General features: G+C 35.8%; 3 protein-coding genes across 5 annotated transcripts in view; 2 read left to right on the top strand and 1 right to left on the bottom strand.

The window, feature by feature from the left end:
• The first annotated feature begins 17,618 nt into the window (after positions 1 to 17,618).
• Positions 17,619 to 30,114, top strand: LOC127875901 (uncharacterized). The gene is made up of 15 exons (XM_052420649.1): positions 17,619 to 17,745; positions 23,344 to 23,667; positions 23,863 to 23,994; positions 24,721 to 24,816; positions 25,222 to 25,320; positions 25,845 to 25,991; positions 26,510 to 26,528; positions 26,787 to 26,890; positions 27,208 to 27,229; positions 27,408 to 27,499; positions 27,764 to 27,794; positions 28,041 to 28,483; positions 28,675 to 28,696; positions 28,881 to 28,963; positions 29,541 to 30,114. Exons 1-15 carry the CDS (start codon positions 17,661 to 17,663, stop codon positions 29,570 to 29,572), a joined length of 1,731 nt encoding a protein of 576 aa, XP_052276609.1. The 5' UTR covers positions 17,619 to 17,660; the 3' UTR covers positions 29,573 to 30,114.
• Positions 30,115 to 33,286: 3,172 nt separating this feature from the next.
• LOC127875904 (leucine-rich repeat-containing protein 61-like) lies at positions 33,287 to 49,437 on the bottom strand. The gene is made up of 8 exons (XM_052420654.1): positions 49,287 to 49,437; positions 46,020 to 46,100; positions 45,062 to 45,208; positions 44,033 to 44,093; positions 37,981 to 38,132; positions 35,398 to 35,466; positions 34,194 to 34,316; positions 33,287 to 33,856 (listed from the first exon to the last, which is right to left on the bottom strand). Exons 1-8 carry the CDS (start codon positions 49,291 to 49,293, stop codon positions 33,789 to 33,791), a joined length of 708 nt encoding a protein of 235 aa, XP_052276614.1. The 5' UTR covers positions 49,294 to 49,437; the 3' UTR covers positions 33,287 to 33,788.
• An 11,829-nt stretch (positions 49,438 to 61,266) lies between these two features.
• LOC127875899 (thrombospondin type-1 domain-containing protein 4-like) overlaps positions 61,267 to 72,089 on the top strand; it is a 39,082-nt gene continuing 28,259 nt past the window's right edge. For 2 of the 3 annotated variants that reach the window (XM_052420645.1, XM_052420646.1), the window contains exon 1: positions 67,182 to 67,544. In XM_052420645.1, coding sequence (XP_052276605.1) covers positions 67,351 to 67,544 — 194 coding nt within the window. In that variant the 5' untranslated portion in view covers positions 67,182 to 67,350. Of the gene's footprint in view, positions 61,523 to 67,181; positions 67,545 to 72,089 lie in introns of those variants that run through there. The other variant, XM_052420648.1, reaches the window with a different exon arrangement.

Here is a 72,089-nt window from a genome sequence, read left to right on the forward strand (position 1 = left end):
AGGTATTTAAAAAAAAACTGTGTATTGTTTGTCCACCGATAAGATTTGCACTGTTACCTGTGGGACAAAGGACTTGGACAGAATCATGAGCATGGAATAAGTGTCTTATTGCCTGTACAAGACATTTAATGAGGAACGACTTGCCAGAGCCAGCAGTTCCACTGACCACTAGTCGAAGAGGTGTAAATGGTAACTCGTTTTTACAGTTTTGAAGTGTTGTTATAATAATACTAAATGCAAATTTCTGTTTTGAGTTCATATTAGATAAATCTACATTTTCATATTCAATGTGGTTGTTAGGCTGGTCTTCATTTTTTAAAAGACTCCAAAAAGTGTATGCCTAAACCATCTGGATAGTTGTATGAACATTGTCCCCAATCATGGTTTGGACTACCATCATCAAAAGTATATTCATCATCATTTGACATAAATTCATTAATTGGTCTTAAAGTATCCACCCATTCTGTCTGTTCTACTATGATTTCTTCTGGCTCACATTGTTGTTAATGAACAAAGTCATCAGATTGATTTCGTTTGGCTCTTTCAATAGCAGCTTTGATAAAGTTTGGACATGCTTCAGACTCTACAAAGGTATTCATGACTTCAGTCCAAGTGTTTGTTCCTCTTAAACCATCTAATTTCCTCCAGTCTGGCCAATGCAAAAGCAGTATGGTCCTTGAGTATTCTTCACTGAATGGCCATACTGCTTTTGTACTGTTACCAGCGATCACAGGAACTTTGCCTTTGTTGCATATACATTGATACCATGAGCATTTTTCTTTCACAGGCCGTGACAAATATTTATCCAGAGGTGTACTTTTTGTGCAAGTGTTGCCAGTTTTTTCAAGTACCCTGGACCCAGACATGCTTACTGAACCTGGTGACTGCTGTGAAACAAAGGTAAACCTGTCAGTTCATATGCTGCTTCCATACTTGAAATGTCTCTTTTTATTGTGTTCATTAGCAACTTGGTGCAGAGGGATTTGCCATCAGTGCTAGAAGTTTCATCAGTGGCATTTACCATTGCATTAAAAAGATCAACCACTTCTCCAGTTGGCTAATTTCTTTTGCATGCATAACCAGAAACATACTTCTCAGTTGCAATTATATCACTTATTGATGGATTATCTGGTGAACTTTTTGAAAGGATTAAGGATACATCACCATTTGCCCGCCATGCTTGAGTATGGTACTGGGAAGGCTGAACCAGAAATGGGTGGTCTCTCTTCATTTTAAGTCTAAGAGAGCCATTTTTATCCTTTACAATTGCGGGACTATCACGAATAGCTTTACCTTGCATGTTTTCTGACCCAAACTCCATTCTACAGACTTTGTGTTCCATCCCCTTTTTTGAAACAAGGCAGTACGATGAACAACGGTGCAAGTTAATTTTATTTGTAAGAAGTAAATGGTCTTCTAGTATAGAATATTCACTCTGACTTATGTCCATGAACAATTTTAAAATGGGATTTTTAGATTCAGGTGGTGCGGGTGCATTTCCCTCGGGAGGAGGCCACAGATCCTTGTTTGGATTACCAGAGGCATCAGAACCGGCAGGATGCATTGCGGTCATGGCAAAATTTTGCTGTGCCCACTCAGAGAGCTTACTGGCACAGACATCTTCATCCAGACCGTTTTTCAAAGCCTCATGAAGAAGATTGTGTGGTTCTCTGTCAGATCTCCAACATAGTCCATGAAAGTGAATCATGCCTCTGGATTTGGCAAACTCATACCTGTACCAGAAAGTATCAACCTTAAATGCAGTTTTCATTACAGTTTCAAAGTATTCTTGTGTCCGAATATTAAAGTAATGCGACACAATGTGACTGTTATTTTGAAGAATAGAAAATAGAATGTTTTTGTCGTTAAGATCAACAATTTCACCAGTTGTTTGTAGATTGTAATGAGTTAAAAGTCTCCTTAGTGGTGCAAAGTAAAATTCAGCACAGCTAGCAGTGCTGAAAAATGAAGGGAGGCCTTTTCCAGCATTAATTTGGTACTGAATAAGTGCTCTTAACTCTTGTGCTCTTCTGGTCCAGTATTGTGAAGTTCCTCGAAGAGATGCACCAAAGTACAAGATTTTTTGTGCAATAGAACTATCACCATTTTGAATTCTATGCTTAAGGTCAGTGATGGACATGTGCTCATCACCGATCTGTTGTTTCATGATGTATGTGCTCTGTTCTAAAGCTCTTTTACGTGAAATAATGTTATGAACTATGAACTACTAGTGTTGTGCAAAACGACCGTCTGTGTACCATATCAAATGTTCTGCCCATTCACTCATTGAAAAGCAAGTTCTTTGCCGATTTATGTGAAAGTCACCAACCGAATTGGGAAACAAACCTGGAAATGCAAGAGTAAAAAAATATTGAGTTGAAAACTCTGAAACTTGACTATTGTCTCTTGTTGGCCATGGAATAGTTACTGTTTTTTTTCTCGAACATTTTTCTTTACTTTTAGGATCTGTAATTTCTTGTAAAATGGATTCAATGTTATTTCTAATATTAACTGATTCGTCTGGTAGTTGAACAGCTGAAACAGTATCGCCATTTATTTCATCAGGTGACACTTGTTCTTTAGCTGGCCCTTGGTCTTTATCAGTTGTGCTTTCAAAATTACTTTTGATTGTTCCAAGATTTATTTCCCCATTTTCAGGAAGAACATTAAGTCTATCTTGACTAATAGTTATATCTGAGTAGGCCACATTGTTGGATTTAAGCCAATTCAGTGCTGATTGAACTGCAAAACGCCTTACTTTAAAGTCTTTGTTTATTGCATTATTTCTAGTTTTCCGGACACAAATTATTTGAATATCTGTTGGAAGTTTCGGTAAAATTTGACATGGTTCATTTATATTTTGTGGAAATGTAACACAATGGCCATTTGCAGCAATTCCACCATGCTTAAGCATATGACTATACATGAGTGGTGATATTCTGCTTATTAGTTGCTGTTCAACTAAAGATAAATGGAAAAGTTCTGCAGGGACATTTCCAGGGTCCATATTGTTTTGTTTAGAGAACATTTTGAAATGTGATTTGTCAATGGGACAACGACGACAAACTGTATTATTGTACATTTTCATTTCAATTCTACGTTCGTTACATATGTTACAGTACTTAAATATGTAAGACATTTGTTTTAACTCAAATGATCGTATGCTATCCATTGCAATGTTATGCTGGACACTTTGAGACATTGGTGGTGGAGGTGGTATTTGATTAAAATTTAATGCTAGGATTTTGACTGCTACAGACAAGGCATAGGCATTTTTAACAATCCGTCTTTTTCTTTCTAGTTTATCTTCATTTTGGTTAGGATGAACAAATGTTATACCCAATTTTCTACAACTCTGAAATGTGTCAAATTCCTAAGGAGTAAGAGCAGCTGTGCTAATGTGTTCATGAGTTTGTTTAAAAAGTTGTGTAGCTTTTGTTTTTTTGTTAAGGCTGTTTACGTAAATGATTTTCAGCTTTGCTTTTTTAACAGCTGTTGATGGTATAGCACTTTTCTTGGACTTTTTTATATTCTTGCTTTGTTGTTTTTTTTTGTGTGTGCGATATTGGAACTGTTGTCAGAGGATTTATTAGTGTATTTATGTGTGTGGGATTATTTTGTGATAAATGTGTATGTTTCATCAATGCTCTGTTGTTGCCTGTGTTTGAAGTGTTCTTCCTCTCTGAACGTAGTGTAAAGTGACTGTTCCATAGATGAAGAGTCACATTAAGATCAGAGTTATGTGGTGATAAGTGTGAATGTTTTGTGTAAACAATTGAGGTTAGTCCTGTTTCAGAATTGCATATGCTGCCTTTTAACCATGTGTATATGTTTATTGGTAAGATATCACATGCTGCTTTAATTTCACATATTAATGCCCAACCGCATCTTGTAATCATTTGTAAGTGATATTCTTCCACTGAATCATTTACTAATTCATGTCCGCAAATGGCAGACTGCTGCCATGAATTCCAGTTTGCAGTGACATGTGTACAGATCATGTTTCTATAATAAGTGCTCATTGATATAGTACCATGTAATGCTAAACTGAGGCAGCTTAAGAAACAATTTCCATCACCTGGCACATTAAAGTTGTTAAAAACGCTTCCTTCTATTACCACTGAATTTGCATGCATTTTTAAGGAGTCTAAATTGTACAGTTGAATAGTGGAATGTGTTGTCTGTATTTTTTTGCTTGAATTATTACGTGTGACACTTGTACCTGTGTTGTTTGGCCTACATTTTTTTGGAGAGTATTATTGGAAGATATTTGTCCCTTTGCATGTGTTGATTTATTAATTTCCATATGCTTGGTTGTGCATCTTTGCGTCAAATGTTTGTTTTCGTTAGTTACGTGTGTTACAATAGGTTGCTTACTTGTATTAGTTACACAGCAGTTAACAATCCCAGTTTTACTAGCATTTGACTGGTGAAGTGAAACGCAGTTGTCCATTTCGGTAGTTTTTACTTTGGAATGACATGTAATCCCTCGAATTACTTCAGCGTACGTACGTTTTTTGTGATTTTTTGTATTCAAACAGGTTGCTTTTGAACTCAAGCTATATTCAATGTGTGGTGTCATGCAGTAATTATGTTCAGCATTTGTGACATTTAAATGATCTGTATTACCACAAATAGTGGTGAAGTAAACAGGTTTTTGAACAGAGTGACTAAAATAAGAATGGTCATGTGAAACACAAATATTATTTTCTGTAGTTTTGACCTTTGGGTTATTTAAATTACTTTTTGTAACTTCCGCGTAAGTACGCTTTCTAGAATTTGCTTTTGTTGCTTTCGTTGAACTTGAGTTATTTTCAATATGCGTAGGGATGCAGTAAGTATGTTCAGTGCGACTTGTAGAAGACATTTTTATAATGGGAAATGTATTACTTTAGTGAGCCAAAATAACGCTTTAATAATAATAAAAGAAATATCAAATTAAATGCTACTTTTCCTATGGTATCATAAAATTGAATAAGTCAATGCTTATTTCTCAATGGTATAATAATTGGAATAAGTCTTTAATAAGTAGTAAAAAAATGCCAGTAAAAATAATATATACAACTGAATTACATGAATATGAAATTAAATGTTGAAATTTCTATACCATAAATACATGAATACGTGAAGTTTCTTGACTACCAGTACTTTGAATAACACAAATGTGGATTCGAATAAAGAAATTATGTGAAATGTGTTAATTATGTGGATAATTATACCAATTTATATTTAAGTTGGTTGTTGTTATTTAGTTCTCAATAATAATTCATAAATAAACCTTTTTTTTAAATAAAATATACCAAGACCAGGAGCTCTCAACAGGACAGTTCTTCCCTCAATATCTGCTGCAGACGAATACCAAAAATGCACCGCTCGCGACCGGAATTAGGGAATACACACCGGATGCTGGATTTCGTTATTGTTATTTTCGCAGTGGTGACCCCCTTTAAATTTAAGACCTCTAAACAACGCTGGGGTTAATGATTTTATCAAAAAAGGCTTTTTAAATATTTTTTTTTAATTTATGAGGATAATAATAAAAATAAGGTGCAGAATTGAACGAATAAAATAAATTCGAGACTAATCTTATTCGATTAAATGCGTCGGGATTTAGGCAATACATTTTAGACGGGTTATATTTCTGAACATTATGTTTGAAAAAAGTGAACGCGAAATTTAGTATAGCAGTTTGTGGAATATGACTTGTTGCCCGTTACGGCTTAAGGCCGGGAAACAGGCAAACCGGAAGAAAAACAAAAAATTGCATTTTGGCGGTCAAAAACATATAATACAATAACATAGAGTACGATTCGCTACTTAATAATTACTGCCATGTCGTATTATTTCATGAGGAATGCATCTACGTGTCATATAGCGTTTGTCGAAGTACCTATGTTGCTCCAGCGTCATTGATTTTCCATCGCGAAAATAGATGACGGCAGGAATTATTTGACTTGATAGCCTATAAGGTAATGTCTCTCTGTATTTCAGAAAATTGATACAAATAAACGGTCAACGCCCGCTTCGCGGGCTTTTGCCCGTATTATGGGCATTTTTCACTGTTGAATTGAGCTGAAAAGAATTAACAGGTCAAAAGAGTTAGTTAAAATGTGGTTACTGACCAATTATCTTCAACTCATCTTGCGACCAGTTGTTTATAAAAAATAAATTTTATATTCGATATTTTACGTCATTGATGAGTCCTGTAAGCCGAAATGATCCGTAAAACAAAATTGTGTTTTTGTGTCGTATGAACGAATTTGTACTAAAACTAAATTTAGTATCACATCGTACATGCATGATCAGTTGTCAAACGAAAGTACGGTTGATATTCAAATGCTTTATTTTTCTCTTTCCGGGATATTGTTTTAGTATGTTGATGCTGCATTAACAAATATACGTGTATATGAAGTGAAAAACACCAAAAATAAACAACGGTTGCGATAGGCGCCTATAAACTGTTAGATGCCCATAATAATAGGGGCCTTTTCACGTTTTGATAAATTGACAAAATTAAAAAAAATGGTTTCAGATTCGCAAATTTTCTTTGTAGTTATGATATTTGTGAGGAAACAGCTATACTGAACATTTACCATGCTCTGAAATATCAATTATATGCATCTTTTGACGATTTAAACACATGAACAATATAAAGCGTTGCAACGCGAAACCATTGAATAATTTGGAGAGTTCTTTTTTTGTCGTTATATTGAGTGATACTACGAGAATTGCTTATATTAAGTATATCAAAGCGCCGCTGAAGTCACTGAAGTTGTTCGCTATTGCATAATCGTAGACGCAACTCATTTTCAGGCATTCAGGCAGTGATCAGTTCGAGCCCAGTTGAGGATTAGTTGTTTTTTCTTTAATTGTATTCGTGTTATATTTTATTGGAGCTCTTTAGATCCAATGTTACATTTATCATTATGAAGCATTTAATGACAAACTTCAATACATGCCAAAATCTGTGAAAAGACCCCTTTGATATTTTAATGTACTTTCAGTTTAAGAATTCACGTAAATCAAGTTTCATACTATTATTATACAACTGTTTTATAAATGACCTGAAACATGATAAAAATGAGTAGATAATATAGGTAAATGTTCTATGGGTAAATGTGCTCGACAACGTTAGCCTACACATTCCTAGCATACATATGTATCGATTTTACAGTTATAACACTAAATATGTTCGCAACTAATAAATCAAGCCAAATATAAGATCGCACCAACTTCACTTATGTGGATAAGGATGGTTTGACTACAAAGATGTGTGTTCATATCGAATTGCCATTATTTGGAAATATCAGAGACGTAGATGTTATCTACGTCTCTTGAAATATTCATCTAAAGTTGTACATATGTACGCTGTATATATACATGTATTTATGTATGTAGTGATATAACTTATATGTATTATCAATTGCACGAGTGATAACAACACATTGTATAGTGTAAAGTTTGATCTTATTCACAGTTCTCAACTTATACAACGTATGACATGAGTTCAACAATAACTACCAGTATGCTACCGTAATTACTCTAAGTTTTCGAACACTATGTTTTCGAGAACCCCCTTTGTTTGCCAAAATAAATATTTTTCGTGACTCTAAACTTTCGGACATGCGCGTTTTCGTCTGTCATTGATGACTCTTAATTTTTTGACATTATATTTTACAGCGCTATTTAAACAGATTTCGGCACTGTAATTGCTTATCTTGTGACACTTTGATCATTGGATTTTACAAACGGATTAAGGTCATACAACGTTGGAGACGCATGCCTGAGGGCAATGGACCATAACATTTGCGTAATTGGGTAAATAACCATGTTTACCGGTGGAAAACAATCGCTTCACCCAACAGCATTTTTAATGATATCTTCCTATTAAGGAAGCGGTATTTTTATTGTTTTTACTTTTGTGATCTGTATCATTTCAGGCAAAAGTAAGCAAAGCTGTGAAGTTGTTTTTATTTTAAAGCAGAAGCACAATTGTGCATTTATTTATTGCTTTTATTTCAATATAATAATAATTTTCGGACATTTAATTTTGTCTCAAAATTTTAGGATACCTGCAATTTTTGAATATTTTCCGTAAGTAAATTTTCGGACTCGAATGTATTTTTTTAAGTGTCCGAAAACTTAGAATAATTACGGTATATACATGTACAACGAACGACAAAAAAGGTTTGTAATCCCTTTAAGGAATAAAAAACAACAACTTAATACAATAAGAAATATCTCTAAAAAGATATTTAAGGTAAATGCTGACTTTGAAATAAAGTTAGAAAATTTACGTTTCTAAATCATTTAGTTGAAAACAACGATTATTCTCATATCTACCGCATGAAATGTGTGTTATTAAGAGCACGTCTAGTCAAACCATACATTAGAGTTCGTAGATACAATTTATACTACGGGAGATCACATATGTGTCCTCACAAAGTTATTTTTATGCCCCCGGATCGAAAGATCGGGGGTATATTGTTTTTGGCCTCTCTGTCTGTCTGTCTGTCTGTCTGTCTGTCTGTCTGTCTGTCTGTCTGTCTGTCTGTCTGTCTGTCTGTCTGTCTGTCTGTCTGTCTGTCTGTCTGTCTGTCTGTCTGTCTGTCTGTCTGTCTGTCTGTCTGTCTGTCATTGTGTCAGTTAGTCATTGTATGTGTGTATCACAAACTTTAACCTTGGTTAAAGTTTTATAACTTTTGCAATATTGCAGATAGCAACTTCATATTTGGCATGCATGTGTATCTCATGGAGCTGCACATTTTGGTCATAACTTTTTGAATATTGAAGATAGCAACTTGATATTTGACATGCATGTGTATCTTATGGAGCTGCACATTTTGAGTGGCTAAAGGTCAAGGTCAAGGTCATCGTTCAAGCTCAAATGTCAAATTTATGGCTTCAAAGCGGCGCAATAGGAGGCATTGCGTTTCTGACAAACACATCTCTTGTTTTCTCCATGCAAAAATGTGTCTAATGGCGTTTCGGCCAGCGTAGCTCAAGACCATCTTGCGTAAATGCGCAGTCTGGTCGGAGGCGACGCTGTCTAATATACATGTACAATAACGCAAGATTTGTTGGCTTCGTTTTGTTTATTCTGAGCAGATTGCGAGATGCGCTGGTTGGGCTTAGCTTTGCTGGCCGCATATGGCATAAGACCCATTTTCGGATGACGCGGATCTTTAAAAAAATATTTTCGTATTGTAAACACATATAAGTACAATGCTTTTTGATATGAAATTGAATTTAAACTGTGTTATTTATAGCAAATTAGTAAAAAATAAGGGTACCCTGCAATTCTGCGAGATTGATTTTAAAGCGTAATTGTAACTGGGCCACAATTTATGTCTATGTGTCGCTTGAAAATGCAGAGAGTAGTCCAGAATTCCTTACACTGAACAGTGTTACATTCTTTTACGCTGTGCACAGACGCAGTGATGCGGCCAAAGTTTTGGGGATTTCTCTCGAATCAGCCTATGAAATATTCAAATGTATTCATTTGGGTCTGCTGGCGTTATGTTAATGTCCTTTAAAGTGAAAAGCTGGGTAAATCAGCTACGCCGAAAAAAGCGCATAAGTGTTCTATACCGATGTAAAGGTCAGAAACTTGTTGACTCCGTGTGAACTGCTAGGGTAACAATAACGCATCATCAACAAAGTACGGGTCAACAGCGCTGTCTTCATGTCTACATAATTCGAAAGAAAAAAGTATTGCTCGCAGATGCATGTATTATATCTTTTTAAATCTTTTCATTAATTATCTTATTGTATATTCAGATTTTTCATATGTCACTTGTCAAAAAACAAAAGTTTTGAAAAGTGAATATCCAACATAAAAATATATATTAGTGTGATTGGTTTGGATATTCCAACGATATTCATTTAATACGATGGTGATGGCCAATTTAATTTCATATTAACTGGTTCTCACTATATATTGTTCATCATATTTTCAATTCTTTCATAACGTCTAGAAAGGGACATGTTTTTGTTTTGTCTAACTTATCTCTCAATCAATAGGATAATAAACAGTGCACACATCTCTCCCTGTGCGTTTAGACACTCTTTATAATTTGAATGGGTTTTGTTTATTTCAAACTTGCAATTTAAAAAGCGATAACTTAATTTAAAAAAAAATGTGTTGCGTCTAAGGTTATGCAATAGCGAATAGCTTCAGTGCCTTCGGCGCTTTCAGTTAACATGTTTTATGTTAGTCGTATCACGATGCTTTCATTTGATGATATCAGCTTAAACAAGTATTGAAATGTGCACAGAATTCGTATTTATTGAAGATAACGAGTAATTGATTAAACGTGTTCTGCTATACATTTTTGTGTTCTGTTAAAACTGCAATTTTTTAAGGGGTATACTTTTAGATAATTGAGGGAAGTGACGACTTCGTGTTTTTCACCGTAAAGGAAAATATCGAAATTAGTGTATCTGGTTTCTTTAAAAAAAAAATAAAACTCTTGAAACAAACGACAGCACAACATTCATTTGCAAAAGTTATAATTAATTAAATGATAAGTTGTCGTTGGCGCGGAGGTGCAGTGCGACCTGTTCGCCTAGGGTGCGAAATACTCTGGCACCGGCCCTGTGTACCTTTAATTGAATTGCAATACTTTGAAAACATGTCTTTATAGCCTTTACCATTTCGTGATAGTAACTCTTAGAGTGTCTTATATCAATAAATATAAAATGATTATACGTTTATTCTAATGGCATTCCCGGTTGCGCAGTGTCCGCTTAGTGATCAGGAAACCTTGAGGTCTTCTTTAAGACACCAAGTACTGCTTCTTCACGTGGCATGGACTCAAGTTTATCCCTTAAGTCCCTAGAGCATGTGCCATGCATCCGAATTTCAAAAATAAAACGAAACAACATATTGTAGTGAACAAGTTCACATTATGCTTAATGTTCTGCACGAATAAATAAATTCTTCGATTATAATAGTCATCGTTTCTGACATTACTTTCCTAAGACTAATACTTTCATGGACGGCTTAATATCTGGCCGAGCTCGACGGCTTGACTATTACTTCTATAAATCTTCAGCAATATGAACATAGCTGAACATAATTGCTAATTCAATTTTGTAAATAGTCATTTGGTACGTATTGGGTTTGGATCAAGCAAAGTATGTTAACTGGCATGTCCGGATATTTGAATGTTCTTGTATGCGACATTTTGTCAAAAATGCCTGTCGCTTGCGGCTTCGTGAAGAGAATTCTAGTGCGGTAAAAGAAGGATATCTTTCGTTTAAGTTGAAGCTGGATATAAAATCACCAACGTACACACTCCACTGTAAATGAAATACCTCTAAAAAACTTTGAATACGTGCTTTTTTATCAACATGATATTGAAAAAGATGAACACGATACTTCCACATCTATGAAGATATATTCAATGGCGAGATGCATACAAAACGTAGTAATCAACGTATGTGATTCAACTATGCACAAACAATAGGAGGTACACTACTACAGATAACATCAATGTATGCACACTTGTATCGCCTCGGTATGCTCGGGAATTGCCAAGGCAACAAAAAACTCACAATGCAATGGCTAATACTTTAAAACTAAAATATTATCTCGCGGCCATCTATAAATATCTGACACAGACCAAAATTTATAGTGCCGTTATTAAAGATACATTTCATCAAGAAGCATGGATTAGGAAATAGTGAATGCGATTGTATAATCATGTACATTTGATTTGGCTATGTTTTTAGTTTCATACATACGACAGTCTATCCAAATATGTCGCGACGAATGGTGTTCACACGACCATGTTGTGGCGTGCGATGTATATGTAATGAAAACATAATTCAGTACTGTTTTACTGATTAATTTGCATCATTAATAGGTACTTTTCATCAATATCACCTCATTGCCGACTTTGATCGTAACACATATGCTCGAGTCGAAAGGGAAAGAAAATAGAATATTCGGGGAAAATGCTGACAACCAATTTTGACTCTTGTGAAGAGAGTATTAAATTCAACGCTTAAATGACAATTACATTTGAATGCGGTCAGCTTCCATTGGCTCAAACTGTGTAAAGATTGCGCAAGACATGATTCAAATTTGCCGCCATATTTGTTATGTTCTAGAATAATCAGTACTGAAAGCTCGACAAATCTTGTTATTATTTTGTGAATATTTATTTGAACAAAAAACATGAATTTGATATTTTTAATATCCTTATGGAGACTTTGCAAGGGACTTAAATGTATTCACACACAAATAATATACTAGGCGTAAATACTTAAATTATCAGGAAAGAATGCAGTAAATTATTTCTCTGGTTTTTGAACCGGGCAACTCTGAAGCTAAATGTAACCCCCTAGACCATTCATGTTGTAAAGGTTCATATCGTATTTTAAACGGTATGAAGCACGAGATAGTCCGTTTTTCCTAATATTCCACGGAGAACGTTAAATACGCGTACATATTTTGATAGAGTTTTATTAATAAATTAGCCTTTACTTTGAAAATCGTGTTTGATGTCCGATACCTTCTTTTGTGCATAATAGACACTTTTTATTTTATGCTTTCCGGTGGTTTAAATCATAGAGAATGGCTGACATGGTGACAGTATATTTGTCAACTTGAGGAAATACTGTCAACCGAGGCGAAGCCCAGGTTGACAGTATTATTCCGAAAGTTGACAAATTTGCTGTCACCCTGTCAGACATGTAGTATTTATTTTATTATACCAAAAAAACTATTCAAACATGAACACTTTATATGAACCATGAACAATTTTAATATTCAATAATTGTATTTAATTTCAACAATGAACAACCATTAATATTTTGATAACAATAATACTAGCACACTGGTTAACATGCTGATGTAGTCGATTTCTTATCACAGAAAATAAAAATTCAATAGTTAAACAGTATTAAGAATGTCTAGTAAAGTGCTTTCTTAGTATGACAACTAGTAACATAGTATTAACTTCAAACAATTGTCTTCTATGTTATTATTCCAATCGTCGATTATTTCGATTCTAACACGATTTCATTAATAAGTTTTCCGCGATTTAAAGGGTATAAATGAAAATTATATTAACCAAACGTCCTCCACATTTGCGCGAAAACTTGACGTCACCACAGCAATGAAAATCAAATGACGTCGTCTTCATTCATAAACAGTGCGCGGACAATCAAAGTGACGTATTTTATGGAACGCCTCGTCTGTCTCCTGTTGACCATTAATATTCCGGCTGTTTCATTTAAATGTTGTGGGTTAAATTGTATGCTATGTGCTTATAATAGTATGCTGTGTGTTTGTCATAGTATTCTGTGTGTGTGTGTCATGGTATGTTGTGTGTTTGTGATGATATGCTGCGTTTTTGTGATGATATGCTGTGTGTTTGCGATGATATGCTGTGTGTATGCCATAGTCTGCTGTGAGTTTGTCATGGTATGCTGTGTGTTGTCATGGTATGCTGTGTGTTGTCATGGTATGTTGTGTGTTTATCATGGTATTCTATGTGTTTGAGATGGTATGCTGTGTGTTTGTCATAGTTTGCTGTGTGTTGTCAGGGTCTGTTGTGTGTTTATAATGGTATTGCGTGTGTTTGTGATGGTACGCTGTGTGTTTGTTGTGGTATGCTTTGTGTTTGTCATGGTATGCTGTGTGTTGTTATGGTATGATGTGTGTTTTTCATAATATGTTGTGCGTTTGTGATGGTTTGATGTGTGATTGTCATAGTATGCTGTGTGTTGTTATGGTATGATGTGTGTTTATCATGGTATTCTGTGTGTTTGTGATGGTACGCTGTGTGGTTGTCATGGTATGCTGTGTGTTTGTCATGGTATGCTGTGTGTTTGTGATGATATGCTGTGTGTTTGCGATGATATGCTGTGTGTTTGCCATAGTTTGATGTGGGTTTGTCATGGTATGCTGTGGGTTGTCATGGTATGCTATGGGTATGTCATGGTATGCTGTGTGGTGTCATGGTATGATGCGTGTTTATCGTGGTATTCTATGTGTTTGAGATGGTCTGCTGTGTGTTTGTCATGGTATGCTGTGTGTTTGTGGTGGTATGCTGTTTGTTTGTGATGGTTTGCTATGTGTTTGTGATGATATGCTATGTGTTTGCTATGGTTGCTTATTGTGTTGTGGCTTAACCTATAACCCTATGGGTTTCTTTCGCTGTCGGTTATTTTGAATATATTGCTGTTCTCTTTACTCGATAGGCAGTTCATTGGTAGTATTTGCATTTGGTATACTCGTTTTTTTCTATCGCGACATTATTTCGTTATCTCATTTATTATATGTAAATTGTGTTAAATCGATGCGATTTTACAAAATGTTGGCCTGTCACGGCTAATTTTTGTATTTAATAAGGAAAAAATAACACCCGATATCGTTTGTGTATTGTCAATGTACGAAATGAATTGTTTGGGCGTGTACAATCGTGCCAATGTTATGAAGCTGCCGACAGTGTGTTGTCATTTTGGAAGCTCTCAACCGAGCACAGTACGTTCTGGACTCGAGTCTTCATACTTTGTGATTCCGAAAAGGATACTCGAAGATTTACTAGAAACAGGATTTACAGTGAAAGAAATATCCGAACTTCTTTCGGTCTCAGAAGGTACTCTTTTTCACCGAATGCGTGTGTACGGCTTGAAAAAAACGTGTGTTTACTTAAATCGATGACGATCATCTTACCGAGATAGTTAATGAAATAGTTAAGGAATTCCCACGATGTGGAGAAAAAAATACGAACGAGTTGCTTGGCCAAATAAATATTCACTTGAATATAGTTACCGAAAATCCTTTTTTAACAAATTCTGGTTTATTAATTATAAAAATATTTCGCTTAAAAAACTGCAGTGAACACGTTTAACAACATTGATTTTAGACCTGTGTCGCGTTAATTCTAAAATTATTTACAACGGCCGAAAGGGGACATTAGTACGGCTTAAACGGCTACGATTTGAAGAAATACATGTAAATTCAATTTTAATGTAATTTTCGGTGAATTTTAGCTCAATTTCATCATCAATTCATTATCGTACAAATTGTCCAATAAAGTGTCAAAATTCATCTCATGTAACGCTTTTTTCAACTTTACATTTTGCAGTTAAACCGCCATGTTACCGTCTAGCAGAAACTGATTACGTCATACGCAGCACGCGCCCTTTACGTGATCTTTGACAAAAACCGAGTGTTCCAAATGAAAATAACGCCAACTTACATCATAGCAAATGAAAGCACATCATGTTAGACAAACCCACAGGATAGTACAACAACCACATATCATACCGTAATAAGCACTTAGCACACTATTTAAAACTCATAGGATTATAGGATTATTCCGATCGCCGTGGCCTAGTGGATAAGGCGTCCGCCTCAGGATCGGCAGGTCGAAGGTTCGAGCCCCATGGGGAGCGTTTGTCGAAGGATGGATGTTTGTCATGGGACTTGTTCCGATATAGCCGGCTCGTGAGCCGCGAGCGTTAAACATGAATGGTTTCCGACTTCTATCCGCCTGGCGCCTGGCATAGTGATAGGAGTTGGGAAGTACATGGTATACACGCAAAGGTGTCTCATAAGCCAAATTGGTTGGCCCTTTCAATAGGGGTGACACTATAATAAAAAAGACCTTTACCTTTACCTTTTTATAGGTAAAGTCACAACACAATAGGCAACTATAGAGAGCACACAGCATAACATCACAAGCACCCAGAACGCTACCACAAGCAAACAGCATACCATCACAAACACATAGCATATCATCACAAACACACAGCATACCATCACAAACACACAGCATACCATCACAAACACATAGTATACCATCACAAACACACAGCATACTATCACAAACACATATCATACCATCACAAGCAAACAGCATACCATCACAAACACACAACATACCATCGCAAACACACAGCATACCATCCCAAACACACAGCGTACCATCACAAACGCATAGCATACCATCAGAAACAATCAGCATACTATCACAAACACACAGCGTACCATCACAAACACATAGCATACCATCAGAAACAATCAGCATTCTATCACAAATACACAGCATTCCATCACAAACACATAGCATACCATCACAAACCCACAGCGTACCATCACAAACACAAAGCATGCCATCGTAAACACACAGCACACTATTGTAGACACACAGCAGACTGTTGCAAACCACACCATATAATGACAAACACACAGCATACCATCACAAACATACGGTATACAAAAACAAACACCATGCAATGGCAATCACCCATCATACTATTATAAGCACAAATCATATAATTTTAACCCACATCATTTCTGTGAAACACACAGAATACCATCACAAAAACGTAGCATTACATCATAAACGCAAAGCGTACCATCACAAAGACATATAAAAACCATGACAACACACACCATACCATGACAAACCATTAGCATATCATGACCAACCCACAGCAGACTAAGGCAAACATACAGCATATCAATACAAACACACAGCATATCATCACAAACACACAGCATACCCTCGCAAACACACATTATACCACCACAAACACACATATTACTATGGCAAGCACACAGCATACTATTATAAACACATATCATATTATTTAAACCCACACCATTTCAATGAAACCTCCGATATATCAATAGTCAACAGGAGACAGACTAGGCGTTCCATAGTATTTCCGCACCTGATATTCTTAGGTAGCGGGCGACAGTATTTTTTGGACAGTAAATTTTTCCCGCTGGGTCTGACAGTATTTCTATGTCACGATGGCCCATGGGAGTTTATCATTGTGAATAAAAGTGAGGTATAATAATGAACATTATCGATAATTGTCACCTTTTTACTATGAAATGCGTCATTTTCTTAACATAAGTGACGTTATTATCCCAGTGAAATTCTTCAGTTAAACTCTTTTACAATAAATAAACGATGACAAAAAGCATACAATAATAAGAAAATGTGTTGGATTCCGTGGAATATCGATTTTAATTCACTCGTGATCACAGTAAATATATATTTTTTCACGAGTGGCGCACTCTATGATCTATGATCACTCGTAAATTAAAATCGATATTCCACCGAATTCAACAAATATCCTCTATATAATCATTTTACGAAAAGGGAGCATATGAAACTTACTTCCAAATGCGCGAATTCGGCATTAAAATCGTTTTGTAATGACCGTGTTTATTATTGAGGATAAATAATATTTCTATTTATTGCTATACACGCATATAGCATTCTGATCATGACTTACCATTAATAAATTATTTATTTAAGTTATGTTTGATTATAAGGTAATTTATATAACGATTACATGTGTTTAACTTTATTTTAAAGGCTATTATAATCAATTGTTTAAAGTACAATATCCACACTAAGATGTATGCAAGAGTTATTGGCATCCAAAATTTTAATAAAACAATTGTTGTAGGATTGTAGGTTGCATTTTTAAAACATGCCGATTTCGTTTCACACTACATATAATTATCGAAAGATATCTTGTCAGAATCCCATCTAAGACAGCTAAAGCCACACAAACAAGTTTAACTTTCGTATACGATAACGAAACCAATAGTCATATATATTTCCTTATTCCATTGTCTTTACGTGTTCTTATTTTATTGGCACAGAAAGAAAAGTTCCATGTTAATGTGCATGTCATATGCAAGCTTCCAAATGTTCAACCGGATTTTAGAAATATGCCTTATTGCTGTGGCAGCTGATGCCGGTAAGTATTACTGTTTATTTACCAATTGCAAAAAAAACTATGAAACGAAAATGTATGAATTAGAAAGTAAGATAAAAAAATGTTGACTTATATAACGTTTATCTATCACTTTATTGAACACGACATTATCGACGACTAGCCTGCACACTGCCTAAATTGCGCGATTCTACCCGATTCGCGGCAGCAGCGAGATGGACGAATCATTGGAGGCGGCTCAAAACATATTTATGACAAATTACAAATAACAGGCATTTTAAAATAACTAAAACGTACTAGTTGATTACAAAATCGCAATACGTAGATAAATGAAAGACCGGTTGAAGATTCGCATAGGACGATTCTGTCCAGTCAAAGCTGCTCGCTAAATCACAGTATTGTTTAACATATGTTAATTATGCTTGTTAGGTTTGTATGTTTCAAAACTCATAGCTGCTTATGCGTTGTTTCTCTAGTTTTGTGCCGAAAACGATATTTCAGATGTCGTCTTAATTGTTGACGATGCTGCTTCAGCAGCTCGTCTAAGTTATCATACCATGAAAACATTCTTCACAATGGCGAGCTATGTAAAAGACCGAGCCAGTCCGATTGAGATAACTCGATTTTTTAGCATAGTTGCGGTTACGCAACTATGCTTATGTTAGAGCTACATTTCGAAAACCGACATGGAACGGTTGACCATTATAAAGCCTTACCTGAACAAATATCAGACGAAATATCTATTTAATATAGTATATGGTAATTCTAACATTTTTTTTATTTAGAAACGTTTTTGTAACGTTTTCTTCCAAGAATATTGCTGACACCGTTTTTAGTGATTTTTTCTAAGACCGTTTTACGTGAAAAAACCTAAGAAACTAAAACAAATTTCGTTCGTAAAACCATTCTGTTCTGGTTGATAGTGATCTCACACCTACTTTCTATTTCCTTTGTTAACTGTTCTGGGAGAGTTCAAATTCATTAGGCCCTGATTTAAGGATATGTAGAATTTCATTGGTTAATTATAAATAGAAATTAACATATTCTCAACAGGAAGTGTGGAATAAAGCACTATCGTTCTTTGTAAATGTGTAAAAAAAATAGCGGAGTACGATGAATTTTTCTGATTTATGACATGGATTCTGACCTGCCTTTCTATGAATTAAATGAAGTAGAGTTTGAAAGTAACAGAGATGTGTTAATTGAAATTAAAATGTTTTACTTTGAGCCAGAAATTAACGTTACGAGTAGAGCTAACGGTTTAAATGTGGCATCGAATTTAATGGATTCGCACAAATTCTGGACGAGTGTTGTGTCTGTAAATATTAAATGGAATGCCGTAAATGTATCAAGTCGGAAAAGAAAACGGATGGTTGCATAATGGTATGCGTGAAATAATGTCTGCATAGTTATGTCATTTTGTAACCATTCACATTCGTCACGATTTGGAATTACCGTTTCTAAAAATAGAACATTTTGGTACCATGAACCAACAAGGGAGGCGACTCGTGATGTCAGAAATTGTTAAGGTTACAATAAACTAAATAATCGAGTCATGAATAATCGAGTCATGATCTGTACTCTCTAAACCAGGGACCTATACTGTATAGGTCCCTGTCTAAACAAATCATTATATTTTCCTCGAAGGCATGTTTTACACTTAAGACTGTTGTTCTGGTTTTATCGTTTGGAGATATTGATAGGGTAAGCATAGGTGTTCACTATTAAATACTTGAAATAGGATAAAGTTAGAGATTAAAGTAAAAAATGGTACTGCAAAAGGTTACAATCCAGTAGAAAACGGCCGAAAAAGAGGTGCAAAAACAGTCGAATTTGATTTGAGTCGAATTCTTTTTTGGTTTGAACATGACATATCTTTTTTATTGCTTAAATCGATTCAACTTAGAATGCCCGTCAAGAAAAGGTGTGGTTATGGGGGTTATGAAACATATAAGGAAACTATTAAGTATATTTTGACCTAAACATTTACTTCAGCAGCAACTTCCCTGTATCTTGCAACTATGCTTTCAACGCCATCGGCGCTCTCGTTCTAATCGGCATATCTCGCTGATTAGCATTGATAACATTCTCCAGCAGAGTTGTCGTTCGTGCCTCAACATACAACAATGGCCGCGCCCATGAGAGAATGTTTACACTCGTGTCAAAACTTTCTTACAGCATGCATCGGCTTGTTTGGCTATTTGGCAACTGTCATTTAGGATATATGAGTTAATTATTAACTAAATCTCTGCTTATGTCAACAATGAATTGAATTCGAAGGATATATTCGATGTGAATGCAGGACTTTCTGGATCTTGACAGCTTGACACGGCAAAACTGGTATTTTTAGTTATAAATTTAAGTCACATTTTGCTTTGAAAATTATATTCGAGCATTTTGCGACTTATTGAATGACTATGATACCCGATATCAACATATCACATGGGATTTGCAGATCACCAACCTGTCCTGAAAACATCGATTACAAAGTCTTACTCAAATTACTGGTTTGTATTATTTCTTCTTTCTATTTTAGTATTTAATATCATTTTTAAGTCAAATGAACTGTGTCACAGTAAAAGAGACATTAAAGCGATTGTGGCCAGTTTGGATCCAGATCAGCCTGCATTTGCTTGAAAGCTGTTTGCTTAAAAACGGTTTTCTGAAAATAACAAATAGTTAAATTGGATACTAATTAGAATGCCCTTTCCCTGTGACCTGGCTCAAATAATAGTAGTGTCATTAATCAAATGATTTTATTTCGAACATTAATCAAGTGTTTTTTCTGGTCCCTCCGCATCAATGACTCCAGCACTTTCGTGTTGAGAATTGAATACTGCTTAAGGCGATGCTAGGGGGCGTGAGAGATGTTGCATCTTCCATTATCTCTCATGAACTGACTCAATAATACCGAGTCGGCAATATTTGACTTAATTTTTGGTTTGGTTGCTCTGACGAGGGATCGAAAAATTTCAGAATCTTCCTAAAAGCCTAGTGGTAGAGTGTCGTCTTTGATTGCAGGAGGTTGTGCTGCGGGTTTGATCCCCAGAAGCGACATTGAAAACTAGCCAACTTTGTTATCTAAAAGGCTGCTAAACCTGATATTCTAAGATAATGTGAATTTTCTCTCACATGATGGTCATCAGTTATATTATATAAAAACTCACAGCAGTAGTAAACAATGGGACAATAGTTAATGAACCCATCTTTCATTTGTCTTTGACACTTTCAGTTTGACATGGCCTAGATAGTAGATTGAAATATGTGACTTGACCAGCACTCTTGTGACAGAGCTAAAGTGTAAATGTACCATTGAAGATCACCTAAATCCAGATTTGCTATTATAGAAGTGTGGAAAGTTTTAAAGTTGTGACAAGTAAGCAAAAATGTGTCATTACCGAGAGGCCACAACTGATATATGACTGTTTTAAAACAAGAAAAATCAGTGCCCGATTTAGATTTCATTACATAGTTCAATAAAAATTAATTTCAGAAGACTGGTAACAGTTTTACGTTAATGTTACCAATGTGTCAGACCAGGGCCTTGATTTTGAAATCTAGGACATGCATGGTCAGATGATGTTATTAAAGATTATACATTTTTTCAAACACATACAAATGTAAACATGTATCTCTAACTAATGTAGATGTTATAAATAGTAAAATGCAAGTCAGAAGGCATTTGACTTGTCTGCTGGTGCGTTGGCACACCAGGTGGCTCTGTTGCAATGGTTTGATGGACTGCTTGGATGTGTAGTTACATTATAAACAGTATATCAAACTGTATTATTTCAAATATGTTTGCATCTAGTATACTTATATTGATAATATTTACAAAACTAATGTATATGAATGATAAACTTGACTGAAATGATTTAAATGATACTGAAATCATGACAGTACTTTATACTGATAATTATTTAATTATGTTGCTTGATACAATCATGTACATCTATATCAAATGAGATCATACCGTAACTTCAGTGATGAATTTCAGTGATTAAATAAAATCCAAAATGTAAGTCACTCCCATCTCTCACCCGCAGCGCGCATACCTAAAGGTCCTGCTGTGTACCAATCCAGATCCAGATCCAACAATATTATACATAATTATGTATCATGTTGTTTAGAGGGGATAATAACAACAATATAATCGTTCCAAATATGCATTTTCTTGCATGCTAATGTTTTACTAAGACATAATTAGTAAAATTATATTTGATATTGTGCATGATTATCCTTAAAAACGATGATTTTGTCAACATTCTCTATATGCGCTTATATGAATTCTACCTCTTTTTGCGAACCAGTGGGCGGAGTCTAAACTTTGCAGGTGCGCGTGACGTCACTCGTCAACTGGTCTATAATAACCGGTGCTAAAAATAATTTTAGTGTATAAATGTACTATTATAGATTTAACCTTTGTTTTCTTCTCTTCAAATGAACGTTTTTTTCTGACCAAATTCCTATTATTAAAAAGAAATGAAAAAAAATGAGCCTCGCCTTACTGACGATTGGTTTATATTGCTAAATTCACATTTTTAGAGATAATAGCACCGAAATATTGAAAACCAAACGGTTTGTCGCGTTTTGTGTAGCTGTAATAATTTGTTCCAAATAGCAATATGTTAGACCTTAACGTGATATCAGTGCTATTGATACAATTGAAATTTGAAATAAACAAAACTTATAATTATGCCAAGGTGTAATCCCCGAATGAAAGATATACTTAGACACACTATGTTAATTTGATTTATTGAATGTGTCTTGTTTTGCGTCCTTTATGTATTAAGAAGGCAAACGGTAACGGATGATAAGAGCAGTTTCTCCACTGATGATGTCAAATTGAGTTCAATCATTTAAAATAATTTAAAGACGGCTCAGCTTACACGTGATTTGCTTAAGTCTTAATCAGTATTTGAAAACCGTCTTCAATAATTGTATTATCTTTCAATTGTTAAGCTGTTTCAACACGTTTTACCACCCTGTTTATGTACAACATTCGAATTATCAAGAGCTAATTGGGATAAACTCGCAAATGTTTCGTCCGACAAAGAATCGCTATGAAAAATTACGGCTTGTCGATGTCAATAAATGTTTCATGAAAATGATAAAGAGCATAAAATAGCTTATATTGAATTTAAATTGAATACAAATAAAGCATTTACATTAACGGTATTCTTTAACATAATATATGATCAGATTGAAAATATGTTAGAAGCATGAACTGTTCAGTTGAAGAACATGTATTTATATTGTTGGGTCACATATATTTTGTTTTCCCGCCGCATGCATTCTGTGTATTTGTATTATTCTAAATGATCTTTTTTTTCAATGCTGTTGAAATAGCGTCCGACAAAACAACTAGAAAGTGATTTTCTTATTAGGTTAAATTGTATGAATCAATATGAAAACCCATGCGAGACGGTTTCATAATAATCGAAAGAATTATTCCTGAGTACATTCAACTGCAACATCTGATAGTGACACAATGTCATTTAGACGGGATTAATCATGCACTGCCAGCGTTTGGCTGTATGGTTTGACAGTTGAAATACGCAAGAAAACAACAACAATGTCTATTCACGTTTAAACGTCGGGAAAAATTACATTTCATTTCAGTGAAGCTTGAACCACTAATTGACATACGGCAGATATGTAGAACAACCTTGGAAGTTTCGTGCAGTATGAGTAATGTGACTTCCACAGTTTGGACAGTATACAGATCCCGAAATGGTTCCGAAAATACGCAAAATATGGCAAAGATTGATGACAGGAAAAAAACATGCAATGTAACGGCCCTCAATAGTACAACTCAATGTAGGTGTGGCGAAATTAAGCGTGTCATATGCAACTTATCCGATGGCATTATTGCAAAACCTGGGGACAAATGGTGGTGTGGTGTATTCGTTGGAGCTACACATTTTAGCAACAAAACTGTGCATGGTAAGCCTATTTTTTCAAACGGTTTACAATACTTACAAAATAAAATATTTAAGCGTGTAAAAACTGAATAATGTGCATGTTTTTATAACTGAGGTACAACTTGTAGCCTGCAGCATAATATTGCAAAATATTTCCATACAAAGTTATTTTACAGTAGTTTTGGACATCATTATTTTACATATATAACCGTCATAGAAACCGAAAACAGCGAGGAATGTACAACGACGAATGTTCCTCAGCACGTAACCGAAGAAAGTATAACGTCATTTTCAACTACAGCTTATGGGATGAAGGAAGAAACAGCGGCAGTTTTGAATGAGGTGGAAGGTAATATGTGTATATATTTGCGTTTTGATCTGCGGAAGTGAATTGTGTGTAGCTCTTGTGGGCTATTAAGTAGTGAAGTGTCTGAAATCGTTGTATTAGAAAGGTGGTTTTCCTTTTAAAAGCGATGAACCGACCGATTTTTTTAAGTCAAGTTATTTTCAATTTGCATTTGCTGGCATGTTTTCGGTATATTTCGACTACTTCTCATTAGAAAAATATCAAGCGATATTAAAGGACTTAGTTGTGTCAGAACTGCTTTTGAAAGGGTTTAACTCCCTAAACCCTCTTCGAAAAAATAAAATATTTGTTGTAATATTGTTTATGATATCCGTTATCAAATGCTATTCATAATTTGTTCAAAATACGAACAATATTTCTTTGTACGGCTACAATTAAGCAGTTTTTTGAATGGGTCGGGGTTGTAAAAAATATAACTGTGAAACGTGATAATCCTCCTAAAAATGACTGTTTTCTTGAAATTTCTATTTAATTTCTCAAATATGTTATCTGTAGAACTCTGTAATCCCTTGCGAAGGTGAAAAATGTTACAAGCTCTTTTAACCTCGTGATACTGATTGATTTATGAATAAAATGTGCGTTTAATTGCTTGGTTTGCACATGTTCATATTTAAATGTAAACATAAGCGTTTAAGAAATATACTTATATACTAACTTACTAAAAATAATGTGTTAAAATAAGGTTTATAAATTATTGCAAACTTTCAGAAAATGGCACGATTGAAAGCTTAAAAAACACTACAATTCAGCATACAAACAATGTTGAGGAAAATGAACATGGCGGATCATACAAAAAACCAGACAGTAAGTAAACGGAAGCATAACATCGAAAGGGCGTTATTCGATTCAATTGTGTTACAAACGCAGCAAGTAACGGTCGTAAGATGTAACAATAACAATGAAGGAGTACCGAAACCACGATACATTTTCAGGAAATCAATTGTGCTTACCTTCCGCAAGTTTTGTTTATGGCAAATTGTCAATGGTCTTTATGATGACGATAGAACGCTTGACCTAAAGAAGATGAAAGCACGATACATGAACGGAAATTATTCAACATTAAACTCGGCATAAGTGAATTCTGTAAATTTCAAATAATCAAACATGATTACATGCACATAAAACAAATCATTAATTATGCAGATCTTCGTTGTTTGCTAAATGAAAAATCGTCTTGTATATTTCTGTTTACATTCTTTTTTATTTCAGTAACCCAGCTAGCTCTTATGATTGCCGGACCGTTCGTGGTGTTTGACTTAGGACTCTTTATGTTTATATATAGGAAGAAACTGATATCATACTTAGGAGGTACGGCAATTTATGGTACACGTATTAATGAATGGATATTTATAAGTTTCGGATTTGAAGAAATATTCCCATGCAATCGTTGTCCAACATAAGATACTGAACACATTTTCATATGCTATTCAACTGCGAGACGTAATTTGAATTAAGGCCATCTGGGTCATGTGTTTTTAACTTATTTCTCATAGAACAAACAATTTATGATATTATTTTTATCATCAAACGGCATAAATGAAAAATTTACTATAATTGAGGATTTTATTATGTACAGTGGGCCGACACTATTTAAGAAAAATTAGGATCTGCAAAATAACTTTACAAGATATATATATTTTAATCAAATTCTTGACCAGTCATATGTTTCAAAAAAGATTAGTATGTTTTTCCAACACAATTTACTCGAAATTAAATGAATTGTTATCATAATACATAGCTCGTAATATTTTAAACAAAATTTGTTGACATGTAGAAAGCTTATAATATGTTACCCTCATTTTAATAAAATAATCCCTTAAACAATTGATCAGGAAAACATGTTGCCGAACAAATGTCTTCGGACGAGAATGCTCCCGGTGATGGAAACATAAACATGGCGGCTGAATCTAACAATGATAGCTTCCCTCATTGTAATTCAGCCCAACGGGAACGAGGAACTATGCGTCAACCAACAACAGGTTTGTATAAATGCAACAAATCCAAGTCGGGCAAATTATTTTAGCAATAAACTTTGTGTGTTTTCTTAATCAAGAAAAAAGTAAAATATAAATAAACAAGAGATGTGTTCGTCAGAAACACAATGCCCCCTACTGCGCCGCTTTGATTTTTTTTACCTTTGACCTTGAAGGATGACCTTGACCTTAAACTTCCACCACTCAAAAAGTGTGGCTTCATGAGATGCACATGCATGCCAAATATCAAGTTGCTATCTTCAATATTGCAAAAGTTATGGCCAACGTTAAAGTTTTTTTTCGGACGGACGGACAGACTGACATACTGACGGACAGTTCAACTGCTACATGCCACCCTACCGGGGGCATAAAAATTACATTTCAGAATTAAAGTCATTAATAAATTGAACCAAATTGTATGTGTTAGGTTAACCATGTTAACAATCCCGAAGTTATGATATTGTTGTAAGCATCTTTTTCTGTCAGATTATTTATAGCATTTTGTTGTTGTTTTTGTTTTACAGCCCCACATAAGCAGATATGGTTATCTTTTCATTATTGTTGTCTTCTCTATCATTTCTTGTAACTTTTCTTATATCGGAAAAACATTTAAATTGCATTTAAATTCTGCTATTAATTGCTTAATCAGCTCATACTCAGTAGTATGTCACACAACTGATGTTCCAACGCATTATTTTGATTTGCTTGTCATTTTTACATTCTTAATTTTGGAAATTGTTATTTGTATGTTAAAATAGGCTTATTTCACTTTCAACATACAAAACACTTCATTTTAATTAGCGGCAAATTAAATGCTAATCAGCAAGAAGATGTAGACTTGGACGAATGTATTGATAATGACCCTTTGTACAACCGTGTAAAAGAGAAGGCAACAAAGTATGCAGGTACTTAAACGATTAATATTATTTTGTTATCATGGCATAGAGTGATATAAAGAAGTAACTTGTCTTATCACTTGCATAATACAATCAATACCGTCTAGAAGAAAGGGAGACATTTTGGGTTTTGAATTGTACAGGTGCCACAAAATAAAATGATTTTATATAGTATTCAAAAATAGGACTTTTCCGTTCAAAGACTAGTGCGCATAACATACTAATTTGATTTTTGATCATAAGCGTATGTCAAATATTTTGTTCAAATCATATCTGAAAATAATATATATGTATTTAACTGATCACAAAAACAATGTTTTTTTCAGGTATTAATTCAAAACCACAAAGGTAATTATTTACTTCTAGACGTTTTAAGTTGTTTTGTTTAATCTGTCCACAAGTTAGACAAGTATCACACACATTAAGTTTAAATATAACTAACTGAAATTATAGCTTTTGTTATCATCACTAATACACATGTATAATTGAATTCATTGAATATATTTTCAATTCGTGAATTATCAAGTGGCAAGACTAAAGGAAGCAATGACTTCATGTTCGTCCTTTCTCTCGATGAAGACTCATCATACAGTAGCGTCAAAAACAATAAAAACATCGGTAAAGTTTTCTTAACTCTTTTTGGCATTTGTATTTAACTGCTTTATATAGATCATAAATAAGTAAAAAGTATTTTTTTAAGTAATTTCTGCTTAAAACGATAATAAAGCAATTTGTAGACAATTATACAGTTGAAAACATCTTAAGCAAATTATGCATTTACACGTTCTCTAAATGAGAATATATCTCATTTTACATAAATAACATCTTTGTATGTCAGCTTTTGCTAATATATTATGCAGCTAGTACAAACATGTATTGTAGAAGAAGGTGCCTGTGGCTTTACCCTACATGGGTAAGTTTACTACAAGTTTTATTCAGATTTTAGGTGTTATATCATACTGTTTTTACTTGTATGAATTAAAACAACAATTTCGAATAATTTCAACTCGAGTACTAATCTGTGCGTAGAAAACGAGCGACTATTATCCGTGTCCTTAGCGCACCTAAGTTGTTGATGAGTGTGTGCCTTAGTAAGAAAATAACGAAATGATCATATGACTTTTTATCAAAGTGATACTTAATATTATTACGTTTAAAGGGATGAATGCACACTTGCCGATCCGTTGTACATAGATATAGACAGCATGGCCGAGCAATCTGCAACCGCTAAAAAGGACAGGCAACTAGGCAAAATACAGCACAACGAAAACCCACTGTTAAGACCAGGTAACACTGTTACAACGTGTGTAAATGATGATCTACTATACTCAAAAGCGATGGATGACATTCATCATATAGCATCAAACAATCCACTGTACTTGGTGGAAACCAATACTTTTTCACACAGCGGTTCCAAAAGAAGCAACAACGACGATCCCCTTTATTCAGTTATAAACAAAGACAACGGAATATATTCACTTGCGAAAAATGTCGACCCCATGTACTCAACGGTGAGGAAAAAACAAATATGTGTACCAGAGCAATCGGGTGTCTCCTTCGAAGAAGACCCTCTTTATTCAGTAGTGGAGAAGAAAAACAAAGGTAGTATCAATAAGATAAAATATGTAGATCGTTGAAAAATCAACTTTTTATACGCCGTTTTACCGTGATATTAAACAAACATATTGGCATATATATGTGAATTTCTTACCGCTTTACGAGTGTCTAATGGTTATTTTTCAATTTATTATTCTGTCAATCTATATTAATTTATCGCGTTTTGCTAATTTCAGGTCCACAGAACCATTGGAATACGTAAGTATGAAAACAAGTGTATACTTGATTTTACTAATTTTTATGAGCACGCTTATTTGGTGACAGAAATAAGTCACTTATAAGATGAATAAATTAATTGTATTATAGCAAATGCCAGTTGTTTTATGACGATGTTTAAACAAATAAGCCGCTTATTATTAACTGTTGATCTAATTCACTACAGAACAGATCCTCCGGCCTCAATATGTTCCATCTCCGCCATGCCTCTTTACAGCAAAGTCAAGAAGAAAAATAGGAACGTTGTAGGTAAGAAACGTTTAAAATGGCTGGTTTTCGTGTACATCAAGATTCACTATTTTATCACTTTCCTTATGACAAAAGAAAGTTTGATGGTGCCGTTTAGACCTTAATAAACACATTGCTTAATTTAAAAATGAATATTAAGAATGAACGTTGAGGAAATTCAATTTTTAAAAATGTATATTAAAAGATTTAACGAGCTTTTACTAATGCTGAACAACTTTAGGAAAAAAACACAAGCTGAATTGAAATGAATAAATGAATACAAATGATGTGATATGAATACATTTCGGTCGTCAAAAAGATTTTAAATGCATTTTTTAAATAATTTGTTCGCAAAAATAACAGCCAAATCTCTTTCTTATACCATTGTCAATAAAGTCAGCTTACATTTAACAATACACGTAATCTTTATTACGATGCATGGATTTGAAACTCGTAATTTACTTGTATACTATTAAGGTTACTTAAGTGCTCGTGTATAAACACCTTTCAGGCTATTTCATTAAAACTCTGACATGAATGTACTATTCATCGAAACGATATCTTTTTTAAATTGATAATCGTACCAATATATTTATAGATACTGATGACACAACAGACAGCAACTCTTGATCACGAAACCACCTGTGCGGTGAAATAAACAAATGAACATATGTGTAAATATATTCCCGTGGGTTGCATACCTTCTGGAATTGTGATATCCTAGTACAAGATGAAATATCAATTAAATATATGACATTCGATTATGTTATTATAACATTGTTAAAAGGAAACTCCTTCCTATGAAGATGTGCCAAATAGTAGCTTTTTATGTTATGAACATGGATGCAAATGGATATTTTAATACACCTAAGGAATGAAATTAGCCCCCAGTTAATAATGCAATTTAAATGACTTACAGCTCATGAGCGACAGACGTTGGCGTATACCATCTGTCAAAATGGTTTGACCAAATGTAAATCCGGGTAAACAGAGTGCAGCAGAACAGTTAATGTAAACAATACAAGTTTCTACGTTTTCGACCCTAAATTACAGTTTGGTTATTGATTAATAAATTTGAATGTTTATCAACCACGACATTTTGTTGCCTGTAATTTATAAACATATTTTCAGATTAAATCATGTACTTTTGTAAATAATTATGTTTCAAATGACATGCCTATTAAAATGTACTTTACATAATAAGCTTGTTTTTCTTAATGTCATATTAAAGAATTGTGTTTTGTAATGTAAGATTAAACTGAGCAAATGGTGTTAAATTAATATTTATTTGAATACCACTAAAAACAATAAAGACAAAATCCATAAAACGCATGTATTGTCAAAAGAACCCGCGTACCATCTTGAATTAAACTACACAAAAGGTTGCATTGTTTAGTTTGTGATACATTTACGTCGTATCTAGAGTCAAGAACTTGTTTGTGTTTATTAAGTGTATTTGTCTCGCTGTTTCCCATAGGTTTTAGTTATATTAACGGGTTCAGTTTTCATACTCGAACATTCCCAGTGTTAGCTAATAAACCAGTAGTGTTAGTAATTTGTGCACTAACTTGTGAACGCCACTAACTAACAACAGCCTTGCTTCAATCAGACTTAAATAAGATCAGCCGTTGAAATAATTTTTGCGGCCTTGGAATGAAAACCACGATTCTGGGATTTGTAATCCACCGCTCTTTCAACTGAGCTAACTGGAGAAAAACTACCATGCATCATTACTTTTTACTTATTAATGATCAATTAAACTACACCAAAAATGAATCTGCAACCTATTGTTTTTGCACCTTATGTAACAATTCAAGAGTTTTTAACGGATTTATCAAACAGTTCTATAACTCGACAATATGTGGTAACAGGCAACTTTGATAGACAAACATATTTTATAATCAAATAATATATCAAATAATATTAATAACCAATCGTTGTCAAGGGAGCATAGAATGACTTTAATGAATATATATTTTAAACAATCATACTCAATACGTGTGCATTTAAATTAACACGAAATGTTTGTTCAGAAGTTTCTATTATCGTTATTCGAGAGACATATGCATTAAAATAATACAGTAAGAATAATGATCCGACTCAAGGAAAATCCAATACCTCCCGAAAACAACTTTTGTATAACCTATAAATGTGAATCTACTTCAAGATGCATCCAAGCCTTAGTTGTGATTTTTATTTATTTGGTATATAGATTGTGACGACGTCTTTTAATTAGTTAATTAGTTCTGTTCCCACATACTAACACTGGCATAATTTCGCTTGACAAAGTTTATGGGTGGAAGCCTGTCCATATAAATGAAAATATTTCAAATACGTACATGCAGACCAAGATGCAGTTGACAAACAACAATGCAAAAACGTGTATTATCATACCCAGGAAGACAGAACACAAACAAATGTGCAATTTAAGACAAGGGCTGTTTTTAAAACATGCATGCCCCCATATGGGCTGTCAATTGTAGTGGCAGCCATTGTGTGAATATTTTTTTTGTCACTGTGACCTTGACCTTTGACCTAGTGACCTGAAAATAAATAGGGGTCATCTGCCAGTCATGATCAATGTACCTATGAAGTTTCATGATCCTAGGCCAAATAATTCTTGAGTTTTCATCAGGAAACCATTTTACTGTTTTGAGTTACTGTGACCTTTGACCTAGTGACCTGAAAATTAATAGGGGTCATCTGCCAGTCATGATCAATGTACCTATGAAGTTTCATGATCCTAGGTGTAAGCATTCTTGAGATATCATCTGGAAACCATTTTACCATTTCGAGTCACTGTGACCTTGACCTTTGACCTAGTGACCTGAAAATCAATAGGGTTCATCTGCCAGTCATGATCAATGTTCCTGTGAAGTTTCATGATCCTAGGCGTAAGCATTCTTGAGTTATCATCCGGAAACCATTTTACTGCTTCAAGTCACTGTGACCTTGACCTTTGACCTTGTGACCTGAAAGTCAATAGGGATCATCTGCCAGTCATGATCAATGTTCCTATGAAGTTTCATGATCCTAGGCGTAAGCATTCTCGAGTTATCATTCGGAAAGCATTTTACTTTTTTGAGTCACTGTGACCTTGACCTTTGACCTAGTGACCTGAAAATCAATAGGGGTCATCTGCCAGTCATGATCAATGTTCCTATGAAGTTTCATGATCCTAGGCCTAAGCATTCTTGAGTTATCATCCGGAAACCATTTTACTATTTCGAGTCACTGTGACCATGACCTTTGACCTAGTGACCTGAAAATCAATAGAGGTCATCTGACAGTCATGATCAATGTACCTATGAAGTTTCATGATCCTAGGCCTTAGCGTTCTTGAGTTATCATCTGGAAACCATCTGGTGGATGGACAGACGGACCGACGGACCGACATGAGCAAAACAATATACCCCCTCTTCTTCGCATGGGGGCATAATAAGAAAGCTATTATCACATGTTCTTTACATGAACTTTACATTAAGGAGACTAGCCAGAATTGATTATATCGGTATTGCTATTGCAAATCATTTGCGAATAAAATGCAGTTATTTACTTTGGAAAAAAATATAATTATGTAAAGGTTTTGTACATTCACACAATTATTAGTGTCAAACAACATTCGCTAAATTCTTAACCACGTACATAGCCCAAAAAATACACAAGGGCGATATATCGTGTTAAATATATCGTGCATCGCCGGGACTGTCAAGAAAAATATTGAGTGTCGCCGCGACTGTCAAGAAAAATATTGTGCGTCGCTGCGACTGTCAAGAAAGATATCAAGTATCGCTTCATGTGTCTAGTGACGCCCTTGATGAAAGAAGTGCGAGATTATAGATGGCACTATCCGGATTCCGTTATCATTTTCATTTACTTGATTATGCAATTTACATGAGGTAACTATTGTAACGTCATTTCTCAGACGAAACATACTATCTAGTTTCTTTCAGGATTTTAGGGACAACAATTTTGACATGGTGGTTTTAGCAGTATTTAAAAAAAAAAATTGACAGCATCGAAAGAATCATAAACTTATTTCGGATTGTGTGTTTGTCATTCATAATTGTTAATTTCGATAGGAATAAAATAATTTGCTACGGCAGGATTACGATTTCGTAAATCGGGTTTTGGGTCAGAGTGGTTAGCATTCCATACAAACGCTATAAAAAAAAATAGCGTGGTTTAAAATACATTTCGATAATAGGGATGGATCTCAAAAACAACCATGTATTATCTTTAACTTAAATACTGCATATTGTATCTCATCATTGAATATGTATTGACAATTTCTGTTCATGATGATCAACAAGGTATGATCAAGAAATAAGTACACTATTGTAATATATTTTGCATCATTTTTCTTAACATAGATATAACTACATAATACAACTGCTACTAATAATAAACAATCATGTGCAAGTCATTAATAAATTAATATATAACCACATGTACTTATTTGCTTTAAAAACATTTAAAATGCATCACTATAGTAAACAATGCGTTAGGTATGTGATGTTGTCTGATCCAGCTTGTTTCATCTGATCCCAGATCATGCAATATTCTTAAAAACATTAATTACATTCATGTATTAGAATTGCCTCAAAGTTTTTGTTTCTTATTGTGATCCACATTATGACATAAAAGTAACAGTAGTCAGTTGTTTGCTGTTTGTTTCATGGTCATTTTAAGTTATTTATTTGTCATAATTCTGTATTAATAAAAATACAACTCTACTAGAATATAGCACAAAAGTAAGCTTAGAGATGCAGACAGACCAGCAGACCTGGTGGATGGTAAGCTGTAGTGTCCTAGGCCAGTTTTTTCCTCTTGTAGCCAACTGTCCTCAAGAACCCAGCTGTTGGAGTTTCTCTTCAGCAACACTAGACAGACGTTGACACGACTTCAGCAGATCTGCAGTTTAACAACTTATATCAGGGCATACATCAGTCCTTTTTTCAAATTTTTCAAAAATTGGAGTTTTTAATGTATGTTTATGTATGGTATAATAAAACAGGTACTTAAATGTTATCAAAAGGTAAAATGTGTTTAATTTAAACAATACTTATTATTAAAAGCAACTGGATATTCGTTTTTGAGTACATTAAACATTTTGAATATTCCCATTCAAGGAATTACGTGTTAAAATTCGCTTCCTAAAAGAGCCATGGCCCAATTCCCCAAAGAACGAGAATATGACTTCTTTTTGTGTACAGTACCCTCCCACTAACAAGACAATCAGTGTGTGTACCCTCCAGTTGCTGCTGTGCATCTCCCATCAAGGACTTGTCAAACTTGGTCGAGGGCTCCCAGAAGCTATCTGGTACCCATTCTTCTATGGCATAGTGTGTGCTTTCAGACTCATCGGACCGGCCTGCAGGAGACAATTATTCATAAGAGCCGCGCTCTGGGAGAACGGGGCTTAAATCATGTGCTTAAAGTGTCTTCCCAGATTATCCTAAGCGGTTGGCAAAGGCTAATCACGGACAACACTTTTTATGTATACTTGATTTTAGCAAAGATGAGACTCCAATGAAACAATATAAGGGGAAATACATACAATAATGATTCCCCAACCTTAGACTAGACAGCTATATGCCCCAAGGTGCTCACCTGAGAACTATAATGAGCATGTAGTGTTTACAAGGGCAGAAAAAGTCCCAAGCCCCTTGATGCTATGTCAAAGGACCAGAATCATTTTCAAACTAAGTGGAGATATCATAAGAACACAATTTGGTTATGCTATAAGTATGATTCATGCTGACTGTGTGAAAAAAAAAACCAAATTTTTATGCTGACTGGGTGAAAATAAAACACACAACTTTTAAAATGTTCAACAGGTTTTACTATTCTCATAAATGGACGATTGTCCACTGTAAACCTAAAACTAGTTAGACGATGCTGTATAATATTGCTGGAAGAAGACACCATACACATTTCTGTGTAGGAAAACTTATGCAAAGCATGTTAATGGAATTACCCCTTTCATGAAAGTCCTAGCCCTCCGATCAAAAATCCTAAAAAAGCAGTGAAGGCTGAGGGATTTTTGGTTCTAACTGAAGAAACAAAAAGTTTGATTCTAAACAATATAGGTCTGTTCATAATAAACTATAAAATAAGTCACTGTTTCCTTAATCTAAATTGAGGACGTAGCTAAAAATGAGAGGCAGTTATATAACTAAAAGATGGCTTATACCATGGATTGCTCAATTACAGTTTACTTTCATGTTTTTATTACATGGGGACCATTGTGTTCTTCAACTAACCTCTGTGGTTGCACAGGTGATAATTTTCATCATTCTTAAATCTTGTTTTTAAAATATAAATACAAAAAGTTTCGTCATCAAGTCTGTAGTGCTTCTTTTAAAAATCACAGACGGACGGAAGCTAAACATGTAGTCCCTTCTGGTGAAACACTGGTAGGGGACAAAAAAAGAATTTAAAAAATAACTTACATGCAACAGCATCGTTGATGTGTTTAAACATTTGGAATACCTCACTGCCTCGCCCTTGTATCCTTTCACCTAAAAAATATATATGTTTATGTTTTTATGAAGGTTAGCCACAGACATTGAAGAGTTTCAAACTGGACCAATATAATGTGCAATAGGCACTATAACAAAATATGATTCATACACAACACATCGCTTTGACATTAATGGAGTAGAAAGTGCTTTACTTTCACATTTGTCCTCAAAGCATGACACATGCCTTGTAAAAAGCAGTCTGTTTCTTTCACTAAACAAATTCAATTGTTAAGTTTGGTTAAAATGTGTGTCAAAATCCTTTAAAAAAATCCTTCAAAAAATTCAAAACCTTCAATGCAGTTTTTAGTACATTCACATACTTGAAGCTATGTGACACTAAAGCTTTTTTTACTTTGATCTTCAAGTATGAACTTGATCTTAGAGGTAGCAATCTTATTTTGTGCACAGTATTATGGCGCACCAAAGGGGTCGAAACTTAAACTTCTGCTGCAGCAGAAAAAAAATGCTGCTCGAGCAGCAAAATTCCTGCCCGAGCAGCAATTTTTTCTGCTGCAGCAGAACAATCCTGCTCGACCAGCATTTATTTTTAGAATAAGCCATTGAACCCATCAGTCAATCAAATTTGAGCTTACAAACGGACGACATAAGCAACCTCTACGGAAACGAAATTGACCTGACAATAGACCTGACAATAACTTTAGAAAAACTGCAACAAACTCATAATCTGTGTTTTAATCAATTATTATTAAATTCTCATCCTTTTTTCGTAGTTGTTCATAAAATAATAATTAAGCTTTAAAATCTATAAGTCATGCAGGAACATGCAAATTTAGTTGATAAATTCCTCCAATGTTACATGATTTATGCCTATGTGTAAATTGATTCTGATTGGCTGATGCCATAATCTAAAAATTGCTGCCCAAGCAGCATCTAGATGCTGCTCGAGCAGCAATTTCCTGCTGGAGCAGCATTTAAATGCTGTTCAAGAAGCATTTTTTTCTGCTGCAGCAAAAGTTAAAGTTTCGACCCCTTTGGTGCGCCATACAGTATAGGTTGACAGGACTGGTTTGCCTACTGGTCATTCCCTTAAAATCCTATATAAAGAGGTGTTACAGCTTTAGCAAGTCGTAATAACGTGCTGTAGTTTGACCTTTGGCATCAGAATATAACCTAAACCCATTTATGCCTAGTGGACTCTCCCATCCTTCTTAATTGGATCAATTTATTTCCAAAATAAGGGATGTCTCGTATATTTATTTCTATAATTAGAATATTTCTTACAGAAATTCCTTTAAGCAAACAGCGCAGACCCTGATGAGACGCTGCATTATGCGACGTCTTATCTGGGTCTACGCTGTTTGCCAAGGCCTTTTTTCTAGACGCTAGGCATAAATGGGTTAAGCCATCTAGTTTTCAGTTGTCACATCATTGGTAAAATTAAACTTTTTAACAATCACCCGCCAGAAATAATTATTACTCGAGATATTTACAATTAGTGTCTTTCCCCAGTAAAAACTAATATAAACCTATAATTATAAGCCTCATGTTGGATTCATCAATATCATTATTGCGTTGAGATTATTGCTAAATAAAGGAATGCCTTTTTGTGTAAGTCATCTTTTAAATCAGTATTTTAATCTTACTGGAAGATGCGTAGATGTTATTTAAACATAAATAATATTTTTCTTTATAAGGTGTGTTCATCTTCACTGATGCTTCATTCCCAGACTTACATCTTACTATTATAAAAAAAGTGAAATTCTGCCTTTATGATATTGGAAATTCCTTTTCCAGATTGGTAATGCTCCTAAAGGTCCTTTTCATGAGATGTGTATTTCACAATTAGTTCAATATTTGATTGTTCCTAAGTTGAGTTACGGATTTCAATGACAGTAATCTTAAACTGACTTAGAAATTGCTAAATCAAGGCTGTTTATACCATGATCTTCTTAATGAATTTGCCAAAGTCCATACTAAATATGGCAGTTTAGTTGTCCTTAAAATTGTTTTTAACTAATGACATAAACCATCCACATTTTAAATTGATGTTCTTAAACATATTTGTAAATGTAAGCATGTCAGAGTAAATGCAAAACAATTACTTATTGATGTGTTATATTGTTTCTTAGGGTTAATATATGCTAACTAAAAAAAAAATTATGTCATGATATATGTTATATTGTTTCTTAGGGTTAATACATGCTAACTAAAAAAAAAAATTATGTCATGATATAAGAAAGTTTGGTTGATATGGGCAAAGATAAGCACAAACTGTATAAATATCCCTTTGTCGTCAGAATACATTTGTTGCTAATTGAAATTACAAAATTGGGATGAGTGTCATCACAAAAACATTTTTAAACATCCTGAACTAGAGAATGAAGACCAAGAAATTTACCATTTATGTCATAACCTGCCCAAAGTAGGTCCTGCTTAACTATAGGTTGGGTGATATGGATTGAAAGGGCATGGAAATAAGCAAAATAAGGATACGTTTGATACATTCGCTCCTACTACAATGAGTTGTTAGAAGCGTATACTATAACTTACCATCGAGTGTGGTCAAATGTGGGAACATAGAGCCGACGTCTGCCACGTATCTAATGTTGAGACAGACGGGGTTGCTCAGACCAGTCGTCTGGTCTCGCAGACGTAGGCACTGAAGCTTCTCAAGTCCTGTCAAGCAACGCAGCGCGTCCACTCTGAAAGGTTGCATCATATGAGTCGTGTTATAAGAAAACTAGGCATAATGCATGAGCGTAAAGTGTTGTCCCAGATTAGCCTGTGCAGTCCAGACAGGCTAATCAGAGACGACACTTTCCGCTTGTATGAAATTTTTCGTTTAAATGAAGTCTCTTCTTAGCAAAAATCCAATTAAGGCGGAAAGTGGCGTCCCTGATTAGCCTGTGCAGACTGCACAGGCTAATCTGGGACGACACTTTACGCACATGCATTATGCCCAGTTTTCTCAGAACATGACTCATATGTTTTAGAGCTTCCCTTTGGCAAAAAACAGGGTTTAATGCATGTAAAGCTAATCAGGGACGTCACCCTCCGCCTAAACTGGATTTTTGCTAAGAAGAGACTTCCTTTAAACAAAATATTTCATCACAACTGAAAGTTTCGCCTCTGATTAGCCTGTGAAGACTGCACAGGCTAATCTGGGATATCACTTTACCTACTTGCATTTAACCCTGTTTTCCAAGAGTGGGCCTAATATTTATTTTCATCACCTAGCATACCTAGGACAAAATAAGTATGTCTGGAAATGATTTGTTTATTATCATCAACTATATACTATCATGTCAAATAACAGATGTTGCCCAAATATAATGTAGAAACATTCTTGACAATATGTACACATATTTGATCATTAATAATGTCAAATGCATCAACTTTGATAAATGCATCAACTTTGATAGTATAATCTACATTTGTGTGAGTCACCTGATACAATAACTATCACAACATAATTAAAGTTCAACATCTTTATTAGCTTAATTTTTTTAAGTTTTATAACACTCTGAATTTTTAGTAATCATCTTTTTTTGCCAAAATGGTTATTTTTGTAACTCTTGTTTTTTGTTCACCAAGATTTTTCCTTATAATTTAAGACTTCATGACTGCTTCTGCAACCAGAAAACAGTCAGAAGTAAGTAATTCATTACTTTTGCTTTATTAAGGTAAAAAATAGGTTTGTATGGTTTTAATAGACAATGGTTTCACCAGAAAGCTTCAAGTGGTTTTGCATATGAAATGATTGTAGTAAAAGGAAACAATAGGTTCTGCTTTTGTAATAGCATGTTTTGTTTTATTTCTTTTCAAGAACATTTGAATAATGTCAATTTGTATCTACAGCGATAATTTGATTGCTTTTGAAAGTGAGTGTCATGTTAAATATTGCCTTTAAACAAAATAAGTTGTATTTCAATATGGGCCTTCTCAAAAGCTCTCATGTCAAATTAGTGATAAACAGGCTGAATTTTTTATTGCACTATGATTGAAGGTAAACAAGAAAACAATTCAAGAGCAGACAATCAAATCAAAATTAGCACAGTTTGTTAAAGCAAGGTTAATAAGAAATAGAGATAACATTAGTTGTCAGATACAGCCGTGATGCTGCTACTATCTCCTTCATCAGGTGGGTCCATATTCATCGGACGTTTCGGCACTGTCCCACTACGTCCTCCTATGGTGTGCCGACCGGAAGTGATCAATTTCCGGCCAGGAGATAGTAAGCTTCCGCTACACTTCCTCATCTGCCAGGTCTCGGTGGCCAGTCCCTAGTCGACAGCCCTGTGTCCCCCTATCCACTTCTCCTCTCTCTTCCGCCATAGCCACAAGGAAGCAGACTCTGTTTCACGTGCAACAACCGATATGGCCCGTTTCCGGACCTGTCCTGTAACCCCCAGTCTGCTGAAAGTGCGCCACAGTGATTGTGCTGGGAAACCTCTGCAGCCCACCTCCACTGGAAAACACCATGCCTTCCAGCCTTTCTCTGTGCAGGTATCTGTGAGGGCCTGGTACTTTTCGCGCTTCCGTTCGAAGCTCTCTTCAATCCGCTCCTCCCATGGTACTGTGAGCTCCACCATCACAACCTGTTTTGATGCAGCTGACCACAGTACTATGTCGGGTCTCTGGTTTGTCACGGTGATCTCCTGTGGAAACTTGAGCTGTTTCTTCAAGTCTGCTTCCATTCTCCAATCTGTTGCCGTTCCAAGAATCCCACATGCGCGTTTGGCCTTTGCCCCTTCTTCTCCGGCTCTGACAAAGGAAATGAATGAGGGGCCTTTGTTGGTCATCTTCTGCGCTTTTCGTGCTTGATCTAGATGATCGGCGATTGAAGCAAGAACCCTGTCGTGACGCCATCTGTATCGACCATCAGACAGGGCTGTCCTGCATGAGCTCAGGACATGCTCCAGATTCGCTGGTCTTCCACAGAGCTTGCAATCTGGCTTTTCGGCAAGACCCCAAGTCACTAGGTTTGTTGGACTTGGCAGCACGTCGTAGACAGACTTGAGCAAGAAACTAAGTCTGTCGCTTTCCATGGTCCAGATCGCATTCCATGTAAGCTTTCTCTGGGGTACTCCCTCCCAGTTCAGCCATTTTCCCTGTTTCCGTAGGGTAACAGCTCTGGTGAGCCTGGATTCTTCCTCCATTCGGCGAATCTCTTCCTGCACTTGGGTGCGTCGGTCTTTTGCTCTGGCTTTGCTCCACTGCGAACGGGTGACGCATCCGAAGCCTAGTCGCCCGTGCGCAACATTACCGACAATGTCGCTGTGCCGAAGACGAGCCTCAGCCTCTTCAACTGCCTTGTCGGCCTTCCACTTTCTCCCGGTGTTGACCTGCACTCCTGCTTCTCTAACCTTCTCATCTCTACTGTCTCGTAGCATAATGACTTTCCGAGCCTTTGTGACCTTGTATTCCTCCGTCAGTGATCTGAGAGGTATCTGCAGCTTGCTGCCTGTGCAGTACAAACAGAGGCTGGTGAAACTCTTTGGCACCCCGATCCACCTCCTGAGGAATGAATTTATTGTCCTTTCCATTGCTTCCACTGTTGATGACAGTACACTGTACACCAGCAGCGGCCACAATAGGCGTGGTAGGATGCCATGTTGGTAAATCCAGGCCTTGAATTTTCCTGGCAGACCACACTTGTCCACATCTTTCAACCAGTTCTCCATTTGCACTACCGTGTCTTTGATACTCTGTTTATCATTGAGTGAGTCTCGAAACCACTTCCCGAGGCACTTCACTGGTTGCTCCTTAACAGTAGGGATGAGCTGATCTTTGATTCTATATCTTGCACTCTCTTGAATCTTTCCTTTCCTCAAAACCATGCTCCTTGATTTCTGGGGTTTGAACTTCATTCTGGCCCACTCGATAAGTTCGCCAATGTCTTGCAGCATCCACCTTCCCTCGACGTACGACTTTGCTGTAATAGTCATATTGTCCATAAATGCCCTCGTTGGTGGTTGGATACACCCCGAAGTCATTTTGGGTCCTCTTGATGGCTTCTCCGCTGACTTCACTATCAGATTCATGGCTGCTGCGAACAGCACCACTGAAATTGTGCACCCGGTAACGATGCCTACTTCAAGTCTCTGCCAGTCAGTGGTTATTGCCCTTGTTGAAAATCTCATGATGAAGCCGTCGAAATAGTGCCGCAACATCTGCCGAAATCGAACGGGTACATGATACAATTGTAGAGTCTTTTGTATCATCTGATGCGGAACAGAACCATATGCATTTGCTAGGTCAAGCCAAATCACTGCGATGTCTCCTTTGTTCTTGCGTGCTTCCTTGATGATTTGGGTGATGACACTGGTATGCTCGATGCACCCAGATACACCGGGTACTCCTCCTTTCTGCACAGCTGTATCTATGTACTTGTTCTGAAGCAAATAAGAGGTCATTCTTTTTGAAAGGACAGCGAGGAGTATCTTCCCTTCCACGTTCAGCAAAGAGATAGTCCTGAATTGACCAAGGGTTGACGAATCCTCTTCTTTAGGAATAAAACATCCCTCTGCCTTCAGCCATTCTCTGCAAAGCTCTCCTTTCCTCCAAACAACCTTTATAAGCTTCCACAACCGTAGCAAGATCTTGGGGCAGTTCTTGTATACCCTGTACGGTACTCCATTGGGTCCTGGTGCTGAAGACGCTCTGGCCTTCCTTACAATGTCCTTGACTTCTTGCAACCTAGGTTCTGCGCAATCAAAGTCATCTGGTGTGAGCAACTTGTCGCACTCGCCCAGTTCCTTGTGACGGTCGCTGTCACTGTACATATCTTTGATGTACTTGTTTGCCTCCTCTTTTGTGCATTGAAGTTCGCCTGTCTTCTTTTCTCCGAGCAAACGCTTCACAAACTGAAATGGATTGCTAGTAAACTGAGCTCTCTTTCGCCTTCTCTCGTGTCTCTTCCGGTGCAGATTCTCTGCTCTCCGTAAACACTGGATCTCCTTCCGTACATCATCTCTCAGTTCTGCCAGACCTTGTTTCTCCTCATCCTCTGCTTGTCTGTATCTGCTTTTCAAGCGTCTGAGTTCTCCCCTTAGGTTGGAAATCTTCTGCAGTCTTCTATTCCCGCCAACCTTGGGTTGTCCGACTTTCTCTTTAGCTGTTCCGAATCGCTCTTTTCCAAATGTGTAGATCAGCTCAGACATGACATGCAGCTTGCTCTCTACTTTGCCTTTCAGAACGTTCTCCATCACCAGTTCCAGCTCCTCTTCAAACGCCTTCCACTTCGCTCTCTCTGTACTTGCGGGCCACATCACTTTCTTCCGCCGCTCTGTAGATTCTACCGCAGCTCGATCTTCAGTCCTCTCTGCGTTATCAATGGTTACCTCACCCTCTTCTGATGCGTGGAGGCTCTGGACACTGTGGTGTTCATCCTGATCCAGCTCCTCCTCCGTCTCACCAAGTTGCCTTGCGCGTTGCAACAGATTTAGGATTGGTGCGCATCCCATCTTTGTGCGATGAATCTTCAGTCCCACCTTATTCTTACACACCTTCCCACAACTACATGATCTTGCCCAGTCCGTGTTCTGATTCGTTGTCGGTTGATCGGGCGTGTTCGTTACCTGTTGGCTTGTAGGTCGATCATCCTCCCCCACTCTCGTACGACCTTGGGGGTATTTCTTGTGTTGTCTTTCTGTAGCTTGCTCGGGTTTCTTCTTACGAAGAACGTAAACTGACTTGCTGGGACAGTTTACCCCTATGCCAGTCTTTCCTAGCTGCCACCTGTCTCTCCATGGTGTCACTGTACTATTCACAGTTTTCAGCTGGTCTTTCCCAACAGTCACTGGATATCCAGAAGATATAGTTGTCAGATACAGCCGTGATGCTGCTACTATCTCCTTCATCAGGTGGGTCCATATTCATCGGACGTTTCGGCACTGTCCCACTACGTCCTCCTATGGTGTGCCGACCGGAAGTGATCAATTTCCAGCCAGGAGATAGTAAGCTTCCGCTACACTTCCTCATCTGCCAGGTCTCGGTGGCCAGTCCCTAGTCGACAGCCCTGTGTCCCCCTATCCACTTCTCCTCTCTCTTCCGCCATAGCCACAAGGAAGCAGACTCTGTTTCACGTGCAACAACCGATATGGCCCGTTTCCGGACCTGTCCTGTAACCCCCAGTCTGCTGAAAGTGCGCCACAGTGATTGTGCTGGGAAACCTCTGCAGCCCACCTCCACTGGAAAACACCATGCCTTCCAGCCTTTCTCTGTGCAGGTATCTGTGAGGGCCTGGTACTTTTCGCGCTTCCATTCGAAGCTCTCTTCAATCCGCTCCTCCCATGGTACTGTGAGCTCCACCATCACAACCTGTTTTGATGCAGCTGACCACAGTACTATGTCGGGAATGAAAAGGGAAGGCTTAATTTATAGAGATAACATTAGCTTTCATCATCTGAGAGTGAAAAGGGAAGGCTTAATTTATAGAGATAACATTAGCTTTCATCATCTGAGAGTGAAAAGGGAAGGCTTAATATATAGAGATAACATTAGCTTTCATCATCTGAGAGTGAAAAGGGAGGCTTAATTTACATAAGCTTTTATCATCTGAGAGTGAAAAGGGAAGGCTTAATTTATAGAAACAACTTACCCTCCAATTAAATTCCCGGCTAAATTTAAATTTTCCAGATTTTCTAAAGCTTGTAAACCCTCTGCAAGGAAATGAATCTCTCATTAATATATAAAATACATACAAGTATTTTTCTGAACTGAAATTAGTTCATGTATAAAATTATATTTGACGTCATTTAAAACAATACAAAATGTTTTCATTCATAAATTTATATCGGCCAAAGACGCATGTAACTTCATGCATATTGTCCAAATGGTTTCTTAAAATCATGACACTTACAAAATGTAAAGTTCCTTGTAAAATTTTGCCAGAAAATTTATCACCAACACTTCAACACAACAAAGAGTGCCTTGTTGAAATACAAATCATATAAAAGAATGGTTAATAGCACTTAATGTGTACCGGAACATATAATGACCGCTTTTAACCCTGTCCTACTCAGAAGCAACATGCAAATGGCTATACACAACCATCATAAACCCAAACCTGTTCAGGTTTTATGATTGCTTGCTGCTCATCAGGCTATTAGGGTTCCAAAATGCAGCCTTTATAACTGGAATCCAGTTATAAAGGTCTTTAATTTAATTTGATTGTTTAAGAGACTACAAACCCATCAAAATGCATATCTGAGTATAAAAGTGTTATTTATAACATGACCTACGCTCCAGGAGTGAAATGACGTAATGCTTAATTTTGTTTATTACATGAGTGTTATTACACTGGTTATATAACTGTGAAATGACGTCATTTTTGCGAAGAAATGACATCATTATTCCAGCGAATTTCTTCAGTTAAACTCTTACAATGTGAATAAATTGTGAAAAGAGCATAAAATAAAGAGAAAATTTGTTGGTCATGTTATAAATAGAATATTAGATTCGTGGTCATTTTGTATTGAATTTATTAAACGAGTCATCTAAATAAAGATAAAAACTTGGCAAGCCTCGTTTTTATCTTTATTTAGATGACTCGTTTAATAAATTCAATACAAAACGACCACTCGTGCAAGATCCTATATATGTTGGAGGGCTGCAGAGGCTTGCTCACCCAGGGAGGTGATCCTGTTTGCGGCGAGGTTAAGCGTCTGCAGGCTGTCCAGCCCCACCAGGAGGTGCAGTCTCGTGAGGCTGTTGTAGGACAGGTCCAGTCTCTGCAGCCCTGTGCACTCTCCAATACAGCCCAACTCTGTCAACTCTATCAAAGACATACTATATACTAATTATTCTCTGTACCAACTACTAACATCAATGACAAATTTACACTATGCGACATTTTACGACAGGAAATATATATATAAATATACTGTATACCTATATACCTATATACTAATTTATGTTTTTGGTTTTCAGTGTTAATGTACTGATGCCCAAATGATGCATGGCTTAATACTTACAAATTCACCAGTCACTTATAGAAGACTCGAATCCTTACAAAAAGTCTTTGATAAAAATATATTATAATTCAAAAATATTTTTTTATATGAGGAATGGGCAATAATTCAACAAACAAATTACAGCTGCAACTCCTTTTTCTTTGATCAACTGTTAAATGATGAAGAGCCACCAGCACAATTAATGTCATTTCATATATACAAAAGTGGAAAAAGACAAATGGCCACAATTCAGCAAAATTATTGTAGGTTGACTCATGTATATAATTCCGAAATGTCAAACTTTACTGTATCGCTATCCAGCAGTACTGCATTGTTATAAAAATGACAAGAGTGCCATGTGTGCAAACCTTACTTGGAATTTTACAGGAAATGTATACATCGACACTTGTTACTTAAAAAAAAATTCTTATATAATGAATATTTGAACATCTCCATTTCTATCCCATACGCCTGCTGCTAGGTGGGAAGACTATCAAGAGGACATATGTAAATTTAAACATAAAAATAATCAGTCAATTTGGAATATGGATTTGAATTATTTTCCGAACACTTCTCAGTCATTAAATTTGAGGAGTAAGTGTTCCTTGTCATTTACTTCGAGTACATGCTTACCAAGGTTTTTCAAAGAGAGTGAATGGATGCTTTCCATGTCAAATTCTCCACTGATGGACTTCAGCAAGGTCTTAGTAACAGCTGAAAAGTTTAAAAATACCCGGTAATGACAATCACTTATATGTTGCAGCAAAGTGCTATTTTTGACCATTATTGTAAATGGGGCCACTGCCCTTTGGATTGGATTTTTTTATATCGAATACTTGGCAACTGGGGCACATTTTGGCCACACATTTTACCCCCCCCCCCTCCCCAAAAAAACACTGAAAGATGACAATTGAAAAGTTGACCATACAATGTTATATGAGAAAATGAAAAAAATGCAAGCTTAATCAAAAACCAATCACAAAAGTCAGCAAGATCATTGCCCTTGTTGAATTTAGGAGATAGGATCATGTTCATTTAAATACACAAGTGATTTATTTTTTAGCAAGGTTGTGCATAAAAACTAAACAATCACCACTGCAAAATCAATTAGATTTGGTACAATAAAAATTCACTCTAAACAAGCTAGCTTGTATATCAGTTTTTCTACACTTTTTATACATCTACGGCTTTTACTCTAAAATTTAGAGTGTCCAAAACGGACACTCTAAATTTTCCTACACCCCCATTTTTTGTCAAAACAACGATTTCCATGATTCTAAATTTTCAGACATATGTTATTTCGTCCATAATTAATTATTCTAAATTTTCTGACAGTTTATTTTAAACTGCTATTTTACCACAATTATGCCCTGTTGCACTTATCTGGTGACACTTTGATCATGTGATTTAACAACCAGATTTAGGTCATAAAACCTGACAGTGGATGCAATAAGGCAATGGACCATTACATGTCTGTTATAGGAAAAATAACTATGTATACAGGTAAAAGACAATGGTTTCACACAGCAGATTAGAATGAAACATATATAAAATTAATTTATACTGTATGGCCAGATATTTCACAAAGCACTGGTAATCATTTGTTGAAATAATTGCCACATAAACATTGCATACCCATATACGATCGTCAATGCAATACTTTTAGTGTCTGTAAATTGTTTGTCTCTAAATTTTCAGACCACTGTATTTTTAAAATTTGAGCTATATCTAAATTTATTTACATAAAATAAATTATGTTAAGAGTCCAAAAACTTAGAATAATTAATATACAGTATATAGCCTTTAAACCTATAAGTTTGTGCACCTTAAACTTCAAAGGCATATCTTTCATGAAAAATCATTAGACAATAACTAAACTTGATATATACTTGAATATTTATCTTTTGTTTAACAAATAACGAGTGAAATATGTTGGTTGACAGATATTAATAATGGAGTTACGTACCTTTAAACATTCATGAACATCGTAGTCTGCATCACACAGAATTACCCTATAAGATCGTGCACCGATTTTGATGACGTCACAGCGAGGCCTTGGGATGTGTTTATATTACCCGATATATGTTTTTGAGAATATGTGTTTATTTGTATTAAATATGTGTTGGTTTAGATGAATTTCATGAATAAACTGTATTAAAAAGAATGCTTTAAACAAAACTGGTCTTCATAAAAACGAACTGTGATAACTGTATTCAGAGGTCTAGATAAAGTGAATTTACTAACGGAAAAAAGCTAAATAAAATTCTACTCACAATCGGGGCATGAAAAGCTGTCAGCCCTTCTAATGACAGTTGTTTTGTGACAAAATCCCAAATTGACACAGTGAGAACATTTATCGCAATAGGCCATGCACGATCTCAACGTATGCAGTCATTGAAATTCAGATTTAAATCTACAAGCAAGTCGGGCTAGTACTATGGGAATTTGAACAAGCCCGAGTCAAATTTAACAAGCCCAAACATTTTTGTTAAAAATGCAGATAAACATAACATAAAACATCCAAAGAAGCATTCATTTATTCAATCTTTAGAATAAAATACAAATCTCTAATTAATTTCATCCTCATCCAAGTTAGCTTCCTCGTCATCTGAGCCAGCCTCTTTTGGATCCTGAAATAAGAAGAAATTAATTTCACACACGGATTTCAATCATATCACAATTATAAATATATACATAAAGTTTAGGTAAAAAATTAGCAGAAATGTATCCCATATATCCATGTGAAAGAGAGAGCAAACCTGAACCACCAGAAAATATATAAGCAATTAAGTGCCAGGTTATTCTACAAAAAGCCAGTTGACAAATGTGTCAATCACAGTTACCTCAGATTCGCATTCCTCAACGACGTACTTGAATGACAACTGTTCGGCCATTACTCTCTGTGTCCCAAACGCAACACAAAACATTGATTTTACATAAAATTAATCCAGGAACCACAAAACCATGCGCTGATTGCCCAGCACGTGTGCGCAGTGTGTTAAAACATAAGCGGCTGTTGATTTAAGCGGCTCAAAACTTTGTTAACAAATATTGAAAATGAAAGTGGAACTCGTTTTCTGTTTAATGAATTGTACAAGCAAGTCGGGCTTGTAATATTGGATTTCCTACAAGCCCGAAAGAAAAAATACTAGTTTTTTGCTACCGGACTAGTGCGAATTTTGACGACTGCGTATGTATGGTCTCGTGTCATCATTTGGTGGTAAAAATTTTCGCATACACAGCATACTTTAATCGTATTGTAATGTAAAGTACAGAGAGCACAATACAAATTCGAGATGGGCGGGCCTCCGGGTGAAACTACTCTTGCAACATTTCATGATCGAAACATTGACAAACATAGCCTTCTGGTGAAGGAAATGTGCAGATTTTAAACATTGTTTAGGCTATTTCTTTGGAACAAGGTCAGAAAAACGGATAATTTATATCATACTCATTGTTTTTTTCTCATGATTGTTGTCTTATCGGCTGTGGAAATTCTCGTGTTACAAAAGTGAACAGTTTTCGGGCACGTGCGTTCGAATGTTGCTTAGAAGTTTACGTCATAAAAAAGTACACGATCTTATAGGGCTGCAAGAAGTTATAGGAATAGAGGATAGTTAAATAATTCACACTTCCAACTAGAAAATAATGAATTAATGATCAGTGTAAATTAAGCTTTATATTTATTTACTAAGCAACAATGAGCTCAGAGTATTCTCCAAGAACTATGATCTTAAAATCTAGTTAACATCAACGCAAATGTGTCTTCCGAATGTTAAATGTATCCGAAATTATGTATGTTTTTTACTCTTAATGTTATAATTATGTTTCCTCAATAAGTCGACCAAACTTACAATACGTTTTTAATAGTTAATAAAACATAATTTTAAGCAAAAGTACCTGTCATCGTGGACACGTATATAATTTGTAAATACTGATAATATTTTCTGTTCTTTGACGTTGAACTCTTAAAATAATATGTTGTTAGTGAAAACAACAATCCGGAAGCATTAAAGTCCAAGCTATTTTTATCGAACGGCACTTTTGAATCCGAGCCAGTTTTGCTTTGAAATTGTATGAATTGCGTGTGTAACTGTAAGTAGAGAATTAATTTGCAAACAAAACAATATGCCATTTTGTTCCTAAGCTCCTTTAACGACTACACAGAAAGCGATCGCCCATTCCATTCAGTTACACCCTTAAAGGTCACACGCTTACATAAGTATGTGAAGAAGCTTCAAAACACATTGGGGTTGAGCTGACAAAGGACATGTCCTGGAAGCCACATATTCGAAAGGTCATCAAAAAAGGCAACATTTCCCTTGGTTTCCTACGCAGGAACTTACGGATAGGCAACGAGGAGGTAAAAAGCGCAGCATACTATTCCCTCGTTCGCCCAAACCTAGAGTACTGCGGCACTCTGTGGAGTCCATACCATACGGAACAGATCCATGATCTGGAGATGGTCCAAAGACGAGCAGCCCGCTATGTGTTGATCAGATACCACAACACCAGTAGCGTCACATCAATGCTTGACCACATACCGTGGGAAACTCTAGAGTCCAGAAGGACCAAAGCCAAACTAACAATGGTCTACAAGATGACCAACGACCTTGTGGACATACCAGTTACCAAATACCTTAATTTCCCCTGGCTCAGGCCAGACACGGTCTTACCATTCCATCAAGTACCTGCCATTATCAACATCTTTCTCATACTATCGCCACAGTTTTTTTTTCAAGTATAATCACCACTTGGAACAACCTACCGACCTCCATCGCTAAAGCCCCCAACTTGGTATCCTTCAAGCGGGGGCTATATAGCAACAACCGGATTCTAAATAAGTTGTCAGTGCCTGCTACAAATTAACTCCTAATGGCCCCCGGTAGAGGTTCAAACCTCTCTGCGGCCACCGTAGCCGGAGAGGCATGAGGGAGAAGGATGAAACGTAGCTGGCGACTCTGCTTTAGTTTCCTTCTTATCAAACTCTTCTTACTTTACTGTCGTTCACTCTTTATCTTCATTCTTTCACCACCGTCGCATAATAATCATGTGTGATTGCAGCGACGTACGATGTAGATGTAGATGTAGAACATAAAAACGAAAAACGGACTATGCTTCGGTATGGTTTCGCCATCGTTGAATAAGTTTTTTAAATAACTCTTTAAATAAATTTATATGGAACATTTTTAGATGATACGTATGAGGATCTATACGTTTAGACTTAAACAAAGGTGGTTAGCGTGTTGCTATGATATGATTTAGTTAAAACATCATTTTGAATGATAAATAATCATATTATAACGAAATAATAACTTTTCTGGGAAAAATCACTATCAAATATATATATAACAAGGTATGCAACTCAAAATCACCCCAAAACGGGGTGCATCGCTTTGAACAGCCATATCTTCATCAATTGTGCAGCGATTTTCACGATCTCGGTCTTATTCAACGCAGAAATGAATTTCCTTTCTGGAAATGTATATGTCTTGCAATATTTTTTACAAATGCTGGGTCAACTCTTAAGAAATAACACGATACACAACTCGCATGACCCAGTTGACAATGATCATGCAGTCTTTATGAATGAAATCTCCGGTTGTAAAGACACACCTCCGCATTGGACCAATGAAATCACTCGTATGTTTAAAATGTCAGTTAGTTGAAATGCATGTAAACAAAGATTTCAAACGGCGCTGGGCAGTTAGTCTTGATGCATAATGTAACGACGAGAACGGTAATAATGTTTTTTCATACGTTTAATTGAATTATGGTATCGAGGTACATGAACTTTGTAGGGAAGATGCCCTTTACTCCGTGAAGATTTCAGTCATAAAGACTGCATGATCATTGTCAACTGGGTCATGCGAGTTGTGTATCGTGTTATTTCTTAAAAGTTGACCCAGCATTTGTAAAAATATTGCAAGACATATACATTTCTAGAAAGGAAATTCATTTCTGCGTTGAATAAGACCGAGATCGTGAAAATCGCTGCACAATTGATGAAGATATAGCTGTTCAAAGCGATGCACCCCGTCGTCGTCGTCGTCGTCATCATCATCATCATCATCATCATCATCATCATCAATACCACCACCACCACCACCATCATCATTATCATCATCATCATCATCATCATCATCATCATCATCATCTTCTTCTTCTTCTTCTTCTTCTTCTTCTTCTTCTTCTTCTTCTTCTTCTTCTTCTTCATGCTTATTAGTCTAACCCTGTCTCTTTTCTTATTAATACTTTAACAAAGACGCATTACGCGTCCAAGGGTGATTGTATTTATAAGGTTTTCGACACATAAATGCAAAAGCTTTGTTCTTTCGCTCTGATGTCTTTACTGTGCAACGCTGATCAATCTTCATTGCTTCACTCAGTTTAAGAATCTAAAGGGCGTCGTGGACGATGCGCAATTCTACTCTAACAATGGAACCAAGTCGGGTGAGGGTCCCATCTGAGATGAACTAGTGACGCTGTATGGGTCATTGTTGGCTCGGCTACGGTACTATTTACATGTACCCCGGGTACTCTTAAGTATACTTAAATGTACCCCGTGTACGGTAAATATACTGAAACTTACCCGGGAATTCTAACGCTAAAATGGTCGTCGGCTTTTTTGTCAAATTAATGATGTTCATATTTATGTCAATATTTTGTAAAATGGCCTCTGTATTATCAAAGCTTCTACTCAACAAGCATGTTTAGACAGGTATTGTTCGACGATAATTTTTTTCGTATTCCGTAGCGCGTTTTACGACTTCGTTTTTTGGAGGGAATAAAACTCGGGTATAGTATAAATCATTCTATACATAGATGGTGACGTCACTACGTTATTGTCAGTAAGACCGGTGTGTACACAATGCAGTATAAATTCGCCGGGTACGTGTTAGTATATTTTCCGTACCCGGGTACATTTAATTATACTTAGGAGAACCCGCGGTACATTTAGTAGTACCCAAGCCGACAATGGCCAATCATGCACTAGAGACTGAACTTAGAATAAACTAAAACGCAATTTTATTGAACATTAACACTTATACATGTACATGTGGTCAATTACATGTATATTAACAAACGAACTCATTAAGGGTCGGGGGGGGGGGGGGGGAGCGTATATCACCATTTATTTCTCCTTCTCACTTTCTTATCCCCGTCAAATACAAACCTCGATAGCGTATCAATAGATTTACAGCGAATATGGAGAACATGACGAAAAACCCGTGTGGCTATTTCGCGCTAAAACCATCACCGCGCTGTCTCTGCTTAATAACATGCAAAATAATACGAGAGTACTTTTTAACTTGTATTTACATTTAACATAATTTTAAATAGGTTGTTAATATTCTAGTTATCTTTAAACTTCTATAGTTGATGAAACCTTTCGTTAGTTTAAACCCATTTATTTTAGCTTGATTGCAACGAAAGCCAACATCTTATTAAAACGCACACAAGTCCGATTCCTGGGGGGATATTATAAACGCCCCATGGTGGGATATTTATATATGTATTAAAATTAAATATAACTGTTTATGTATGTATTTTTAAACGCCTGTATTGATCTATTAATACAAACAATACATTACAATTATTTCAGTAGACGCGGCTAACGATCCTATTCTGGTCCTTTCTAAACCACTTTAAAATGCGTTCTTTATTAGCTCATATTTTTACATATTAGTTATTTGTTCGATTCTAAGACACATGAAACAAGGACATAGTTGGCATTATATTTGTGTCACATATTTATAATATTGTTTTGAATGTATAGCGTAGCAGAAAGCAAAATGTGTGGATTTGATTGATTATCAGAATAATTTTTATGGATTCATCCTCGCGCGTGTAGGAAGGTATTACATGCAAGCTAATAAAAATCCTTAATGTTATATTAAATCTTTCATACAGTGGTGTAACTATATACACATCTAAATAATGAAGTGCTTCAGCAATCCAACCATTTTGTAAGATCGAATTAAAGATTAAATTTTGCTCTTTTTCAGAAAACGTAACCATATTTGAATATCTAAACGATGCACATGGTTCGTTTATGTAAATGTTCCAGACCAATTACAATTATCTACTCAGAATTTTTAATTTGTATCGGCTTTACCAATAAGCATTGTATCAATATGTTCTGACTTTGCTCCTGACAGGCAAAGATAACAATCGCCGATTTATTGCCACCTTAGCGTTAGTAAAGGCATGGGGTATAACCTGCACGGCATCAAGGTCTATGTCGCTCTGTCAGACGTCCATTATTCAACGCAGCCAGCATGTGGTCATGTCGTATCTTTAGCGTTCAAAGTACATTTATGCACTTAACCTACAAATAGATGTGAGAGCCGATTGTAACTGTTGTTTCAAATTTACAAATAAGCGCACAGGTTTTTTGGCTAATTAAATTTTCGTCGAACAAAACGCCCTCTAGACAAATATTTGCTTCGATTTTTATTAAAAAAAAATAGCAGGATGCTTATGACCGTAGTTTCATTTAAACTTAACAGAAACATTAACAAAGAAAAAAGTACAATTTGATATTTGAAAGTATGGTATCATTTGAATTTATATTACGTGGGTTCATAAAAAACAATGATCGCATATATTTTTAGCTTGATGGGGTCTATATACTCCTGAACCAAACGGTGAAGCATATGTGGAATGCTGATCGACATGCATTTCAGCCCTTGTTCAATTTGGCTGGATATATTACGCGTTTGACAGCTGCTTAAAGTGATAACTAATTACGCAGCGTACTACTGGCAAAGTCCTGAGATCATGTGGTTATAGTAGAAGTGGAAATAGCAGACGACTAATGCGTTCCCCAAGCCGCCTCCGCAGTTCTAGAGCGGCAGATAGAATCGACAAGGAGTCTATTCTGATACTGCATGCAGACTGTGTCGTGAACATAAGTGGCAATTATGTAGCTCATTAAGTTATACTGCAACCGCAGTTCTAAATAAACTGAACATACACACACTACTTCTATTGATTGAGTCGTGTTCTGAAAAAAACTAGGCATAATGCATGTGCGAAAAGTGTCGTCCCAGATTAGACTGTGCAGTCCGCACAGCCTCATCAAGGACGACACTTTCCGCTGTTATGACATTTTTCGTTTAAATGAAGTCTATTTTAAGCAAAAGTCCAATTTACGCGGAAAGCGTCGTCCCTGATTAGCCTGTGCGTACTGCACAGGCTAATCTGGGACGACACTTTACGCGCATTCATTATGCCCAGTTTTCTCAGAACACGACTCGATTAATCGTGTATTTGGTACGTTTATTTCGCAATGTTGTTCTGTTTGTTACATAACCTAATAACATGCTATAATAAAACTTCTTCATACAAACAAAAAAATCATTAAATAATTATGTAATAGGTAATAACTGTTTTGCGCCATCGTCTCGTCATGTATGATGCAACATTCAGGGTGGCTTTCATTGCAATAATGTTTTTACTGGTTACCTTTATCCCTTGTGATGTTTTTGTATCAATTTTTGTATCACAAAAAGACAATACCTTTGAGATAACAAAAGCCGCAAGAATTACAGCAGTGCCATAACAAGTTTTCTTTTTATAGTGTTGATTGTATTTACAGGGTTAGTTGTTCTCTATGGGTTAAGAAGAACTTTAAAAAAAAATCAGACATGATTTATGTTTGTATATCATATATCGTATGTATGGTTGAAACATGTGTGTGCCAATTATTTTAGGCTTATTAAAAGCGTTTAGGGTGCGTTAAATGTGGTAAGGAGCTTTAGGTGAGATTTCAATGGCGAACTCTATTTTCTGTTGGTGTATGTTATCAATGTGCTATTCATACAAGATTATTCGATGAAGTCTGCTAGCTCGAACCTTACATGAAGTTTATGATCCCCATGTGATCTCATCTAAAATAAATTAACAACTTGACGTAAACGAATCCAATTAATAATAGAAGTTTGTTTCCGAAATACATTTATCATCGAGGTAGCGACTTTTGTAACACTTTTGAAATGATGATTTTTATTATAGAAATTTTAAAACACAAAATCGTGCAGTCAATGTTTAAATGATTTTTTTTTACATTAAGAAGGCAAAACCCAATTGGCCTTTCTAAGTCTCTTTCTATGCAACCGAACTATAAGTCGCTGTTACCGTTTGACTACCCATCAGTAAAGATAGAAATCTGGCAGTATGTCGTATGATAACGATTACGGTTTTTTGTTTGTTTTGTTTTTATTAATGTATTTATAAACGACGTAATATTTCATTACTTCAAAAAAGAAACACATGATTAATGGCATTTTTCATTAAAAAAATCGATGCATCATATTCATACATACGGAAAGCCACACATGGGTAAAAGTGGCCGTGGGTGTTCGTTACCTGACAGACCCATAAATTTAGATTTAATGTTTGGTTCCGATGACATAAATGTCGATCTAGTTTGGGTTAGAAACACTGAATCACCTACATTTATGTCACTGCGCACTCACAGAGTGTGGGCGGGAGACGTTATCACTGGCAGCAATCTTTAAGAACCGTGTGAAAAAAGAAATAACAATCTTCCACAAAATCGCAATTTTCTCATTGTGCATATCTGTTCTACAAATCTCCTCTAACATGCCGACTTATTCATTTTGCAAACGTTTTAGACAGAGTATACAGGAATATCTCACAAAGCCGCTGTGACCTCTAATGTTGGCCTTGAAGTTAATAACCCCGAGTACTCAGAACATCATATCGAGACAAAAAAGTCCGGGATAGTATCATTTCTTTTAACCAGTACAGGCAAGAACCAAACAATATCCACATTATGGACAACATTGATATCAAGTTATTTTATAAATATTTAAGGGTCATTACAGGCGCAATCTGATTTTGATCCACTGATTATAAACTCGACCTTAAACCTAAGGACATAACTCATGAATAGGCTTTGCTTACTCAATACTCATTCAGGAAAATATTTGTGTTTAAACACCGACAGTTGTTACTTTTATTAGAACATAACAGAACAAATATTTTATGCACTTAAGCATTTTACAGCTCATCGTGATCAATATTAAACTTTCATACATGCGTGGCAACAAATAGTAATAAAGATAATAATAACATATGATTGAGAGTGTTGTGTGTTTATATACACACTTAATTGAGTATTTAAACTATATATTAACAAAAAAAAATAGTGGAAACAGGCAAATGATCACCTTCATTTCATAATCATTTCATAATAAACTGTACATGTTGACAGAAATCGGCGCTTACAGACAAAAACACAGTACATTTATTTCATAATAAATGGTAAATGAATAGCAATAATAAAGATTGAGTAAAAGGAAAATACAATTATTTCTTTTCTTAAATCATGTAATACAGTAAATTGCTAGCTTCCGAAGGGTTCCTTTATTATAACTATTTAAGGGTTTCAAAAATTAATGCATACTTGGTCTTATTGAATAGTGTTTCGATATGTATTTGGATCTTCCTTCTTAATAAACTCGACTTTCAAGTATAAAGTGCTATTCTTCTTCTAAATCGTTAAGACTACATAAAGTTCAAATTCTTTCAATTTTTATAATGTTATAATGTCTACTAGTTTCAATTAACCTATTATGTGACGATAGACGTATTTTAGCAATAATGTTTCTATATTGTTTTATTGTCAATGCCATCTATATACACGCATCTTTCAAATACAGGTAAAATTTATAAAATGGTAATGACGTTGATGAATCAACATTAACTTTTTACTCAGACAAATTCTGATCTCTGAGTCTAGTCTTTAACAAAGGAACAAAACTTTCAATTATAACTGAAACAACCATACATCTGTAAATCTTGTTTGGTTGAAATTTTTGCGAATTTTAAAGGACCAATTTACAGTGTTATTTTGTGTTTCAATCTCTTATATTTGCATGTCAATGACAGTAGTAAGGATGCAATATCCTTTGATATATAGGTGCGAAAATGGCATTTGATTTAACTTGGCACCTGATTCGTAACGATTGTGTCCTCATTTGTGATACTTTAACTCATGACCAAGTTATCGTAAGAACACGATGCGCAGCCAAATTATAAACGACTGAAACGCTTGCTGAAAATATATAAGGCCGAAATAGCCTTACATGCGCGTATCGTTTAATGAAGCAGGCTTATACAATTGAATGTGGCTTCATATACGAGTTCTTAAACTCTTGGACGTATAAGAAACTATCGTATTACCAGAAGCCTATCGGCAACACGTCGAGTCCGTCGTTAATATCATTCATATTAAGATTAGTTAGACATGTCTTCTCGAAAAGGGTGAAAATCTGGGTCAAGTTATTGACAGTCATTTTCTGCACCAGTGGTATCATGTACATTGCTTTAGCAATTATTTTAAGTGTGACCTTGACTTTAATTTAGGTACACAAAAACTGATTGCACCTTCCAAACTTGTGAACATATGGGGAAATTTATTTAGAATGGTAGGTAAATGATGAAGTGTTAGTCGAAAGGGCTAAATGATTAATACATTATAGTATTACACATTTAAGTGTGACCTTGTCCTTTCAGCTAAGACATGAGCGGGACACGACGTTTCCACATGGTAGCGTTATTTTTGTGCACGTTGTTGTAAACTTTACTGATATTCTGGTGATGAATTTGCGTCAAACGTTTTACTTCACAGGAAGCTTTATAATAATTAAAAGAGAACACAATTAACATGGTAATGAATTTATTCAATTTATATGACATAGAAAATGTCTTCATAAGAAAATTCAACAATAGTTGCTTAGTTAAAGGGTTTATTTGTATTGCCATACGTAATTTTACCCTATCAGTGTATTGATTTGGCATAGTGCACTTTCCGAATATGAATCGGGCAATTTAGTCATATTCCGATTTGATTAATTACTAAAAATTATGTCCAACAAACTTGCATTCACAGCGCATGATGAAACGTAAAAATCTTTAAAATGTGGAACACAGTTGAATTTGAATCAGCGTAGGAATGATTTTGCCTGTCTTCTAGCCATTGGTTTTCAGTAATTCTTGTGCATTAATTATAGCTTTGGCTATTTTTTTATTTCCTTAAAAGATATGGCGCTAACAGCATTGACTAAATTTACATTATTAATGTATAATATACTTCCATGTTGTGTTTTGTTCGTTTTGTATTTAAAATATTTGCAAAATTTATGATAAAATATAATGCACCGAAGTTGTCTAATGTTTTACTAACGTCTCTTAGGGTTTGAAAAATATGAATGGCTAACAAGTCGTTTTCCAGTAATGTTTTGATGGTTTTTGAACGCAGTGCAAGTATTGGCCCATTTATCTATGGCTGTTCGTGGTCCGCTTCCGTGTATGTAACCAGAATAGTCGCTTATCTTTTAAAGCTGCTTCTTTACTGATGATTTGCTTACTCGTTCTAATGAAAAAATGTGGTCTGAAACATTAATTAAACAACTCCAGTTGGATCATGCATGTATCGTTGATAAGAAAGTTTTCAAATGATCTAAATATTGCCTAAACTGTATTTAATTTAAAAAAAGATGTGACTCTTTAAATTACAGACCGTTAATTCATGTATGATTTGCGCTTTAAGGCTTAAGTGTGCTTTTAACCTTAGACACAGGGGCACGTGTCTTTCACGCGGAATGCCGGATCCACATGATGGTTGAAGTTTGTGGCGAATTGTACTTGTATTTGTAATTGCTTTAGGAATGAGAAAGTTTCAGTTAGGACAGCTACTTGTGAAAATATTGCTATGTGTCTTTTTGACTTATGAGATAGACACCGGTTTCTCACGCGACACGCAAATATCCCTATGATACGAAAGCCTATTAGTACCACTTAAAATATAAAAAGTCGAAGTCGTAATAACGCGAAAAAAAGCTTTAATACGCAAATAAACACGTAATAACGCAAACAAACGCATTATAACGCTAATAAAGGCGTAATGACGCTAAAAAGGCGTTATAACGCCAAACTAGGCGTACAAACGCTAAAATAGGCGTAATAACGCTAAAAAAGGCATTCTTACGCTATAAAAAGGCGTAATAATGCCAAACTAAAATGCCCCAAAACGCTAAAAAAGGTGATATAACGCCAAACTAAAAGGCGTACAAACGCTTAAAAAGGCATAATAACGCCAAACTTAAAGGCGTACAAACGCTTAAAAGGCGTAATAACGCTAAAAAAGGCGTACTAACGCTTAAAAAGGCGTAATAAGTTAATAACGCCTATTTCGAAGGCGTACACACGCTAAAAAAGGCGTAAGAACGCCAGACTTAAAGGCGTACAAACGCCAGAAGTCGTAATAACGCAAAAAAATGGCGCACAAACGCAAAAAGGCGTAATAAAGCTAATTTCAATTCAAGAATTTAATAGCATTTTTCTGCATTTCATCGGTGTATGAACTGTCGGGAAAATTACGCCTAATTTGGCCAATTTTTCCCGACAGTTCATACACCGATGAAATGCAGAAAAATGCTATTCAATTCTTATAATTACAACACAAAATGATCTTACAGCTGAAATTCTATCGTGGTAAGGGTCATAAAAGTCCTGTTTAATCTAGCGTATGAATCTATTTTCAGTTTCATTTCCGTCAAACGGGTATATCGTTGAAGTTCGCGCAAAAAATATAACGTTATTTCGCTATTGACCAATATAAAACAACGTTATTAAGTTTCGCGCAAAACATAACGTCATTTTTGCAACTTGTTTATGACCAGAAAGTAGCGCCATGAATATTCATGTTTAAATTTGCATACGATGTGGGTTCATCGGAAAATGAAAAACCGGTCAAGTGAACAAATTATCCAATGAGAATGCAGCATTCATATGAATGTGACAGAAGTTGTAATTATAGGCGTACACACGCGAACAAGGCGTTATAACGCCGTGTGTAATATATAAAGTGACGGCTTCTTTGAAGACATTCAAACCAACGCGTTATGAGTTTATTGTATTTGAGAAGACAATTTCAGTCTTTCTTGAAATCGTTCCTGAATTTGCTGAAAGCCAGAATAGGCAACCGTCATTCGTACGGAATCCTCTTATTGGTATCCCCTATGAATGGATTGGTTTTATACGGAATACTCGATAGTGCGACGATGTTGTTATTGTAACAATCCACACCGGAAGGCGACAGTACGATGTCGATTACACGTCAGAATGATTGATGATGACGCGAAAGTACGATAATGCAAACGCAATATCACGGCAGTACGATGATGATAACACGACAGTACGATAATGAAAACGCGATACGACATTATGATGGTAAAAATGCTACAGTACGATGGTTACAACACGAAGTTATATCGCATTATCGTGATCGTACCGTCGTAGTTTCGCGTTTGCGTAATGGCAATCGAGCTACCATTATTGTGATTGCGCGTTTGCATCGTAGTTATATCGAGTATTGCGTTTAAGATCAACCCGTTCATAGGAAATGTCCATATCAGGATTGCGCACATTTGTTGACTCACAAGTTAAAACAAAATCGTTAAAATATATTGCACGTGCTACAAACAGATCGTTATAAATAATTGTGCAACTTCACAAAAACGATTAATTTTGTATCAATAGCTCTCAGTTGTGTCGCCCATCAATGAAATGGTAAGCATAGCCAGGTTCATGAGATTAGCAATTCTTTGTTTTAACGATATATTTCACTTTGTATATCCAATGCGCTACGACTTTGCTGATAGCAGATCTGTTCTTTCACGTTTTTTAAGTATTTGGCAACAAATTTTCGTCTGTATCAATAGAAGTGTACACAGGTGCATGTCGGTATAGCGCGGTGTTCAGCAAGACTCATGAGTTGATTGTATAGCATTATTTATTAAACGACAGGCGTGGATTTGATGAAGTTATTATACGCAAGAACAGTTTAGTTTTGGATGTTGCCAAAATAATTATTAGTGTCGACGGTAGATTGTGTGTGATATTCAATGGTTGGTGTATGTGAAAAAAAGTGTTGTTTGAATAGCACTTGTAAATTGTGTCACATAAAGTGCTTGCGGGAATCAATTAACGTTAAAAGGAGCTCTCTGTCCTGTTCGCACATTAGGACCGGACCTCACTTCGCCGCCAACTGCCGGACACGGACTGCGTAGGACCAGACGGTTGTTAGGCGACATGTCCAGGTAGGGAGGGATTATCTGGAGCAGTTGGGTTAACTTATTACTATTAATATTTTTAAGAATGTATGCATAGTGACACGATTGCATTTTTTCATTATGTATGTGTTTGCCCATATGTATATATGTGTACAATGTCATTATTTGCTTTTGGAAATGAAATATGAATTAAGTATAATAAAGTACATGTAAAATATAAAACTGTATAGGCAATGTGTATGCAAGCATCGCAGTTGGAGTCACCGCAATTGAAGACAAATGGTGCACGTAATTGCTTTCATGAATACACCCGATTACTTTGCGAGGTTTGGAATGATCTGAATTCGCAAAAAAGCCAGCACATTTGCATATCTATTCAAACCTGCACATATTCAATTAATCCATGGGTCATCCATCGACGCAGGGGCTGAATCCAGATCAATAATTTTACACATTCATTTTGAATTGAGATTTGAAAAAAGATTTTTATTTTACAGTTATGAGTACATTTTCAAATTTTTTGTAAAAAGTTTTGGAAAACATCAGCATCATGATCATCATGATCATCATCATGATCATCATCATGAACATCATCATCATCATTGTATTTATAAGGTTTTCGACACATAGATGCACAAGGTTTGTTCTTTCGCTCTAATGTCTTTAATGTGCAACGCTGATCAACCTCCATTGCTTCACTCAGTTTAAGAATCTTCAGAGCGTCGTGGACGATGCGCCAACCTACTCTAGCAATGGAACCAGGTCGGGTTAGGGTCCCATCTGAGATGAACTAGTGACCGAACTTAGAATGAACTAAAACAGGACTTTATTAGAAATTAACACTTGTACATTGACATGTACATGTGGAAAATTATATTGACAAACGAACTAATTGAAGGTCGGGAGGGCGGAACCATATATCACCATTTATTTTTCCGTCTCCCTGTCTTATCCCTGTCAAATACAAACCTTGATAGCGAATCAATAGATTTACAACGCATACGAAGAACAAAACGAAAAACCCGTGTGAATATTTCGCGCTAAACTATTACCGCTGTCTCTGCTGACTAACATGCAAAAATACAAACTCTTTTTCAATACCAGAATACTTTACAACTTGTTTTTACATTTAACGTCATTTAAGATAGGTTGTGAATATTCAAGTAATCTTTACACTAATATAGTTGATACAACCTTTCGTTAGTTTAAACCCATTTATTTAAGCTCGAGTGCAACGAAAGCCTTTTAAAATCTTATTTAAACTCGCTCGAGTCCGAATCCTGTGCAGATATTGTATACGTCCCATGGTGGGATATCTATATATGTATTAAAATTAAATATAACTGTTTATGTATGTATTTTTAATACATTACACTTATTTCAGTAGACGCGACAAACGATCCTACTCTGGTCCTTTATAAACAACTTTAAAATGCGTTATTTGTTAGCTCATATTTTAACATATTATTTATTTTTTCGATTCTAATACACATGAAACAATGGCATAGTTGGCATTATAATGGTGTCACATATTTATTATATTGTTTTGAATGTATAGGGTACCAGACAGCAAAATGTGTGGATTTGTTTGATTAACAGAATATTGATTTTCCTCGCGCCTGTAGGAAGGTATTACATAAAAGCTATTAAACAATCATTAATGTTATCATTAACTCTTTCATACAGTGGTGTAATTATATATAAATTTGAATAGTGAAATGCTTCAGCAATCCAACGCTTTTGTAAGATCGAATTTAAGATTAAATTTGACAATTCATTTTTTTAAACTGTTCTTAATATAAGATGCAGAAAACGTAACCATATTTGAATATCTTAACGATGCACTTTATTTCGTTAATGTAAATGTTCCAGACAAAATTACAGTTATTTTCTAAGAATTTTTAATTTATATCGTCTTTACCAATAAGAATTGTATCAATATGGTTGTGACTTTGCTTCCGACCGGCACATATAACAATCGCCAATTTATTGCCATCTTTGCGTTAGTAAAGGCATGGGGTATAACCTGCACGGCATCACGGTCTGTGTCGCTCTGTCAGACGCCCATTATTCAACGCAGCCAGCACGTGGATATGTCGTATCTTTCGGGTTCACAGCACATTAATACACATAACCAACAAATAGATGTGAGAGCCGATTGTAACTGTGCTTTCAGATTTACAAATAAGCACACAGTTTTTTGGCCAATGAAATTTTCGTCTAACAAAACTCCCTCTAGACAAATATTTGTTTCGATTTTATAAAAAAAAAAATTACAAGCAGGATGCTTATTACCGTAGTTTTATTTTATTTTATTTTTAAACTTAACAGAAACATTAAAAAAATTGCAATTTGTTATTTGCAAATATAGTATCATTTGAATTTATAATATGTGGGTTTATTAAAAAACCTAATCGCATATATTTTAAGCTTGATGTGGTATATATCCTCTATATCTCGAACGGTAAGGTACATGTGAAATGCTGATCGACATGCAGTTCAGCCCTTCGTCAATTTGGGTTAATATATTACAGCTGCTTAAGGTGGAAAGACGACAATTACAACGAGCGAGGCATGGTATAGGGGAGATAACCCTGGGTTATGGTTAGGTTAGGGTTAGGGTTAGGGGTCGGGTAAGGGTTAAGGCATGGGTTAAGGCTAACCCTAACCCAAACCCGACCCCTATCCCTAACCCTAACCCTCTAACCCCCCCATGCGCATTACAATACCATGCCTCGCTCATTGTCGTTGTCTGCTCCCCGCTTAAGGTGCTAACTAATTACGCAGCGTATTTATGGCTAAGTCCTGAGATCATGTGGGGGTTATATATGCGTAGTTGAAATAGCAGACGACTTATGCGTTCCCCAAGCCGCCTCTGCAGTTCTAGAGCGGCAGATAGAATCGACCAGTCGTCTGTTCTGATACTGCACACAGACTGTGCCGTGAACATAAGTGGCAATTATGTAGCTCATTAATTAAGCCATACTGCAACCGCAGTTCTAAAAAAACTGAACATGCACAAACTACTTCTATTGTTTGAGTCGTGTTCTGAGAAAACTAGGCATAATGCATGTGCGAAAAGTGTCGTTCCTGATTAGTCAGTGCAGGCACAGGCTAATCAGGAACGACACTTTCCGTTTTATGACATTTTTCGTTTAAATGAAGTTTCTTTTTAGCAAAAATCCAATTTACGCGGAAAGTGTCGTCCCTGATTAGCCTGTGCGGACTGCTCAGGCTAATCTGGGACGACACTTGACGCACATGCATTATGCCCAGTTTTCTCAGAACACGACTTGAATAATCGTGTATTTGGTACGTTTATTTCGCAATGTTGTTCTGTTGATCACATAACCTAATAACATGCAATAATAAAACTTCTTCATACAAACAAAAAATTCATTACATACGTAATAGATAATAACTGTTTTGTGGCATCGTGATTTACACGTCTCGTCATGTATGATGCAACATTCAGGGAGGTTTTCATTGCAATAATGTTTTTTACTGGTTACATTTATCCCTTGTGATATTTTTCTATCAATTGGCAAATCACAAGAAGACAATACCTTTGAGATGAGATTACAAAAAACGCCAGAATGACAGCATTGGCATTACAAGTTTTATTTTTATAGTGTTGATTGTATTTACAGGTTTAGTTGTTCTCTATGGGTAAAGCAGAATTTTGAAATTTTTCAGACATGATTTATGTTTGTATATCATATATCGTATGTATGGTGGAAACATGTGTGTGCCAATAATTTTGGGATTAGTAAAAGCGTTTAGGGTGCGTTAAATGTGGTAAGGGGCTTTAGGAGAGATTTCAATGGCGAACTCCATTTTCTGTTGGTGTATGTTATCAATGTACTATTCATACAAGAGTGCTAGCTCGAACATGTTATGAAGTTTATTATCCTCCTGTGATCTCATCTAAAATAAACTAGCAACTTGACGTAAACAAATCCAAATAATAATAGAAGTTTTTTTCCGAAATACATTTATCATCGAGGTTGCGACTTCTGTAACACTTTTGAAATGATGAGCTTTATTATGGAAATTATATAACACAAAATCGTGCAGTCAATGTTGAAATGATTTTTTTTACATTAAGATGGCAAAACCATATTGGCCTTTTGAAGTCTCTAACTATGCAACCGCACTATAAGTCGTTGTAACCGTTTGACTACCCATCAGTAAAGATAGAATTCTGGCAGTCCTGCAGGTGAAGAAGCTTCAAAATACCTTGGGGTTGAGCTGACAAAGGACTGCCCTAAAAGCCAAATATTCAAAAGGTCATAAAGAAAGGCAACAGTTTCATTGGTTTTCTACGCAGGAACTTACGGATGGGCAACGATGAGGTAAAAAGCGCAGCGGACTTTTACCTCGTTCGCCCAAACCTTGAGTACTGCGGCACGATGTGGAGCCCACACCATAAGAAACATCCATCACCTGGAGATGGTCCAAAGACGATCAGCCCGCTATGTGATGAACAGATACCACAACTCCAGTATCGTCACATCAATGCTCGACCACCTACAGTGGGAAACTCTAGAGTCCATGGCAGAAGTACTAAAGCCAAACTTACAATGGTCTACGAGATGACCAACGACCTTAATTGTGGACATGCCAGTAACCAAATACCTTTCCCCTGGCTAAGGCCGGACACAGGCTAACCACTCCATCAAGTACCTGCCATTATCAACATCTACCTCATACTATCGCCACAGCTTTTTTCCAAGTATAATCACCACTTGGAAAAACCTACCGGCCTCCATTGCTGATCCTTCAAGCGGGGGCTAGCAACAACCACATTCTAGTGCCAAGTTGTGAGTGCCAGCTACAAAGTAACTATTAATGACCCCCTCATGGCTGTGCCGGTTTAAGTTCAAACCTCTTTGCGGCCACCGTAGCCGGAGAGGCATGAGGAAGAAGGATGAAATGTAGCTGGCGACTCTGTTTTACTTTCCTTCTGCCTATTGACTATCAAGCTCTTTTTACTTTACTGTCTTTCACTCTTTTTATTTTCATTCGTTCACCACCGTCGCATAATAATCATGTGTGATTGCAGCGACGTACGATGTAGATGAAGATGTAGAACATAAAAACGGAAAACATAATATGCATCAGTATGGTTTCGCAATCGTTTAATATGATTTTTTAAATAACTGTTTGAATTAACTAATTTGGAACATTTTTACATGATACATATGAGGATCTATACGTTTAAATTAAAAAGTTTATTATATAACTTTTCGACTAATTATATGTGCAGACACTACACATACCGATATTTTGAATCATAATATTTGGTTGCATTGAACATATTATTTACGAGTTTTTAGAGTATTGAGAAATTCAGTGAAAAAAAATGTTGACTCACAAGTTAAAACAAAATCGTTGAAATATATTGCACGTGCTACAAACAGATCGTTCTGAATAACTGTACAACTTCACAAAAACGAATTATTTTGTATCAATAGCTCTCAGTTGTGTCGACCATCAATGAAATAATAAGCATAGCAAGGTTCATGAGATTAGCAATTCTTTGTTTTAACGATATATTTCAGTTCGTATATCCAATGCGCGACGACTTTGCTGATAACATGTCTTTTCTTTCACTGTTTTTTATAAGTATTTGGCAACACTTTTTCGTCTGTATCAATAGAAGTGTACACAGTTGCATGTCGGTATAGCGCGGTGTTCAGCAAGACTCGTGAGTTGATTGTATAGCATTATTTATTAAAACGACAGGCATGGATTTGTGATTTTCAATATAGTTATTATACGCAAGAACAGTTTAGTTTTGGATGTTGCCAAAATAATTATTAATGTCGACGGCAGATTGTGTGTGATGTTTAATGTTTGTTGTATGTGAAACAAGTGTTGTTTTAATAGCACTTGTGAATTTTGTCACATTAAGTGCTAGCGGGAATCAATTAACGTTTAAAAGAGCTCTCTGTCCTGTTCGCACATTAGGACCGGACCTCACTTGGCCGCCAACTGTTGGACAAGGACTGCGTAGGATCAGACGATTGTTAGGCGACATGTCCAGGTAGGGAGGGATTCGCTTGATCAGTTGGGTTAACTTCTTTATATTACTATTTTTAAGAATGTATGCGTAGCCACACGAATGTATTTTTTTTCATTATGTATGTATGGGCCAAATGTATATATTTGTACAATGTCTTTGGAAATAAAATATGTTTTTAAAGTACATGTAAAATAAAAAGTTTATAGGCAATGTGAATGCAAGCATCGCAGGTGGAGTCACCGCATTGAAAACAAATGGTGCACGTAATTTCTTTCCTGAATACACCCGATTACTTTGCGAGGTTCGGAATGATCTGAATTCGCAAAAAAGCCAGCACATTTGCATATCTATTCAAACCTGCACATATTCAACTAAGCCAGACGTCTAGAGTACTATCATCCATCGCGAAGTGGTTAAATACTAATCAATAATTTTACACATTCATTATGAACTGAGATTAGAAAAAGATTTTTCTTTTACAGTTATGAGTACATTTTCTATCTTCTTTTGTAAAAAAGACTTAAAAATCATCATCATCATCATCATCATCATCATCATCATCATCATCATCATCATCATCATCATCATCATCATCATCATCATCATCATCATCATCATCATCATCATCATCATCATCATCATCATCATCACCACCACCACTACCACCATCATCATCATCATCATCTTCTTCATGCTTATTAGTCTAACCCTGTCTCTTTTCTTATTAATACTTTAACAAAGACGCATTAAGCGTGGGTGATTGTATTTATAAGGTTTTCGACACATAAATGCAAAAGCTTTGTTCTTTCGCTCTAATGTCTTTGCTGTGCAACGCTGATCAACCTTCATTGCTTCACTCAGTTTAAGAATCTCCAGGGCGTCGTGAACGATGCGCAATCCTACTCTAACAATGGAACCAAGTCGGGTTAGGGTCCCATCTGAGATGAACTAGTGACGCTGTATGGGTCATTGTCGGCTCGGGTACGGTACTACTTACATGTACCCCGGTAACTCTTAAATATACTTAAATGTATCCCGTGTACGGTAAATATACTGGAACGTACCCGGGAATTCTAACGCTAAAATGGTCGTTGTCGGCTTTTTTGTCAAATTAATTATGTCCATATTTATGTCAATATTCTGTAAAATGGCCTCTGTATTATCGAAGCTTCTACTCAACAAGCATGTTTAGACAGATATTGTTCGACGATAATCTTTTTCGTATTCCGTAGCGCGTTTTACGACTTCGTTTTTTGGCGGGAATAAAGCTCGGGTACAGTGTCAATCATTCTATACATAGATGGTGACGTCACTACGTTATTGTCAGTAAGACCGGTGTGTACACAATGCAGTATAAATTCGCCGGGTACGTGTTAGTATATTTTCCGTACCCGGGGTACATTTAATTATACTTAGGAGATCCCGGGGTACATTTTAGTAGTACCCAAGCCGACAATGGCCAATCGAGCACTAGAGACTGAACTTAGAATAAAGTAAAACGCAATTTTATTGAACATTAACACTTATACATGTACATGTGGTCAATTACATGTATATTAACAAACGAACTTATTTAAGGGTCGGGGGGGGGGAGCGTATGGGGGGGGGGAGAGCGTATATCACCATTTATTTCTCCTTCTCACTTTCTAATCCCCGTCAAATACAAACCTCGCTAGCAAATCAATAGATTTACAGCGAATATGGAGAACATGACAAAATCCGTGTGGCTATTTCGCGCTAAAAACCATCACCGCGCTGTCTCTGCTTAATAACATGCAAAATAATACGAGAGTACTTTTTAACTTGTATTTACATTCAACCTTATTTTAAATAGGTTGTTAATATTCTAGTAATCTTTAAACTTCTATAGTTGATGAAACCTTTCGTTAGTTTAAACCCATTTATTTTAGCTCGATTGCAACGAACGCCTAAATCTTATTGGAAACGCACACAAGTCCGATTCCTGGGGGGGGGGGGGATATTATAAACGCCCCATGGTGGGATATCTATATATGTATTAAAATTAAATATAACTGTTTATGTATGTATTTTTAAACGCCTGTATTGATCTATTAATACAAACAATACATTACAATTATTTCAGTAGACGCGGCTAACGATCCTATTCTGGTCCTTTCTAAACCACTTTAAAATGCGTTCTTTATTAGCTCATATTTTTACATATTAGTTATTTGTTCGATTCTAAGACACATAAAACAAGGACATAGTTGGCATTATATTTGTGTCACATATTTATAATATTGTTTTGAATGTATAGCGTAGCAGAAAGCAAAATGTGTGGATTTGTTTGATTATCAGAATAATTTTTATGGATTCATCCTCGCGCGTGTAGGAAGGTATTACATGCAAGCTAATAAAAATCCTTAATGTTATATTAAATCTTTCATACAGTGGTGTAACTATATACACATCTAAATAATGAAGTGCTTCAGCAATCCAACCATTTTGTAAGATCGAATTAAAGATTAAATTTTGCTCTTTTTCAGAAAACGTAACCATATTTGAATATCTAAACGATGCACATGGTTCGTTTATGTAAATGTTCCAGACCAATTACAATTATCTACTCAGAATTTTTAATTTGTATCGGCTTTACCAATAAGCATTGTATCAATATGTTCTGACTTTGCTCCTGACAGGCAAAGATAACAATCGCCGATTTATTGCCACCTTAGCGTTAGTAAAGGCATGGGGTATAACCTGCACGGCATCAAGGTCTATGTCGCTCTGTCAGACGTCCATTATTCAACGCAGCCAGCATGTGGTCATGTCGTATCTTTAGCGTTCAAAGTACATTTATGCACTTAACCTACAAATAGATGTGAGAGCCGATTGTAACTGTTGTTTCAAATTTACAAATAAGCGCACAGGTTTTTTGGCCAATGAAATTTTCGTCGAACAAAACGCCCTCTAGACAAGTATTTGCTTCAATTTTTATAAAAAAATAGCAGGATGCTTATGACCGTAGTTTCATTTAAACTTAACAGAAACATTAACAAAGAAAAAAGTACAATTTGATATTTGAAAGTATGGTATCATTTGAATTTATATTACGTGGGTTCATAAAAAAATGATCGCATATATTTTTAGCTTGATGGGTCTATATACTCCTGAACCAAACGGTGAAGCATATGTGGAATGCTGATCGACATGCATTTCAGCCCTTCTTCAATTTGGCTGGATATATTACGCGTTTGACAGCTGCTTAAAGTGATAACTAATTACGCAGCGTACTACTGGCAAAGTCCTGAGATCATGTGGTTATAGTAGAAGTGGAAATAGCAGACGACTAATGCGTTCCCCAAGCCGCCTCCGCAGTTCTAGAGCGGCAGATAGAATCGACAAGGAGTCAATTCTGATACTGCATGCAGACTGTGTCGTGAACATAAGTGGCAATTATGTAGCTCATTAAGTCATACTGCAACCGCAGTCTAAATAAACTGAACATACACACACTACTTCTATTGATTGAGTCGTGTTCTGAAAAAAACTAGGCATAATGCATGTGCGAAAAGGGTCGTCCCAGATTAGACTGTGCAGTCCGCACAGGCTAATCAAGGACGACACTTTCCGCTGTTATGACATTTTTCGTTTAAATGAAGTCTACTTTAAGCAAAAGTCCAATTTACGCGGAAAGTGTCGTCCCTGATTAGCCTGTGCGTACTGCACAGGCTAATCTGGAACGACACTTTACGCGCATTCATTATGCCCAGTTTTCTCAGAACACGACTCGATTAATCGTGTATTTGGTACGTTTATTTCGCAATGTTGTTCTGTTTGTTACATAACCTAATAACATGCTATAATAAAACTTCTTCATACAAACAAAAAATTCATTAAATAATTATGTAATAGGTAATAACTGTTTTGCGCCATCGTCTCGTCATGTATGATGCAACATTCAGGGTGGCTTTCATTGCAATAATGTTTTTACTGGTTACCTTTATCCCTTGTGATGTTTTTGTATCAATTTTTGTATCACAAAAAGACAATACCTTTGAGATAACAAAAGCCGCAAGAATTACAGCAGTGCCATAACAAGTTTTCTTTTTATAGTGTTGATTGTATTTACAGGGTTAGTTGTTCTCTATTGGTAAAGAAGAACTTTAAAAAAAATTCAGACATGATTACTTGACGTAAACGAATCCAATTAATAATAGAAGTTTGTTTCCGAAATACATTTATCATCGAGGTAGCGACTTTTGTAACACTTTTGAAATGATGATTTTTATTATAGAAATTTTAAAACACAAAATCGTGCAGTCAATGTTTAAATGATTTTTTTTTTACATTAAGAAGGCAAAACCCAATTGGCATTTCTAAGTCTCTTTCTATGCAACCGAACTATAAGTCGTTGTTACCGTTTGACTACCCATCAGTAAAGATAGAAATCTGGCAGTATGTCGTATGATAACGATTACGGTTTTTTGTTTGTTTTGTTTTTATTAATGTATTTATATACGACGTAATATTTCATTACTTCAAAAAAGAAACACATGATTAATGGCATTTTTCATTAAAAAAATCGATGCATCATATTCATAC

This window comes from Dreissena polymorpha, chromosome 4 (genome assembly GCF_020536995.1).
Source record: "Dreissena polymorpha isolate Duluth1 chromosome 4, UMN_Dpol_1.0, whole genome shotgun sequence".
In the NCBI taxonomy this organism is placed as follows: domain Eukaryota; kingdom Metazoa; phylum Mollusca; class Bivalvia; order Myida; family Dreissenidae; genus Dreissena; species Dreissena polymorpha.

Excerpts from the sequence above, each read along its gene's own strand:
- LOC127875901 (XM_052420649.1), top strand. The coding sequence starts at position 17,661 with ATGTTAATGTGCATGTCATATGCAAGCTTCCAAATGTTCAACCGGATT. Across the intron at positions 27,500-27,763 it reads CAAAAACAATAAAAACATCG|AAGAAGGTGCCTGTGGCTTT; the intron begins GTAAAGTTTTCT and ends CATGTATTGTAG. Across the intron at positions 28,964-29,540 it reads GAAAAATAGGAACGTTGTAG|ATACTGATGACACAACAGAC; the intron begins GTAAGAAACGTT and ends ATATATTTATAG.
- LOC127875904 (XM_052420654.1), bottom strand. Across the intron at positions 38,133-44,032 it reads GCCGGGAATTTAATTGGAGG|AGTGGACGCGCTGCGTTGCT; the intron begins GTAAGTTGTTTC and ends GCAACCTTTCAG. Across the intron at positions 35,467-37,980 it reads ACATTTGACCACACTCGATG|GTGAAAGGATACAAGGGCGA; the intron begins GTAAGTTATAGT and ends TATATTTTTTAG.